The 60,948-nt window shown below is 39.7% G+C and overlaps 1 protein-coding gene and 1 pseudogene across 4 annotated transcripts; one reads left to right on the top strand and one right to left on the bottom strand.

The window, feature by feature from the left end:
- Positions 1–3,086: 3,086 nt before the first annotated feature.
- On the bottom strand, positions 3,087–34,739 carry LOC131254763 (protein MLN51 homolog). Of its 4 annotated transcripts, XM_058255496.1 has the most exons (13): positions 33,998–34,737; positions 32,667–32,769; positions 32,313–32,518; positions 31,344–32,200; positions 30,772–30,886; positions 29,284–29,409; positions 25,528–25,580; positions 25,340–25,385; positions 25,035–25,107; positions 24,870–24,947; positions 8,689–9,094; positions 3,390–3,473; positions 3,087–3,300 (listed from the first exon to the last, which is right to left on the bottom strand). In XM_058255496.1, the coding sequence occupies exons 1-9, from the start codon at positions 34,495–34,497 to the stop codon at positions 25,080–25,082; spliced, it is 2,034 nt and encodes a 677-aa protein (XP_058111479.1). In that variant the 5' UTR covers positions 34,498–34,737; the 3' UTR covers positions 3,087–3,300; positions 3,390–3,473; positions 8,689–9,094; positions 24,870–24,947; positions 25,035–25,079. The 4 variants fall into 4 exon arrangements, with proteins under 4 accessions (XP_058111479.1, XP_058111477.1, XP_058111486.1 ...); XM_058255494.1 differs by lacking the exon at positions 8,689–9,094; XM_058255500.1 differs by lacking the exons at positions 3,087–3,300; positions 3,390–3,473 and adding an exon at positions 3,675–4,346 and having other exon boundaries at positions 9,022–9,094.
- Positions 6,183–8,096, top strand: LOC131248469 (auxin response factor 7-like; annotated as a pseudogene).
- Positions 34,740–60,948: the final 26,209 nt, after the last annotated feature.

Genomic DNA, 60,948 nt, shown 5'->3' with positions numbered 1-60,948 from the left:
TTACCTTCCCAACTTAGACGTTTGATGCATGGACAAGCATTTGAGGACCAAAATACCCATGCCTTCCCTTTGGGAAGTGGATTGGCTGGTATGTGAAGACGAGTGCTGACGATCGTGGGCTCCAGCATGATGTATGTTTTCTATCCACACCTTTCATCCATTTGGAGAGATTAAATCCAAATCTCCCGTGGACCCCAGCACAGAAAACAATGGGACGGTGACGCCCACTATTTAAAACTTCTAAAGGCCACAAAGTTTTAGATGAAGCTGATATCTGTGTTTTCCCTTATTTCATGTCTTTCTTAACTTTTGAACAAGTTGGATTTCAAATAAACATTATGATGGGCCTTAGGATAGTCCCACCACTCTCTCTACTGTTTTCTTTGGTGGGGTCCACTACAGATTTTTATTTGCCTTAGTCTTTGGTTCATACCCTAAAATGATATCTAAAAATGGATGGACGGTGTGGATATAACACATACATCATAGAGGGGCCCACAGAACCTGTCAGTATTAATCCGCGTCCGAGCGTCAGCGCTGGACGAAGGGCTCTGTGGGGCCCACCGTGATGTAAGTGTTTTATCCACGCCGTTGATTGGTTTTCTCAGATCATTTTAAGGTACGATCCTAAAAATGAAGCAGGTCCACAGCTCCAGTGGACCACACCAAAGGAAGCTGCAGCGATAATGACACCTATCATTAAAACCTAAGGGCCACCGTGATGTTTTTTTACCATCCAACCTATTCATAAGGTCATGTAGACACGGCTGAAGTGAAAACACAAATATCGGCTTGATCTGAAGCTTCTCAAGCTCCCAAGAAGTTTTTAATGGTGGACGTTCAATCCCCACTTTGTGGTCCACTTAAGCCCTATACCTGCCTCACTTTTTGAATCATACCTTAAAATGATCTGAGAAAAGTGATGAACGGCGTGATAAATCACTTACATCATGGTGGGCTCCACAGAGCCCTGCCCGGATGGATTACCGTCCGGGCGGGGGTAGGACCCAAACCGCATCTATCAACGCTTGTCTTAATACACCAGCCAATCCGCTTCTGAAAAGAAGGGGTAATTTGGTCCTCAAATGCTCGTCCGTACCATCGACGTCTAAGTTGGGAAGGTAAGTTTTGGACTCTTCAGAAAAGAAACTGGGTAAAAAGTTGCATCTACAGTGGCCAATTTCTCTATTATATTCATTGGAAATGTAATTTGATGAACTTTTAAATAACTTTAAAATCACCTCAATTACATTCCATTTGATTGCTCAAAAGTCAGCCAAAAATTAATGTGGATTGTCGATAATCACTATAAATAACTGGTACTCACTATGGATCGTTAGTCAAATGAAAATGGTCATAACTCCCTCATTACATATCTAATTTTGGTGATCTTGTACTTCTTGGAAAGATAATTTGATAAAATTTCAAATAGCTTTGGAATTACCTCGTTTAGACACCGTTTGGTTGCCCAAAGTTCATCATGGTGCTTATCACCCAATGAGATATCCAAATAATTAACTTTGGGTCCGCTTTTAAGTAATCAAATAGTGTCCAAATGAGGTGATTCCAAAATCATTTGAAAATTCATATAATTACATTTCCAATAAGTATAAGCTCACCTAAATTAAACATGTAACAAGGGAATTATGACCATTTTCATGGGACCGACAACCCATAGTGTGTACCAGCGATCCGCGGTGAGGATTAAAGATCAACAGTAACTTTGGGCCCACTTTTAGGCAATCAATATTCAAATGAAATGATTCCAAAGTCATTTAAATTTTCATCAAATTATCTTTACAATGAATATAAAATCACCCCAATCAAACATATGACCAAGGAGTTATAATTGTTTTCATGGGATCAACGATCTACAATGTGTATCATCGATCCACAATTCTTGACAAACTTTAGACCCACTTTTAGGCAATTGAATGGTCTAAATGAGATAATTTCAAAACCATTTAAAAGTTTATCAAATCACTTTTCCAATGAATATAAAATCACTCAAATCAGACATGTAACAAATGAGTTATGATCGTTTTCGTTGAATTGGCGATCCATAGTGAATATCGGCGATCCACAATAAGGGTCGACGATATTCAGTGAGGATCACCGATATTAACAGTTGTTTGTTGATATTCAACATACAAAGGCTTGGGGCTAACATGACAACATCAATGCAACCTTTAAGAATTTTATTTTATTTTTTTTTTAAAAAAAACCCTTTGGTTTATTGAAAATAAGGTATTTTTAACTATCCCAATATGGAAATTTTTTTCACAGTATTTGGGGTCCAACCAAACGAAATTTCAGTCAAGTGATTGCACCCTGAGACGTGGCTCTCTTCGAAAGATTTCCGGACTCGATCCTATCAGTATCTTAGACGGTGGCTTTGCTACGCCCCACACACCCACCCATGCCACCAATCCACAAGCTATCACGTGCCAACCTGAAACACGTCTGCAAGATCTAAACAATCCATCAGGTGGTCCAACCACAGGAGACGACCTGTCCTGAGAATCACACAAGCCAACTCTCTTCAAAACAAATCAAAGCTTCAGAATACTTGGCCAAGTTTTCTCAACTACCCATTTGTTTCAACTGTGGCCAACCTAATGTGAGGTCCAGACTGGTTTTTAGGAGAAGACTTCTGCAAGGCAGGACCCCCTAATGGACCGCTTCAATCTTGGAGAAGGCATCTCCAACTGTCTAACAGGTAATGCCTCTCTCAAGCCCACAACCTTATACAAATTTGGCAAATTGTAGAAACTGACCATCCAAACTGCGGGCCTTATCGCGGATAAAGGAAGCTTTAAAAAAATCTTATGGTTAAAAGGAAACTCTGAGATCAGGGTTAAATCAAGCAGTTAAGATCTCACCCAATCAGTGTTAATTTCAGGCCATGCACCTTTCATCATGGTGCCCAAGGACTTTTGTCCAGGAAGGAGGTGTTGTATGTTTTGATACATGTGCCATAAACAAGCTGACACAACCATGTAAATGGTGGCAAAAACATGGTAAACCTTAGCCTACTAAACAAGAAACATCGCAGTTGAATCTCATTACACCCAAAAACACAAAAATACTATAAAGCCAAAGTATTATGCACTAAAAAAACCAGAGATATTGTTGAAATCGACATGATAAATAACCACTAGGGAGCTGGAATAAAAAGAGAAAAGATAAGAAAAGAAAAAAAATGAACAGATGAAACAGGAATCTGGACATGGAAGACCTAAGTACTTAACAGAAGCCCGCTTCCATTTCTCACAAGCTTCAGAAAACCACTAGGAAAACCTGAAATTTTAGTGAAACCAGGAAGAAATCACCAGCAGGTTCAATCATCAAATAGTGATAAAAGCTCTAAAGTATGAGTTCCATCCTACCACAGTTCAAGTAAGGGAACTGCCACCCGTCCCGCCGCAATGCTCTTCTCACATCGATCGCAGCATGAGCCAGGCGTTATATAGCTGCAATAGTTGATAGCCCACAGACAAGGTATTATTATAGTCCGAACTTAGAGATAATTATTAAAATATATATATATATGGCATGAAAAAGAAAAAATGATTGACAGCTCAATGCAATTTTTGTGAAATAGTACCTAGAAAAACATATACTAAAGTCAAGAGTTATATGATACTAGGCCTGAGAATGTCATTCCCTCCCTCTTGTGAGAGAACCAGATTTTTTTTCCCTCTTCCTAGGAGTCGGAAAAACATTCTATCAAGAAGTTCGCACCCATAGCACAATGATTCGATGGTAGACGGGATGCATTTCAACAGTGAAGTGCTGGGTCTGAGACCAGCTTATCAATCTCAGGGAAACAAACAAAAAAAAAAAAAAAAATCTATCAAAAGAGGAAAACACAAATTAACAAAAAGGGAAGAGATTCACAAAAAGTAAGAGTGCATAAGAACACCTTTGCGGGGCAGGGCTAGGGAATCCACTTCTAAATTCTATACCCTACCAAGTATCAACATGGGAAAGAAAAGATGAATGGTCCTCACAACTCCCTAATCTACTCAATCCAGACTGCAAACCACCATGGATATGAGACTGAAGATTTTGCCCACCTGCTTGCATTGCCAAATGACTCAAATCTCCCTCAACCATTAACAGTCTCAGATGGACTCACAGCAGCCTTTTCACACTTGACCACAGGCCTTTCGTCTCCCCCTCACAGTTGTAGCATTCTGAGGGCGCTCTTCCCTTCCATTCACGTACATTCAATCCTTTCACGAATACTCCTACAATTCCTTTCATGAATATCCTATATTCTTCTAAGTTCCTCTCCTCCGTCATCAGTTCTCATGACCCACATGAGATCAGCCGTTTAAATGCTTGTGCTATAAATTATGTTAAAAAACCTCAAACACTTCTTATTAGTACACTGTTCTCAAAAAAAAAAAAAAGAACTGAACTTCAATTTACATTTTACCTCTGCTTTAGAGAAGACCAGGTAAAGCAGGTTAGCGCAAGAAGTAGATTTCATGTTCATATCATACGTATTGAAGTCTTACAAATTTCTGTTGAAATTATAGGATGAAGAGACATATCCCCACCATGCAAGGCTATATACTAGTTTCTTAAGCCCTCATCTAAGATGACCTTTGATAGAACTATGGACGTAATATCTAATTGACTCAAGGCAACATAGGCAATGCCTTCAAAGCTCGAAACCTCCAAACCTTGAGTTACTGGAGAGGGAGTACAAAGGGGAATACCAGAACTAGATAGCCATGCTTATCAAGTATTGCAAGGTCTTCATTCGACCAACCAGGTCTTGTAACTACAATCAGTGATTCGATATCTTATGTAGGTGATACGAAACCGAGCTTAAGTTCACTTTTTTCCTTGTATTGTGCAGTATTTCGCAAAATATTACAATATGCTGATGATATTTTGATTCATTGCAATATTTTGAAACTATCTCAATTATAAACTCATTTGGATCACAACTACCATCAATACATATCATTTATACCATCATCAGCCCCCTTTGCAAAAACTTTGGAAAATTCACCAGAATCCCCACAAATCCATATTTTTGTTTTGGGGGGGGGGGGGTTACCTTCCTAAGGTAATTTCAACCACTCATTTTCAATTGCTTGGAGAGAAAAGGTGATTCGGGTGCAAAAATTGAGATCAGAGAACGCATGGTACTAGAAACAGAATTGATCAGTTTTTTTTCAAATTTAAACAATTTCTTTTTTATTAAATCACTTGGAATCAGTGGAATGAAATTCATTATCCATGATTTTGCATGCTCAATTATGGATTTTGGCCTCCGATTTTTTTAACTTGGGGTAATTGGATAAAATCTGATTTTTTATTGTGGCCTCCACTTTCCAACTTTCATACATTTCAATGATCTATAAATTATAAATTATATGTGGACTGATTTTCAACATAATTGCATCACTTCTGTCAGACAGCGCATAGTTTGGGTCCCTATACAAATGAAACTTATTATGTGTACCTGTTTTTTGTGCTCTTTTGAGTTCTGTGTGTATAATCGCTCCGCATTGAATCTCGCTTCTGTCCTTCCAGTCCGTACAGCAGACCTTGCATCACAGTTCCCCTCAGGCCCATGAATCGCTGATTTAAATCAGGCCCAGAATCGTTAAAGATTGTGCATCTCTCCACCTGTACAGCTGGCTTTCTTTTCACTAGATATCTGCCAGATTTTTGGCTAGAGGGATTTCCTTTGTGCTGATGCCATTAAAGGTCAGACAGCTTTTCCGTATCAAAGGCACACAGTACTGACCCCAATTTATTTCAGGATTAAAGCTTGTTTTAGAGAGGAGGCCTTGCGTCACAGATCACGGGCTGCGTATTATAGTATCTGCGGGAAGAAGCCTTTCTAGGGTTTCTCTAGGGCATATTATAGCATCTGTGTATTAATGCCTGTGATGTAATTACGTGGTCTTGATTGAGTATTAAACAGCTGCCTTTGTGTTTGAGAATCGATCACCTCTATCCCATTCCTTTTGATGCAAGAGCTGTCATAGATTGATCTCTTCGGGGTTTTGTCATCGGGTTTTCACAGCACATGCTGCTCCAAATCATTCCTCTGGAGGTCATTGCTCAGGGGCCTCTGGAGATGTGTTGTGTAAGGAACTGCGGCATGCCTGCACTGGGCCTTTGGTTACAATGCCTCGTGAAGGAGAGCAGGTTTACTACATTCCATAGGGTCATATGGAACAGCTGGAAGCATCAACTCATCGGGGGCTGGATCAGTGGATGCTTTCATTCAATTTACCATCGAAAATTTTCTGTAGGGTAGTGAATGTTCAGCTTCAGGCTGAATCTGAAACAGATGAAGTTTATGCATAGATAACTCTGTTAACTGAAGGTGACTGAGTCGAGGTTACCAGTCCAGATCCTCCACACCCAGAACCTCAACAGCGCACCGTTCATTCATTTTGTAAAACCCTTGCTGCTTCTGACACAAGCACCCATGGCAGATTTTCTGTTCTCAGGAAGCATGCGGATGAATGCCTTCCACTACTGGACATGTCCCAAAACCCCCCTTGGCAGGAATTGGTAGCTAAGGATATGAATGGAAATGAATAGCATTTCCATCACATTTTTCGAGGGCAACCCAGATGGCACCTGCTAACAACAGGCTGGAGTGCGTTTGTAAACTTCAAGAGACTGGTAGCTGGTGATGAATTCGTCTTCCTAAGAGGCAAAAACGGAGAGTTGTCTGTTAGGGTTAGGCAGCTAATGAGGCAACTAAGCAATAAATATGCCATCATCTGTTATATCCAGTCACAGCATGCATCTTGGGGTTCTTGCCACTGCATCTCATGCCATATCAACCGGGACTCTCTTTTCTGTTTTCTACAAGCCGAGGACAAGCCAATCTGAGTTCATTGTAAGTGTCAACAAGTATCTTGAAGCTCAAAACCACAAACTCTCTGTTAGTATGAGGTTCAAGATGAGATTTTAGGGTGAGAAAGCTCCTGAGAGAAGATTTAGTGGTACCATTGTTGGTGTTGGAGACACTATCTTGTTGGGCAGATTCTGAATGGAGATACCTAAAGGTTCAATGGGATGAACCTTCATCAATCCCGCATCCCGAAAGAGTTTCACCCTGGGAATTGGAGCCTCTGGTGGCTGCAACTCCTTCGACCACATAACCAGCACCAAGCCACAGACAGGCACGGCCACTGGCTTTACCCTTCAACACCACCAGACCTACCTGTATTTGGCCTCTGGAAATCCCCAGATAAAGCTACCTCAACTCTTTCATATTCTAGTCTACAACCAGGGAGATAGCTGTACTCATCACCAAATTCAACTTCCTTGTCCCCTATGTCAAAAGCCAGGTCTTTTGGATTCACTAGAAGCAGGGCAACAGCCACAATTTCTGGCCACCAGATGTATTGGTCTAACTGTGGTGAAGCTCCAGCCAATGCTTATGCTGCAGTTGCCAACAGAAAATCAGGTGAAAGGCAGCCAGAGACTGGTAATGGCTACCGGCTGCTCGGGATCCAGCTTGTTGGTAACTCCAATGTGGAGGAAACCTCTATGGTGGCAACTGTTTCTGGTGTAGTCGAAGAGGATCGGTTGGTTCCATCTTTGGATGCGGATTCTGATCGGCAATTCAACCAACAAATACCAACCGATCTGATATTCCCGCAGTCAGCAGTGAGCGAGCCCAAAAAGTCTTCTCTAAGGTCACCTCAAGAGGCAAAGCAGGCACACGGAGCTGCACCAAGGTTCGCATGCAAGGGATTGTGGTTGGTAGAGCTGTGGACCTAACAAGGTTTGACCAGTATGATGACTTGCTCAGGAAGCTGGAGGAAATGTTTGGCACTGGAGGCAAATTCTGCGGGCCTGCAAAGAAATGGCAGGTCATCTACACAGACAATGAGGATGACATGATGATGGTCAGCAACGACCCATGGCGTGAGTTCTGCAGCATGGTGAGGAAGATCTACATCTATACATGTGGGGAAGCCAAGAGGCTGACACCCAAGTTGAGGATGCCGGTCAAGGCGGATGTCAAACTCGAGAAGCCAGTTGCGGCCGATGATGGTGAGGGAGGATTGGAAGATCAGGTGTTGTTGGTTGGCAATTGATGCTGGTGTGGTCTGTGGTGATTGGCCAGAGCATGGGACCACATTTTGATTACGGTCAGCAGTAGCTGACGTGATTGAAACCATGTTTGTTATGAATGGGGCCACTTTTGGCGACATGAGACCTAGCTTTGGGAAGAAAGAGGAGCCCTGTACATTTCTTCCATGGCTCTTTCTTGTTTTCTTTTTCAGGTGTTGCGGCCTTTCTCTCTGTGTGTGTGTGTGTGTTGCTTTGGGGAATCTTTCTAGTGCTTGTGGGAAATGGACTATGTGGGACGTGTGACATGTGGCTGCAGCCAAGGCGGTTGGATGACCTCCATGTCACACTGGTGGGATGGGTCCAGTCTGTTACTCTCTGTCTAAGATGCAGAGAAATGGAATCTTCTTCTTTTATCCACAACATGACTAATATAAATGTATTATCTGCCCGCTATCCCTTTCAAAGTAAGGTGGCCTACTTTTTTCTTTTCTTTTCAAAAGAAATAACGTCTTTTTGACATCCCTTGAAATTTCATTGAAAAATTCAACCAATGTCTCAATATTCTCTTATGTTTCCCAAAAACAGTGATACATGCAATATTTTCTCATGCAATACCCGATATGTATCTATATCCCAAGGGTGCGATACAGGCGTCAATATCGATCCTGAAAACACTGATTACGACCAGGTAGAGATTGAATCATAACAGTGCTTGGGAGTTGGGGCTGGAACCAAAGGAGTGCTTCATCCTTAACCTGTTCAGGCTGTGCAACAAAAGGTGACTCCTCAAACGCATTGTGCAGGGTAACCATGAAAACTCCACTGACTTGGGCAATATATAAAGGGGTACTTCATCATCAGGGAATCAGGTTTTTTTATGCAGGTATTAATCACTAAAAATATTAATATTGTAGTAAACAAACTGGGTAATAGGGTACCCGATCTGACCTCGTAGTTAAAGCAGATCAGATCCACAGAGATTGCACTTGGAGCTTCTTTATCAGATAAATATCAAAATTCCCTACAAAATTGAGACGATCAAGATTTTTATTTTTACTTATTTTTTTATGTAGGGATTAATCAATAATAATATATGTAATAAATTAACCAGGTAATATGGTACCCAATTAAGCACCTAATCCGACCCCAATTTTAAGTGAGACTACAATGGTGTATCTGAACCTGGCCCAATTTTTAAGCAGTTCCAAAAATTGGACCCAGACCTGTTTAAATCAATTGGCCCATCAGGTACCCACTGACAGACCTAATATCAGCGGCTTATCTACAAAGATATAGCCAAACTATAATGAACTATAATAGGCTAACAATATCATGTATCTATTCAGAAAATTAGCCACCAAAATCATCAGAAAACAAATCAGGAACTATAATCTTCCAAAATTATGCTGTTGTTCCAGAAGTTTGGCCCCAAAAATTCAGCAGCAAACGGTCCAAAAGTTCAGCACATGATGGCCCCACAGTAGGCCCTGGGCTTATGCCATATTTGGAGGTGGACCCCTATCGCGTGAGGAAAAGGTCACATGTAGGAGGAAGACTCCAGAATCTAGAGGTTCAAAATTAAGAGAATCAAAACAATATCTGGAACATAACATTAGTAAGAACAGTCATAGATGCTTTAATTAAAATTGATGGCCAGGAGACCCCTGAAAGCAAATGCTTCACTACCTCGAGTAAATTCAGAAGGGTGGAGAGATCTATGAGGATTCTTCAGATAGATCTAGAGCTACGTGGAAGAAGTCAAGATGTACCTTTCGACTTTTATGTGATTGTTGCATGACAGTGAAACACAGAAAGTTTTAGAAGATAGCTCTTTGTCTGGCTATGATATATGGGATAAGTGTTGCACAATTAGGAAGCGACATGGAGGTTTGGAAAATGGCTATGGAGATTTGGAATCAAGGATAATCCCTTTTGGAAACAAGCAGTAAGAGATAAGTACAGAACTCAGGATGGTGTTGGTGTGACATAAGACAGCTAGGTGATGTTTTGGAATATATGAAGTAGCAGTGGATAAAGGGGAGAAAATGACTGTTCCAAGAAATAGAAAGAAAGAAAAAGAAAGAAAGAGAAAGGGGGAGACTATGATAATTGATAACTGCTTTCCAAGGAAAGAGTGATGGTCGTGGAACCCACTACTTCATAGGAATCTTTTGGACGGGCAGATCAAAGAGTTTGCTTCACTTCAGGAAAGAACACGGGGAATTTTCCAAATCCAGATCAGAAGATCTTTTTTTTTAAAGCTTGCTGAATTTATTAAAAGGCCAAAAGGCCAAGAACAAAAGCAGCAACAACAACAAAAGAAAACAAAGAAACAAAATGAAACAAGAACAGAAAGACCTATACAGCTATACAACTCGAACAACAGAACCAATGGGCAAGGGACTGGCCTGAGAAGAAGCCTAACGAGAAGAGGCCCAGGGCCCAGAGCAGAAAGACAAAGAACCAAGGCCTAGAGCCCAGAGCAGAAAGACAGGAGGCCCAATCCTCAATATCACTAAAGATCATGGCAAAAACACGGGCAGAAGATGAAGAGGAGCTTTGGAAGCGCCGGGAATTCCTTTCTTTCCAAATGGCCTGAAGGACAGTCAGGATGGCGAGGTGCCATTTGACTCTCCAATCTTTGTAGATGTTTGCACCACCTTGCCAAGCAAAAAGATCTCGAGCAGAGCAAGGCATTACCCAGCGGGTGAGGAGGCTGCTTAGGATGGCCGATCAGATCCCCTGAGTGAACGGACGAAGAACAAAAAAAATGATCGATGGATTCAACTGCCTTCATACACATCAGGCAAACGTTGGGGAGAATTAATCCCCACCTCAGGAGATTGTCAATGGTCAGAATTTTTTTTCCTTTGATCAGCAGCTAGATAAAGGCAACTATCTTCAGTGAAACACCATAGGACCAGATAAAGAAAGGGAAAGCATGGCCAGGAGCTGAGGGAGAGCTTAGGAGCTTGAAGAGGGAGCGGACCGAGAACTTGCCAAAGCTTTCCGGAAGCCAGGCTGGCACATCAACAGCTCCAGGAGAAGGGCAAACAACATGAAACAACTCCAAAAGCCAAATGAAGTCGTTGAGTTCTAAATCCGAAAAAGATCTCCTGCAATGCGGGCACCACACCCCAGACCCCTCATCAACAAAGTAAGAAGTAACAGAACCGATGATGTTGGAAGCAACAAGGGTGAGGGAGGGAAAGGCTAAGATGAGAGGCCTATCATAAAACCATCAATCCTTCTAAAACCTGATGCAGATGCCATTGCCGGGGGCGAAGGAAATGTTTTCCTGAATATGGGGCAAAAGGGCCCGGATAACTTTCCAGACTGAGGAAGCCATATAGAGAGAAGAACGTTTGGTAAACCACCCAACCTCAAGCCCTTATTTCCTAGCAAGGAGCCCTCCCCACCAGCTTCCATATTCTAGGCCGAAATGCCAACCCATTTGCCTAAAAGAGTAGAGTTGAAAACCACCATGTCCCGAATGCTGGCACCTCCTTTAGAAAGAGGTTTGCAAACTCCAAACCAACCGAGGAGGTGAAATTGTGAAAAGAATGGATCCTTCTTTGTCAAATCCTTCTAGAGGGAGAGCAAATGCGGTGTTCGAGAAGTGCCACCCAATCTGGCCACATCTGAATGGAGATTCCTGGGACCACCAAGAGTCATCACTTTTGGATGGCTGAAAGTGAATGATTCTCACTATCAATCAACTCTAAAAGAGAAGAACATGAATATACAAATGTTTACATACTATGCCACCTAATCATCAGCTCTTCATTTTGAAGTATCCACCAACATATGGAGAAAGATACCAAAACTCTATGGAGTAAGTTGGGCCATGCCGGAATTGATAGTCTCAATTCCAAGCTTGGAGGGTATGGCCTTCGACAAGAAGACAACAGTCCTATGGAATTCGTACATACTTGCAACTTTATTGTCCCTATGGAAGGAACACAGTTACAGGATTTTCAACAACAGTTTGGAAAAGGGAGGAAACATTGTTCCAAGGCATCAAGGGGAGAATCATTATTCGGGCACAGGTGGTTCCTCGTTCAAGGGATGTCTATATAAGATATAGAAGGCTGCCTAAGGACGAACATTGTATCCTCACAGCAAGTAAGCTAAATCACCTCTCTTTTCTATTTTGTATACATAATTTTATTTTTTATTTTTTATTTTTTTTATTTTTTTTTTTTTTTGTGTATCAGTTTCTTCAACAAAACTGTTCACAATTTGAAAAAAAGAAAAAAATTTAGGAAGCAACATGAGAAAAGGATTAGCAATGTAGAGAGTTGAGGTGTGGGAAGTCTAAAAAGGTGTCAAGAACGAGGGCAAACTAACAATAGCCCTCATGGGAGACAGATGATGAACAGCCAAATCAGCATAAATCAGGAGGGGAAAATCCAAAAGAATTTTTTGGGGGAATCCCTTTTTTAACAGATGATGAATGCCCTTTGTCACTGTGTTGTAACATCTCCACTTGAGCTGTTTTGCATCAAAACACAGATTTGGTGGAGAAATCGCAATCAGAGAGGGATTTCAGGCTGACATCACAAAGGTGAGAAAATTGTGGTTTTCTTTGTGGGAATCCCTTTTTTAACAGATTGGAAACGAAATATTTTGAAACCCATGTCTATGCATGACTTGATGCATTGAAATTGATTTCAAGCAAGAAATTTGGATTTCCAAGGTGATGTTTACCCTTTAAACTCGTCGTAAGAGGGTAAAAATATATATTAGATGTGTGGCCCAATCTATAAATTAGACGTTCTTTTTCTTCTTCTTTTTTGGAAAAAAAATAATAATAATAAAAAGAATACGTTTATTTACATATTCATAAATAAATAAATATATTATAATAGGGATAAGTAGAGGGTGACACCGTGAAAGTTGCTATTAATAATTGAACATTTTTATTTCCTAAAATGTATAGATATGTGCATCTGAGACCAAGGTATATTCTTGGATCTTTTTAGTTTTTGGATGTGTATTGTTTGCATTTTATTTACTGACTATTGTACAAGATTTGAATGATATGAACTCACTTTGAATCTAATTGCATCATCTATGTCCAACAACGCAGTTGTCCCTAAACAAAGTAAAACTGTTGTATACAGCTTTTTTGCAATGTTTTGAATTCTAGGTTTATAGTCTGTGTCTTTTAACATCTCCTTTAGTTTCACTGGAAAATTCCATCGTTTTCCTAGAGTTTCCATCAGCCTGAAAAAATTAACATAAACTACAATATTTTCCGATATCTATCGCAACATTTCCAATTCTCAAGGGCGTGATATCATGTGCAATAATTGATTATTTAAACCAATGGTCTGGCCATGTACCACAAAGTGAGAGAGGCCTCGACAAAGAATAGAAGACCAACAATGACATGGCTCAAGGTGGCGAGAAGGGATACCAGGTACCTTACCAAGGACAAGGCCCAGGATAGGAATGAATGGAGAAAAAGAATTCACAAAGCTGAGACTAAAATAGCCAAAAAAAAAAAATGGGTCTTTAAGTTGCCCTTGGTTTCCTAGGATAGGTTTCCCTTATTGTTACCCAACTTCCTCTTCTATTTTGGCTTAATACCACTCCCGACTACAACTAACCATAACTGTTTTGAATGCCAAATGAACAAAACATTGAACCAAAGAGTGAACAAAATCTCCTAGTTGAATATGATTCCCAATGATTTAGTCCAATATTAAATTGGAAGAAGTGACTAAAGACTCGAAATGAGCAACCACAAGCGTAAAAGTGTGAAAATTATCTCATGACTTGCTTGCTTGGCTAAGGCATGCAATACATGTTTGGCTGGGGCTTCAGTACTAGGACGGACAATGCCAACACGTGATTGTTCTCAATGTGAGTCTCTACCATGGGTGGTTTCCAAGAGTCCACGTAAAATAGGAAGATTGATGCATGGTGGGCAGCCGATTTAAACTTTTGCCAATCTACTGTCTAAGGTCGGACCTTGAATTACAGGGAGAACAATAAAAGAGGACGATGATGACCAGTGTTCGAGTTGTTGGTATCGCTACAAGTTTCGCTGGCCGGAGATAAAGATATAATATCATTATCGCCAATAATATTGCCAATAACTGGAAATGCAGGGAAAAAGGGGCAAACATGGAGAAAATGGTGGAATTTTTTAGTGAAACTTCAGGACATGCCGAAATACACATATTTACATATTCAGGAATGAAAAAATTGCAAAAAGAATGCATTAAATTAAAAGTTTCCATTTAATGGGGGCCAAAAGGCATGCGTCGTTGTAAGAAATCACTCAAATAGTAACCAAAATGAGTTTATATAATAAAAATGCAAGCTTACAACAATTAAGACATGCAAAAGTAAATGAATTTAAAAAATACACATTTGTGGTCATGTTTCATCCCCAGATAAAGTGACGAGGTGGCTCGTAATCATTATCCGAATCCCGTGGCAGTTGAGAGTAGTACTATTGCCCAACAAGTTGGCAGTACTATTCCCAGGTCACCAAGCTATGTGGACCCATCATGATGGTGTGTTGTATCCATACCATCCAACCATTTGCAGAGATCATTTTATGCGTGAGAAAATGAATGGGATAGATCTAAAGTTAAAGTGGATCCACCATAGAAAACCGTGGGAGCAATCACACCCACTGTTGAAATATTTATAGGGTCCACCATGATGTATTTTTGAGATCCAACCTATTCATAAGTTAACATTGAGATAAATGAAGTGAAAATAAAAATATCAGCTTGATCAGAAACTTCTGTGGCCCCTAAGAAGTTTTGAACGCTGGATGTCACTGTCCCCACTGTTTTCTATGGTGGGGTCCACTTGAACTTCAGATCTATCTCATTCTTTTTCTCATGTCATAAAAATCTCTCTCCAAATTAATGGATGGTATGGATACAACACATGCATCATGGTGGGGTCCACATAGCTCAGTGACGTCACATCAGTAGCAATTTGGGTTAGCCACCCCACTGGGGATGGATACCAAGGCCTCAAGTGTTGAAATGAGGTATCTCTACTCAGTCTGCCAATTGAGCTATGGATCTGGGTGTCTTCGGCTACGGCTTTTGTCAGTAGCCAATCCAGAAATCGGATTAGCTACTGAGTTACTCAGTACGCTCTAAGTTGGGCCCACTGTGAATTTATGTGGTTTATCCACACCTTCCATCCGTTTTTCCATATCATTTTAGGCGTTGAGCCCAAAATTGAAGCTTATACAAGTCTCAAGTGGACAATACCACAGGAAACAGTGGAAATAATGATTTCCACCCTTGAAACCTTTCCACATACAACAGTGATGTTTATTTTTCATCCGCGCCCACGCCCATGCAGCGCAGGACTAAGATTTCCTTTCTGCGTTGCAAGCTCAGGTGGGGCCCGCTGTGATGTTTGTGAAAAATCCTCCCCGTTCATCTGTTTTGTGAGTTCATTTTAAGACATGATGCCAAAAACGAACCGTATCTAAAGCTCAAGTGAGCGTAAAACGTGATAATTAAACATCCATAGTTGAAATATTCGTGGGGCCACAGAAGTTTTGATTCATGCCAATATTTTTGTTTTCAATTCATCTCAATAGTAATGACGTTTTTAACGGTATAGATGGCATCTAAACATCACTATTGAACCCAGGAAGGTTTCAACGGTTGGAATTTCCCTAACCACATTTTTCCTTTAGTATGGCTCACTTTGAGCAGTTGAACGTGAACCAAGAAGGTTTCAACTGTAGGGTCCACCGTGATTTATGTATTTTATCCACTCCGTCCATCCATTTTAACAGATAATTTTAGGTCTTGAGCCTAAAAACGAAGTATATCCAAACCTCAAGTGGACCACACCGTAGGAAACAGTATGAATTGAAATCTACCGTTGAAAATTTCTTGGGGGCCACAGAAGTTTTGGAACAAGCTGATATTTGTGTTTTCCCTTCATCCATGTCTGTGTGATCTTATGAACAGGTTGGACGAGAAATAAACATCATTGTGGGCCCTAGAAAGGTTTTAACGGTGGAAATCATTATTCCAACTGTTTCCAATGGTATGGTCCACTCGATCTTTGGGTATGCTTAAATTTTGGTACCCCTAAAGTAAGATGGAAAAATGGATGGACCGCATGGATCGACTAGATACATTCTCGGTGGGCCCAGCAAAATGTACTCGGTACGTTAACAGCGTACGGAACCACGTACGCGATCGCATTTCACTCGCCTGATCCCCAATTTACGCTCGCCTAATCCCCAAATTCCAAAAATCCCTCTCAAATTTCAAAATTTCATCTCCTTCCCACCAATTTCTCCAAAATTTCAACCGAAAATCCCTCTCCCTCATCCCAAATAAGAAAAAAAAACCCTCAAGATCTTGCCCCGCAAGCAGATTCGAGAAGTTGCAGGACTTTTCGACGGAAAAAAGGAAATTTTTGGAGTTGAATCTTACCGGAAATTGCCGATCTGCACTCAAGGCTGTGAATTCGCGTCTTCCTCCAGATCCGAGCAAAAAAACAAGTATTTTTTGGGTTTTTATTTACATTTTATCGCCGACAACTACCCCTTTTATCGACAAAGGGGGGTTGTTGGCTACAGTTCTCACCCGTGGTTGGTGGGAACAACGAAATATCGACGATATTTTGAAAATACCGATAATCCGGCAAGATTATCGACGATACTTGGGAGCGATTCGAAAAAATGGGGTTTCGGTGTCGCATAGCCGACGACACCGATATTATCGGCGATATTTTGATAATATCGCCAATATTTTATACAGTAATGATGACTATGATGATGAGTTTGCAATCATAAGCCAAATGAACAATACATCAAATCAAGAACCTAAGCTATTTATCTCAAACCCAAAAATGGGAACAAATACACAAGAAGGGACACCAATATTTTTTTTTCTCTCTCTTTTCTTTTCTTTTCTTTTCTTTTGTTTTTTTTTTTTTTTTGGTTTTGTCATGCTAGGTTCACGTGGCTAGTTGGATGGATAGTGTTAATGATTGATAATTTGAGAAAGAGGGGCCTTGTTATCATTAATGATTGCCTTTTATATTGGCACGATGAGGATTTGGTGAATCATCTTTTTATTCATTGCCCGTTCTCTAGGGAAGTGTGAGGAAGATTCTTCGGGCTCTTCGGTGTTTCTTGGGTTTGCCGAGATTGATTGATGGCCTCTTCAGGCAGTGGCACATACGTGGTCATGGGATAGGTGGTTCAACTGTGTGGAGACTCCCTCCTTCCGGGTTATGGGCTATTTGGTTGGAGTGGAAAAACAAATGCTTTAGGGACAGGTGTGGCAGTCCATAAGGAGTCCTTTTTTAGCTAAATCTAGTGCCGCTTTATGGACAGGTGTGGCAGTCCGTAAGGAGTCTTTTTTCGAGCTAAATCTAGTGCCTTTGAATGGGCAGTGGCTTCGCATATAGTTGAAGCCTCTAATTAATTGGGTTGTAGTGTGTGTTGTGGGTTCTTTTTTCCTTCTTTTTTTCCTTGACTTTTCTTTGTATTCTTTCAGCTTTGCCACTTCATTAATAAATTGTCATCCTTCAAAAAAATAATTTATGGTCCAAACTGGAATAAGATACAAAGAGCGCCAAAAACCACAAATAAGCCAGAAATAAGACCATCATTTCCACGCACTATCTATTCATATGGCATTTTAAATTGGGAATCATGATTGGCAAACCCCAAAGGATAACCAAGACATGAAAAGAACATATCATCGTTGTTATCATCATCTAAAGCCTTATCCCAACTAATTGGGGTTGGCTACATGAATACTTATCCGCCATTCCACTCTATCAAGGACCATAACTTCAATTAGACCACAAGTAGTCTAATCCTTTCCTACTACCTCCGCCCACACCCTTTTGGGCCTTCCCTTACCCTTTTACAGCCTTCGATTTGTACAAACTCACTCCTAACTGGAGCAGTTCTCCATTACACATGATAGAACCATCTAAGTCTTACTTTCCATCAACTTGTTACCTATTGGTGATAGTCCTAACTCCTAAATTTCCTCTAATGCATTCATTTCTAATTCTATCCTTCTTTGTCTTGCCACTCATCCATCTCAATATCCTCAATTCAGCTACACTCGTCCGATACACATGTTCCTCTACTAGCCAACATTTTGTCCCATAAAGCATGGCCAGTCTTATAGCCATCTAATAAAATTTCCCTTTCAGTTTGAGTGGTACACAACAATTACATAGAACTCCAAAGGAACTTCTCCATTTCTTCCACCCCACTTGAATTCTATCGCACATTCCTTCCCAAACTCTCCACTCACAGAAATTATCAACATAAGGTACGGAAAGTGGTCCTTTTGGGAAACTACTTTTTTTTTTTAAAAAAGATTTTTTAATACACTTCTTGGTCAAGAATTTTTACTAATTCCTCATTCCCACTCCTATCGCTACTAAATTTGCACTCTACATACTATGTTTTTGTCTGATTAATTTTAAATCCTTTAGATTCTAAAGCACCTCTCCTTTTAAATTTCACCAGCTAGTTTTTAGACAGCCCATTAATTTCATTCCCTTTCTCCAACCTTTTGATATAAACATCCATAACCATTAACCTATGTTATGCGGCCAAGATCTCACCGGGTATCACCTTGATCATTGTCTTCCTATAAAAATAAAAATAAAAATCTATTCGGCTTGTATATGATACACATTTGAAAGTTATTAAATGTTCATCTCTCTTTTTTAAAGTATGTGTTTGCTAGAGCTAGATTGCATGCCATAGTGAAATCAAGGATAACTACCACCATCTTATTTCTTCTTCCAAAACCATATCCTCCATGTACCCTCTTATATCCTCTACTTTCTTTTCCTACATGACCATTTAAGTCACCTCCTACAAATATCCTCTCCATTTGGAATTTCTTATATTAATCCATCTCCTAGAATTGTCGCTTGATTATATCATCTAACCCTACCTATGGTGAATGTGTTAATAAAATTAATGATCTCATTTCCGAACATAAGTTTTTTTTTTTTTTGAGAGAGAGAGAGAGAACAAAAATATTTATTAGAAAGCTTACCCAAAGGCAGGAAAAGAATACAACACTACATTAATTTGCCACCCAAAAGGAAGAAGCTGCCACGACTGACTTTACATGAGGAACGCAATCCCCAACAAGATCCATAGGACCATAACTATCCGTATCGCCTTGGTCTCCATTGATCTCACATTTCTGAAACATCGCTCATTGATGCAAGACAATTAACCACTTGCTCTAGAAGCTCGAACTAACAGATCATGGCAAATTAATCCCTTTATCTCATAACCCAGGCCCCAAATCCATGGGTTAGGTCATTGGCCGAACCCTCCTCGTGGGCCCCAAATCCATGGGTTCCAACTCACATGAGCGACCCATTTCACACGGGCCTCAAATCACATGGGTTATGCAGGGTCGTCCACCCCAAGTATGCCCCCACATCCCACAGGCCGCCCCACTCGAGCCCAGTATGAAAATGCACACGCATTAATCACTCCCGGTGAGGAGTCTCGAATACGAGACCTCTTGCTCGGATACCAATTTGATGTAGAATAATTAACCACTTGATCTAAAAGCTCGAGCTGATAGAGTATGGCGAATTAATCCCTTTATGTCATAGCCCAGGCCCCAAATCCATGGGTTTCACCTCACACGGGCCCCAAATCACATGAGTTCTACGGGCCACCCACCCCGAGTGTGCCCCCGCATCCCAAAGGCCACCCCACTCGAGCCAGTGTGAAAATGCCCCCGCATTACTCATTCCCAAGGTGTTCCGTATCCGTTATGATACACTCGTAAAGGCCGATACGTATAGGTAACGGCTATGACCGTTACGCGATACTAAGGTGAAACGGGGCAATTGGTTTTTTGGGACCGTATTGGCCGTTACGGTGGTCGTAAAGGCCATTACAGGGCATAACGACCGTTACCCCTGTAACGGTTGAAAAACAGCCACTTTTTTTTTCCAATTTAAATACCCCTTTTTTTTAATTACTTTTCTCATTCTAAAAGCTCTCCTAGATCATTTTACAATAGATTTCGACCACTCTTACTATAGTTTTTAATATTTAAATCGTAGATTGAAGTGATTTGAGCGAATAGAAGCTCCAATGACCTCTTTTTTTTTTCAAAAAATTGAAAAGGTAGTATTTATGTATTTTTTTCTTATTTCTAGTTTTAATGCTTGATTGTGATGTGTAAATATTAGATACATATAATCATATTCACAAATTCATTAGATAGCCCGATACAACATTCTCGCCAAAGAGTGGACCGTTACACTACCATAAACATATTCAAAACAAAAAATAAATACATATTTGGAATATTTATATTATTCTTGATTTTCTAAATATTTTTTCAAAATGTTTAGGGGATTATAAAATTTACAACCATTACAGTGGTCGGAACAGTCGTTACGCCCCCGTATCGACTGTTACAGCCGATACCCGTATCGGTAATGGTGGTGACCGTTGCGGCCATCGTTATCGATACGGAATACCTTGCTCAATCCTCTCTTTTTAGATTGCCCACAGAGTTGCCATAATGATTAACCTCCAAATAACTTAACTTAATTTCTCATTTCTTCCTCTGTGCCAAGCCCAAAGAACAATTGACACAATCCAACATGACCCAAGCCACATGAGACTCCAGGAGGAAGTGATGCCGCACTTTCCAAGCAAAGGCACAATGGTTGAATAAGTGGCTAATTGTTTTGCACCTTTCATATGCATCAAACAAATATTTAGGAGGATTAGGGATCTACGTTGTAGATTGTCGCTGGTTAGAATTCTCTTTCACCCAACTAGCCATACAAACACTGCCACACGAGGGGCCCAATAGCACCAATGGAGATACAGATGGGAAGGGCCTTGGGAATTGCTTGAATCAGAAATGAAACTGACGAAAGAAGCCACTAAATTTTCCAGAGCTATGCCCTTTTCCAAATCACCGAGTCCTCAAGGGGAGAAGGCGCAACATGCTTGAGGAAGCCCAGCAGACCTGTGAACTCTATTGTCTCATCATCAAATAAGCTTCTATGGCAAGGAAGACACCAGACTATAAAACCGTCACCAAAAAGTATTTTGGAAAGCCTAGTCACCGCACCAGATATCCACCTAGAAACGAGTCCAGTCCCCTTCACCAATAGCGAATGATATTCATGTCCTTACCAAGTGTTTTGTCGACACAATAGCTTTCCATATGCCAGAGGCACAGTAAAGACATGACTACTTAATGAACCACACTCCCTCTTGAACCCCATATTTGTTTACAATGATCTCCCTCCAAAGGCCTCCCAATTCAAAACCGATCTTCTAGTGCCATTTCCCACAAAGTACCATGCTCCTCCCATTTCAGAAGATGAAATATCCAACTATCATGAGAGCCTTTCCATAAAAAATCCCTCCTCAACTTTCCTAGCCACTTTGGCACTGAACCGGGGCACTTAAAAAAAAGAGAGAAAATATACCGGCATATTTGAAAACGTTGTTCTAAGGAGAGTTAGCCTCCCTCCCAAAGATAAATAATGGCATTTATAATTGGCTAGCTTCCTTTCGATTCTCTCAATCACCCTATGCCATGAGTTGCAGGCCTTCCTAAGCAAAGAGGAAGACCAAGATACATAGAGGGAAACAAGCTCATCTTACAACCAAAAACTTGATACATGGATCCCCAACATTTCACTTTTTGCCACATTTACCCTAAGCCTGGAGACCACTCCGAAACAAATAATGATTTTACAAAGGTTGCCCACCAAAGTCTCATCCGCATTGCAAAACAATATCGTGTCAACTGCATATTAAATATGGCTAACTAAAGGGCTATCAACAGATACTTTGAAGTTGCTATGTCGTTATCCTCCCCCTTGGACAACATCCTGCTAAGAGCGTCACCAACTATCACAAATAGATAGGGAGAGAGGGGACCACCTTGCCTTAGACCCTTGATGCCTTGAAGAACCCCTTTGGCAATTCATTAACCAGAATAGAGAAGGTAGCCCGATTGCACACATGATTGCATCCAATTCTTCCGCTTCTAGCCACACCCCACCCTATCCAACATATCATCTAAGAAGTCTCACTCGACGTGATCGTAGGCCTTTTGAAGATCGAGCTTGCACACCAATCCGCTTTTCTTCTCTCTATATCTGGAGTCGATACATTCATGAGCTATAAAAGCCATGTCCAGAATTTGTCTTCCCATAACGAAGGCCCCTGATTGTCGGCAACAACTTTAGACGACACATCCCGAAGTCATAGAGCAAGAGTTTCTGCAGGAATCTTGTACAGGCCCCCTATCAGGCTCATAGGGAAGAAATATTTCAATTGTTCTACTCTTTCAAGCTTAGGGATAAGGCCATAAGGGCTATGAAGGAAAGCTCCAATGTACATTGAGAGCCTGCTACACTCAGCAAACTCTATCAAAAATTCCATAACATCCTTTTTCTAGCATGCGCCAAAAGATCTGAAAGAAAGAGATGGGGAGCCCCTCGGGGCCTGGAGCTTTCAATCGCAGCCTTCACCTCTTCGATTGTAAATTGTGCCTCAAGGGAAGTAGCATCTTCCTCCGTTACCTTTTGAAATGAAATTAATCAAGATGTGGCTTGTTCCAGTGGTTGGTGGATAGCTAGTTTTTATAAAAGGAAACTGTGGCATCGCAAGTCTTTCCTTTATCTAAAGTTATTTCACTTTTAACAATCAAAGAGTTGTTACGATTGCTTCTTGCCCGTGCACTCACAATACTATGAAAGAAATGAGTGTTTCTGTCTCCTTCCTTTAGCCACACCACTCTTGAGCATTGCCACCACTGGATTTCCTCTTCCTTGGACCGATCAACATACTTGTGAAGCAATGTGGCCCCTTTTTTCTTTATCATCCTCTAATAAAGCACCAGATTCCTCCCAGAGGTCCAGCTCATGAATCTCTGAGGCCATTTCATCAAATTCAGCCTCACTGGACCCAAGGACTTCCTTTTTCCAAATCTTACTTCTCTCTTTCAGCATTTTGAGCTTTCTGCATAAACGAAACCCCGCATATCCTTCGACATTTAGCGATCAGATCTTTAAACCCTTCAACACCAGCCCAAGCCAACTTGAATCTGAAAGGTTTGGGGCCCCAGTTGTCTGCAGGCACTTCAAGTACAATCAGACAACGATCTAACACGGTTCTTTGCATCCCTCGTTGACACACTAAAGGGAATTTCTCAATCCAGTTGGGAGACACAAAAAATGTGTCTAATCTTGACATGATGGTGTTATGTTGTCCAGTAGTCCAGGTGAACTGAGCACCTAGTACTGGAAGATCCACCATATCGTGCTGTGCCCCCACTCAAAAAAATCTCTTCATGCTGTTGTTGACACGACTCTCATTAGATTTCTCGTGCACAAAGCGGACAACATTAAAGGCTACCCCAACACACCACGAAAAAAATCCATTGTTGCCTGATAAATCCAATTCAGTCCAGAACTGATTCCTTAAGGAACTCGAGCAAGAGCCATAGACAGCAGTAAAAATCCACTGTGCACCAGAGGTGATTTCCTGCAGCAAAATAGAAACAGAAATTGACCCCAAATCTTCATTCCAAGCTAGCCGCAGAAATAGCAGCGTCGATGGAATCCCACCCTTATTCTTGACCCATCATAAAGAATCAAGCATACCTCTATCTATAGCCTGCATCTTGCTTTCCTGGATGGTGATTATCTCTGCCTTGGACTTTTTGGAAATCTTCTTCATTTGGGCCCTTTTAAACTTGCAGCCCAAACGCTTGGTGTTGAGAGACAAAATAATCACTGAACACTTACTCTGCCTATTCTTCCCCTTTTCCCTCCATTAACTTTACTTGCTGAGTTGTAGTTGATAGAACAGTCGGGGCTAAGAAGTTCCCTCCGCCATCCCCTTGGGGACTTTTTAGGCCTCGTTAATTGCATTTCTTGCTGATTTTGAGTTGCTCTGCCCCTAAAAATTGCAAAAAGTTGAGAACACGAGCTCCATAGGACATCTCCCCCCCCCCTTTTTGAAGGACATCTACCATTATACCTACCCAATTTCTGTTATTGTCCTTTCCTATATACCAAAGCTTATATCTATCAATTTCTCTAGTTTTGCCTAACATCTACAACTTTATCCTTTAAATACCATTATCCCTACCCCATTTCTGTTATTGTCTTTTTCCTATATACCAAAGCTTATATCCATCAATTTCTCTAGTTTTGCCCACTTTCCACTATCTCATGAAGGCAAGCTATGTTAACTCTCCTTGGTTTCATCACATCTCCTAACTCCATACTCTTTCCTATCAATGTTCCTATATTCTATGGATCAAGACTAATCCTATTCTCCTGGACTAGCTTGTTTATTCGCATGAGTCAAGAATGGCACAGGAAGCCTTGCCTATTTCTCATAGCAACTGGGCATTGTTCAGCATGAGGCTTCTGGGGGAAGCCGTAACCGACCCTTGCCCATTTCTAACTACACTCAGGTTCTGATGCAGTGCATCGCTTACAAAGAACGCCCTAGCATGAGTTTAGAATGTCATATTGTTCGGATTCGTGTTGGAAGTTTTGGCATAAGTTCGACACTGGATGCGAACTTGATGCAACCCTCCTTTTCCCGGGTTGGGGACCAGCAATGGCAATGAGAGCATAAAATTCCGACAGGCACATTGTAATAGACTATTACATAGGTTGATTACAATCAAGGGTTATCTAATAGTCCATTACATAGGTTGATTAAGATCCATAAAAAGAACATATCAGGAGGAGAATTCCTAGTTGTAAATAAGAACATGTACCTAGCATATCTTTGGATATAAGCTGCCCAGAGTGCTCCAGAACAAAAGCTGTGATCACAAAGGGCTGGGGAAGTAGGCCTGCCTCATAAAACACAAACATAACTGAGAAAAAGTGATAGCTAAATCAAGCAGGATAGCAAAATGGCTGAAATTTTGGAAACTCACCTTTAGCTGCTTATTCAAATACCACTCAATCTTATGTATGTACTTTCACGGGCCAAAGTTCATCTCCGAGTATCTGCAAAAGCAGCAATTCTGGTAAACAAATAAAAGAAATAATATATAAACGCATAGCAAATAACAGCATTATCAACAAGCTGCAAATCTATTTATTAACAAGAAGAAGATGATGATGGTGATGAAATCAATTGAGTGGAGATCTGTTGTTAAAATTAGCTCTACTTAATTTTGAACTGATCAAGAATAACTATCTTTCAAAAAAAAAAAACTGATCAAGAATAACTACTTGCCTGCGAGGCTTGTTTTGCCTTTGACCAAATTCATCATTTACAAGCTCTGAAGAAAAGGAGATCAACAACCAATTCAGTTAAAATACAATATAATGCACAGGAACCAATAAATGACAGACAGGTGCAAGTCAAAATGTCAGATCAATGAATGTACAACCCAACAAAGAAGGCAACATCAAATGCTTTACCAGGTCTTTGTGGAGGCTTCGACACGTTATTAGGTTTGTTAGTGCTTGCTTCTCTGTGACACAGGAATCAAAGATGAGATTCTTTAAAAACATTGAAATTAGAAAATTCACAGGAACCAAATCACTGGAAGCATGCTAACATTACAATATCAAAAGCATCCAATCCTGCATGTTGTGCACGCTTCCCCAATGTTTTAAATAGTGCATATAGCGTAGCAGTAGCATACCTAGATGGCGTAGCAGAGCTACAACACTATGCAGCACACCAAAATAGTGACTCCCACATAGCGTACACTATTTTAGGCTTGGTATGCACTGTAGCATTTAGCATAGGAAGCGTACACTATTGTGCGAGTGCATTTTAAGCTTAAAACTCAAAAAGTTTTACGTTAGCTAAGCACAATTTGAAAACTGGTGGTGACTCATTCTCCTCACCCGTGGCATTGATGTACCAGCTATCTTAGACCATCCAAACTGGGGATGGAACATATCTCTAGAATCATACATGCTCCACCAAGTGTATGGTTGAAGAGTTACAACCAGTTTTGAATGGTGTAAAACTAAAACAGGATGCCAACACATAAAAACAAAGACTTTTCGATTTCCCTCTTTCAAAAGCAACATTCCCTCTCTCACTGAAGTGAAATCCCTATTCCATCATTCAAAGCCCTCTTTCGGTTCTCTCAAGCCACATAATGATTGAAGACAAAAATTTAGAGAATCAAATGGCCCCGGAAGAATATCTCTTGGCTAAATTTTGAGCATTGGAGCCCAAACGAAGGCGAAGATAGATTTTCCCACTTTCAATGTTCGTACGGTTGAAGCTCAAGTTCTTCTTCCCCTTAAATCTTTAGTTATGAATTTTATTTCATTTTTGGATGCAGATTTAGGGTATTTTTTGCCTTTTTTTCATTTTTTCCTCCTTTTGGGAGGTCAGATCTACGCAACATCATAGAATAAGCTTGCAGTACAATCATTTGTTGTGTGGGGCCTACTGTGGTGTGTAGGGCATGCCATCCAACCTGCCCAGTCCATGTGAGCCACCACACTTCAGTGGTGGTTTTTGAGTGGTTCTGCGTTGTTTTTCATGCCATGGCCTACGTGATGGTTGGATACACCTAACTTTTTTCCTCCATGGCTATTTTCTCTAGACCTTTATTTTATTTTTTCCCAATTTTATTCTCATTTTATTATTTACCATATTTTTCCCACTATTTGAATTAAAAATGAAAGTATCATGTAGCTTACACTACATGCAACCTAGCTTATGCTACATGGGACATGTTTAAAACACTGCTCTTCCCACAACAATAGAATTATTCAAAACAGCCATGAACTGGAAATGAAGGAATCTAGATGAAGCAATTGCAATGAAAGAAAAGCTTCTGATCAGCACTCATGGGTCAGGCATGGGAATATTAAAATTCCAGTTTCTACAGGGATGTACCACATTTCATAATGAGATGAATTTTCTACTACGCTATCTGGCCTATAGTTAGAAGCAGTATGAAGGGAAGCAGCAACATATTCGGGTGCAGGAGCAGGGAACCATTTGTTTCGAAATGTTAGCAAGCGAACGTAACTACTAAGCAGGAACACAATCCGAAGCATGATTCAAAGCAGGAGCAACGCCTCAATAGAAGGCTCGTGCAAGTTCTTGGTACAAAAGGCTTCGTGACAAGATCACTTCATAACAGTGTTTTAAACAGCGCGTAGCATATAGCATAGCGTTTGGCCCTATAACGTGTAGAGGGCTACATAGCGTATAGCATAAGCTACATGATACTTAATATTTTTTAATTAAAATAATAGAAAATTATGATAAATTTTACAAAATGCATAATTCCTATGAGTTTTTTTACCTTGAATCTCGATCGTCAACTACATATTTCCATGCAAAATCTTGTCTCTTTGCCTTCAAACCTCTCTAATGTGACCTCTTTTTTTATTGAAACATCACAAATTCACAATATGGACCACAATTTGGATGGTTTGGATTGATCTAAGTGCTCTATCCACGATATGGACCACAATTTAGATGGTCCAGAATAGATTGATCCAATGTAGTGCCAGGAGCGATGGGGATGAGTCCCCACCATTTTAAAATAGGTGTTGAACTAGCAAGGATATTTTCCGTAGCAGACACTGCGCTACATGCTCCGTAGCTTACGCTACGTAGCGTATGCTACAAGCGCTAGGGAAAACACTGCTTCAGAATACCAATGATTTGCATCAAAATCATGCATGTGCCAACTCTACCAACAGAATATCAATTCCATGTCAGGATGCACCGATGAAGGCCCACAACCGTGTGAGCTACAGGCTATAAGACACCATAGCAATGTAGGATACATCGTGTCTAAAGATGAAGTTACCAAAAGACATGTGATAAAGATAGAGAAATGAGATACAATTATTTTTTTCTCTTTTGCTTTATTACATAAATCAAAGAAGCACGCCAACTCTTTTGATCAGGTAGATAAAGAAGCACGCCAACTTTTTGTCCAACAAGGTATTTCCAGCCAACATACCGCATTTGTAGGAAGTTCGTACACGCAAAGAGCAAGTCCCACCATGAAGATCACCTGGCACAAAAATCATGCTGATCTGCATCAGGTGGGCCATTCCATTGGAGTCAATGGAAAACTGACAACTGGATTCAAAACCCAGTTATCATCCACCTAATGAACGGACTTCCTTAATTTTTGTGCCCAGTGATCTTCATGAAGGGGCCTACGATTTGCGTGGTACAGATGTCCTACAGAGAAGGCATGTTGGCAAGAGTTGGACAACAAGCAAGCGTATTTACAGCAGTACCTGACCAGTTCTCAAATTGGAATTGAAAATGATAACCATCCAGTTGAGACCATGCACCCCAGATTGGTCGATGCCTGGTGGGCTCACCAACAGACCTTCACATGTCAGGGTAGACATTCTTTGGTTAGGCAAATATGCCTAACCAACAATATCCATCAAGCAGCATAACCACCATAATGAAAATGTTTCCGGAAAGAGACATGTTGCCCACATTGTCCAAGATCGCCCCAGAATGGCCAATGCCAGGTGGGCTAACCAACAAACTTAAGGATGCGATGTTTTAAATAGCAGTAGTGTGTTGCGCAGCGTTTAGGCCTTTGTAGCATGTAGCGTAAGTAGCGTAGCATGTGGTGTAAGCTACACAATACTTCTACTTTTTTAATTTAAAAATAGAAAAAATATGATAAATAGTAAGAAGGAAAAAACAATATATATATATATATATGCCTAAAAGATGATTTATTTTTTCAAGTACAAGCATGTTCAAACAAGTTATTAATCATCATTTGTCAAAAGCCAATTCACATACACAAACCAAATCAAATTATTATCACATCAACTACCTTTTAGGCAAACTATAATTAATAACGTATAATTAAAACCACAAGTCACAAGTACGAAAAGAAATTAAAATTCTACAAGTTGAGAGTATTAAGTACAAAATATAAAATATAATTACCTCTTTTTAAAAAATGCAAAACATAATTACCGTTTATTTATAATAATAATAAAAAGGCATAGTGTACGCTGCATACGCTACGCATATACTACGAGTCTACGACCCTTACAGCGTATGCTACGGGGGACTTATGCCATTTGCTAACGCTACATAGCGTCATGCTATGCTACAGGGGCTATTCAAAACACTGTCGGATGCAACCCAAGCACACAAAAGTACATTGCAGAAATTAATCAAAATAGTGATAGAACTCGGCTTACTTAGAGCCACTCAAAGATGTCTGTCCTGATGGGCGACCGTAGTAACCACCATCAACAGCAATATAAGGTGAACAATAGGTTGCCCCCAGAGCTCCAGCTGCAGCAGCTCCCGCCAAGACTGGCACCCTGAAGATTGAGCAAAAAATGTTGACCATCGTTATCCCATTTACACGGCATACAGATGATGCAAGGAAAAGGGAAAAAAAAAAGGAGCATGCCACAGCAGCAAAGCAGCAATCGCTAGAAGAAATGAAATTTTTTAGAACAAACAATATATAGCTTGTGAGGCAATCAGTGGTTCCTTGAATATCACACATCCATAGAAAGATGATCGCTTCACAACTAAAATTCCAGTTTCAGGACTCAGGCCCTTCATTTCTGATCACGTAATTGGACGCTGTTCAAGAATTGCATCAACACTCAATAGTTCATCATGTCAGTACTAGCAACTTTTTTACTCGCCTCAAATAAATCAATGAAAGACTAAAAAACGAAAGTAGATCTTCAGTCCCACGCAGACTCCACTTGATCACACACCAGTCCCACATGGGCACACACAGGCTCCACGAGGACATACGCGTACGAGAGAATAGCTCATTTTTGCTTTAAAATAACAAGAACAGTAAAAATAGCCATGCTTAAGGGCTATCAGAGAGTAGTGTCTAAGGGCATTTTGGACATCTCCTTTATCATTAGGGTTTTTCTTTTTGTTTCAAGCCTATAGAAGGCCCTCTTTGGACGTGTGATTCTGTAGACTTTTATGCGATGAAAAATGTTTTGAGAACAAACTTATTTTCTTAGCAAGCGTTGCTCGTTGCCACATGGTGCCTTGATCTAAGCATGTGTTGCTAGGTCTCCTTTACATCATCTCATACTTGTGACTCATTTTAATTTTTTGATAGGTAAGTTGGGCCTGAATCAGAGACCTCAGTGTTGGAACACAAGTTGTCTACCACTGAGCTATGGGCTCATTCCAATAGATCCTCAAATCTGGACTCTTTCTAGATTTTAATTCGAAACGACCTTTGAATTCCATCACCTAGAATCGATGGTCAAAAGGTCCAATTTTTAGCAATCTGGTGTGCCAATTGCACCAGTAAACAAAGGAACAGAATCATCTACCATAGTACCATTCCAATCAGCTTGTTTACCTCGTAAATAAACCCTTGCATGAATAACCCAAGTCTTGTAACACTATCTTCATTAATGGGGGTGGTTGAAAGCTCAAACAGATACTTCGCAGTAGGTTTTTAAACTTTAACTAAAGAAGCCATATTACCACTCTAGTAATGGTCCTATATAGAACCTTGACTTAGAAAACATAATGCAACAAATATGGTCATCTTCCCCATGAATAAAAGAAACTCAATGAACTACAGGAAAATGATCGTCAGGAAGTAACAGTTGCTAATAAGCAAACTATGTATCATGTCATCTAATGGGAAAAATCATCACGAAATAGCAAAAACGGATAAGCAAACTATGTACCATGTCATCTCAGAATTTCCAAAGCCAAGCTGTGGTTGGGCAACGTATCCAGGAAGTGCCATGCCAACAGCAGGAACACCAAGACCACCATTATGCTGACCCCCAAATTGCATAACTGCATAAATGGAAATAGAACATAAGAATATCAACTATAAACTTAAATGAAATTGTAAACACAGCATAAGTTAATGTCTACTAAAAAAATTATTGAACATGTAACAGAGTAAAGCTCTCTCAACATTTTGTTGGTGCAGAATGATCATTTCTATATATAATTGCAGAACCACAATAATTAGCTTCTATGAAGTTGATGATTAAACAGGATGAACTGCAAGAATCCTGAACAAACTACATCAAGAAATTGTTATGGCCTATACCATGGAAAAATGGCATTCGAGGTCGACCCAAAAACAAAAGTATAAAAAGGGCACAACATTCAATAGCCGATCAACTTTTCAATGTGAGTGCCCAGTACTTGACAATAAAGCCAGAGTTGATAACAAGACCCTGAGCAAATTCATGAATGCTGGAACCTTATGGTGTTACTTGGGACAAGCTCACTGAAGCCTTACCTGGCAGGAGTGCCGGAGTGCCAGGAAAGTTTTGATCACCATGAGCAACACCCATGGCACCAGTAGCTCCAATAACTTGGGCTCCACTGTACAAAAAAGAGCCCCTTCCACTTCCCTGAATACTGGCTTTCCCCTTTCCAACCAAAGCAGTCTTAGATTTACTCGAACCTGGTGGAGATTCTATCTCTCCAACATCGGATGAATTGATTGACTGAGCTTGAGGTGGCGAGGAGGCCTGAGTCCCACCGACAGCATGCTGACCCAACTGCTGAGGAGAAGCACGTAAAGCAGGTTGAATGGCATTTTGAACTGCCCTTTGATGGACAACAGGGAGCTGTGTTTGTCCAAAACCTCTGTTGACTTGGTTAGGAGATGAGGAAGGCTGATGATTAAGTTGTGCTGAGATAGTTAGACCCCTCCCTTGAATCCTGGACTGAGGAGATTGTGTTGTGTTGACTGGGGAAGACGATCCGGAAGACTGCAATTGCAAATTGTTCAATGGTTTCCCACCAACTGGGCGAGTAGAATCAGCCATATAAGGCCTATCCTGGCCAGTAGGATGAACAACATTTTTCCCTCGCAGCAATGTACTGGAGTGGGACGTGGAGAAATTCTCCTCTATTGGCGCAGAAGAATGAAGGTTCCTATTGGTTCCTCCAGTTTGTGCATCCCTCTTCTGTGTTACAGAAATGTCTTGATTGGAAGACCCAGAGGGATAAAATGGAGGAGAGGCAGAGCTTAAGCTTGAGGCAAAAACATGCTTCCGAGGGATAAATGAGTCAGGTTGTGAATTTGAGGTATGAGCAGGTGCCCTCCCTGAACTAGCATTTGATGGGGTATCAAGTATTTTTCCAGACCTGCATGAGCAACACAGTGACGATAGCATGATTCAGATGTTATGGACGGGCGAAAATTTTCAATTTAAATAACGGAAAATGGAATTTTTTTTAAAAAAAAAAAATTGCTTACTGCTTATTTTGAGTAACAGACATCACACTATTGTTCTTCCCAGGAGGTTCATATCTCCTAGGCCCTCTCCCCCTTACGCTCTTGAAATTACGGTTTTGATTGTTACCATCATCATAAACTCTAGACCTGTTTCCTCTTACATATCCACGATCATGACCTCTGTATTTACCACGTCCTCTAAAATGACCTTTAGAATTCCTCCTCTCCTGAGAATTATAAAAGGTAGAATGTAGTTTCAGACAAATGTGCACGTGATTTCCAAACACAATCATTACTTCTATGCGATGCATTCTTGTTTCCCTGCCCTTAACAGAGAGGAATAAAATGCAAACATAAATGTTTTGATATAGTAACCTCGTCATAACCGGCATCTTGCAAATTCATCTCTTCAAATCTATCATGCACCCATTCCCGATTATCTTTGGACTCCCACAACTTCCGTCCACCAGGAGTGCGCCTTAACAAAAAAACAAAAAAAAACAAAAAAAAAATGATCAGAGTATTATATGAAGTCAAATTATAGCACCAGCAAGTGAACACGTGGTAGCATTAAAGAGGACCATTTATAAGAGCAATTAGAATAGTTGTATTACAGTATTTTCATGCAAATGAAAAACACTGTAAAGTGCAGTTTCTGACTGAACCAACTCAGCCAACTCAAATCTAAAGAAATGAGTTAGCTTCATGCCTTGATCAACCTGGGGTATTGGCCAGGTTTTGATTGGCTGAGTGCTGGTCTGATGTTCAGTTCATGTTTCATTCTTTCTCTTTAAATAAAATTCTTCATTATCCATGATGTAAAAATAAATATAAAAACTCAACTCAGAGCAGTCAGCTCAACTCAGCCCCCAATAGAGGTACATATCGAACCAACTTGGCATTAAGTCTGCTTGAGCTGGGACTGCTAAACCTAGCATGAGTTTGAACGAATTTGCAACATGTAAGGAAAGATCCATTCCAACACTCAAAATTTTACATTTGAAATTAATGACTTTACTTGTTGGCTAGTGAGTATGAAGCTAATGTTTCACAGAAGGTCACCTATTTTTCACTTGCAAAAAACAAGTTCAAAATTCCACTGACAGATGAAATATCAACAGTTAACCCTGAAGGAAGGAACACATCTCACTGTGTGTACAGATGACGACTTAAATTGGAACTAGAAAAAATAGGTTCAAATTTCCAATGAAGGCCAATACTAAAAGCTTTTAAATCTAACCCTTTCTATCCTGGTGACATTTAGGCCACTGCCCTTTCTCAAGGTGAGAATTGAAAACAGGTGAGACAAATACATCATTCCAAGATTTTCATAGTATAAATTCCAAAAATGCAGAAACAATCAGTAACTAACTAATGGCTAATGCTACTCCTCACTTCCAATGAACGTCTTTTCTCCAAATGAAGCCTAAGACTAATAACCCCAAAGAAAAGGGGACAAGTGAAATCAACACGAAAGCATATTTTGCAATTAGAAACACAAATCAAGCCTTGCCCAGATCCCCCATTATGAAATTTCCCTCTCCTGTATTCCTTCCTTTCAAGTCGCCTCGGACTCCACGGAAATTCAGCAAAAAAACACAAAAAATTGCAATTATTTGCAAACTAACATGAATTATACTGAAGAACCAAAAAAAAAAAAAGAGAGATGGAATCTTTAACAACAATTCAAACATTGAAAAATTCACCTGTGCCGCCCACCACCATTCTCCCTAAACCGATCATCATGCATGTAGAAAGCACCTGCAGTCGGCACAGCAAATGGCTCGCTCTCTTTCTTCTCCTCTTCTGCCCCTTGATTCTTCCCTCGAGAACCCGCCGCCACTGCTTCTCCGCTGGATTCCGCCACTGCCACTGCCTCCACCGCCGCCTCCGGAACCTCAAATTCCCCTCCTTCGTCTTCTAACTCCTCTTCTTCTTCCACTTCCTCACCTTCTTCTTCTTCTTCCTCCTCCTCCTCTTCTATCTCAGATTCCTCATCTTCATACCCTGGCGCTCCACCCTGACCATCTGATTCCCCGTCCGATGCGATCCCAGCCCTTGCTACCGGCTTCTTCTCTCTCCCCGCCTCCTCTGCATCTCCATCTTCGTCGTCACTCGCCTCTCTCCGCCGCATCGCCAGCGGCAGCACCGACTCCTCGGGATCGCTCTCGTACTCCGCCTCTTCCTCGCCTACTTCCACCGCCATCGCAGATTCCTCCCCAAAACCCTAACCCTAACCCTAGTTCTCTTCCAGATCTACAACCCAACCCCAGATTTCTTCGCTTTGACGAAGGGAAAAAAGGAGAGCAGAGACGGGAATTAGCTTCGAGGGGTATTTTGGGAATTCGATTCTTGAAAGAGGAGTTTCAACTCTCTGTTGATAATAAAAAGAGAGAAGAAAGAGAGGCCGAGTTCTACTTGGAGTCGAAGCTTTGCTTCTCCTGACGTACGAGAAATTTCTGAGCGAACTCCCTGCAATTTACACGTACACACGAGCCACACGTACCGAAAAGCAGAGACTCCCATCATGTAATCTCCACCGTCTACAGACCATGGTCCAGAAAGCATTTTCTGATCTTTGGTGCCGATACTTATGAAAAGAAATAAACGTTTTAAAGAAACCTACCGACGGTCCGGATACTGTGTACGTAAGTGGCCCACCTGATGATCCCATCGGACATAATTTTCAGTCATGGCATCTAGGCAGTGGGATATCCTGATGAGCGGCTCCGATCTCTCACACGCATGCATAATTTCGGCAGGGAGGAGTAGGAGGTTTGCTACACGTTCCAAGGTATGATCATGCCCGATCCGGGTCATGTTTCCATGATCCAAACCGTTTATATGACGATGGGTCATGACAATGGGGGAAAACCATTAAAAATCTAAGGTAATAATATATTCAACGTATAGATTATTTGACTCTTTTTCTTTGAATGTGGACGTACATACCATTAAACGGCTGTTTTGTGTCCAACTGATCAAATGTTTTTTATAGGAATAAGGGTCCACTGTAATGTGTATTATATCAACGGTTGTAATTGTTTTAAAATGGGGTAGACTCCAAGTGGACGGAGGAACGTAACTTTATAACATACATCTAGCATTTTGTAGCAAACATAGAAGATGCTACAATCCTGGGCGTTCATGTGGAGTTCGGATCGAATCATCTACTACATTTGTTTTACGCAACATGGAAAGCACCCAGACAATGCCAGGTCTACCATGTCCTATATTAAATTCAGCCATTTATAAAGTTAGCAACCTTATCTGAACAGCAGATAGAAATGAGTAGCTCGATCGACAACTCCAATGGCGACACGAGTGGGAAATTATTAAATATGATATCTCTAATTTCATGTAGTGTAGTCTACTGAGTTTTGGATTTTGCTGGATTTTGTATGTTTACTTCATCCGAGTTATTTAGACGTGATTAACGGGTTTGATGAAAACACACACTATGGTGTTCCCACATACAAAGTTAGGGTTGGCATCACATCCCCTCACTCCCTCATGTGAGGCCTATCTAAGTAGTGGATGTATCTTGTTCTTTTTTTTCAAAAGCTTAAAAATAAGGATAAAATCTGTAAAGGATTCCGATCATGAGTTGCATAGGTGGTTGTTTATATGCTTATATTTGGTTCCAAATCAAAATTATATAGAATTCATATTAATTGGAATCCATCTATTAATTGGAGTTATTGTGTAGATGGAATCAAGTGGAAAAAAAAATTATATTTTGATAAAAAGAGTGAAATCAAATATATTTTATGAATTCATACATGTGGCTCATTGTAATGTTTACGTAAAATCCACTACAATCACCAGGTGTGTCACCCTACTTTTAGCAGTGGAGCCCCAAAATTGAATAAGCCCATAATTCAAGTGGACCAAACGATTAGAAACAATATACATGGTAATGCTCACCTTTTAAATTGTTTCACTTCCTGCAAGCCATTGAATCACAGATGAGCTTGATTTTTTTCCTAGACTTGAATTTTATCTTGCCCTTTAACAGTTATGGTAGATTTTATATAATCATCCAGGTCAGCCTTGAAAGAATCAAGGGTAGGCATCACTCTCATAATTGTTTTTCTTTCATCTTGCCTGCGTAAACGATGGATTGGACTGATTTTTTTAACTTTATGGCTAAAATGGGGTAATGCACCTAATGATTAGGGTAAATTCCAGTTAAACATTAAGGTGGGGCCCACTGATTCATAAAGTGTATTTCTGGCCATTTTGATGTAGAAGATGATTCATGTTCCCATTTACGACTAAAAAATATTTTTACACATGGCCCATCACAATATTTATGTAAAATTCACCTCGATCACCAGGTTGGTCACCCCATTATAGCCACAGGGCCCAAAAATCAGCTTAGTCCATTATTTAGGTGGACAACACGATTAAAAATAATATATAGGACAACACTCACCTTTCAGATTATTTCCCTTCGTGTGGCCCTCCTGAATCATAAGTAGACTTGGTTTTTTTTTTTTTTTTGTCCTGGTGTTTAAATTTTGGCTTGGCATGTGATAGTTAGATTGTATTTCACATAATTATCATGGTAAACCCAAGGAGAATCAAGGATGTGAGCATCTCTCTCCTGACTATTTTCCTTTATGTGCCCCACCAAAATCACAATTCGGGATAATTTCTAAGACCTATGGCTAAAATTATGTGGTGCACTCGGTGATTGAGGTGGATTTTACTTAAACATCATGGTGGGCCACTATTCTTAAAGTGGATCTTTGGTGATTTCTAAGAATAATGTGTGCATGCCCCACCTAGTGACTTCGATGGTTGAAGATCGTACACGCTGTAAAACGCAAAAACTTTTTGTGATTCACATTGATTACCAACGAATCTATGCTACCAAACAACCCCTAACAAGAGTGCAAGGATGCACAAACCATGGACAGGGGAAAGGGAATTCCTACAACACCAAGCTCGGTAAAGCCCACGTTGATGTATGTGCTATATACATGCTTTCTATCTGTTTTGCCAACTCAAATTAGGGCATGAGCCTATAAATGAGGCATATCCAAACCCCAAGAAAAAGTGGGGATAATGATGTACCCCTAGTTGAAACTTTTTAGGATATGCCGCAATGTTTATTCACCATTTAGCCTGTTCATAAGGTTACTTATACATGGATGAATAAAGGAAAATTACAAATATCAACTTGATCTATAACCTTTATAGCAAAAAAAGGGGGGCTTTTAATGGTGGGCATTCAATTTTCAATAATGTAGTCCACTTAAGCTTTGGATATGCCTCCTTTTTTTTAGCTCATTCCCTAAAATGAGCTAGCAAAATGGATGGATGTAATGCTTCGGTTTTTGGAACCTGAGTACATGACTCGTTCTCCAATAAACCCGAGTGTTAACCTTTAAAATTCAGTCTAAATTTAAATCACTTCATTATTAATCAGAGTTAGTAGCAAATGTAGGTAGAGTAAACCATGCATTGTATGAAAACATTTCAGACACCATAAAAATCCAAATATGATGCCCATACAGGACTTAGAAAATCCCCAAATAGCAAAGTTTATTAAATAAAAACAAAAATCTATCATCTAATTGTGGAGCTCAATATGGGCCGCAGAGATCCCATCTAGCTCCTCAACTAATTGATCTGCCCTAGCAACCCGGTGAACAGCATCGGCCCACTCTACACCTGCATCAACTGATATGGTTTGATAGCGTCAATGGCTATTGCAGTGAGGGGTACTCTCTAATATTACATACTTATCATTCATAATCCAATATAAATCACAAAATATAAGAAGAGATATATTAAGCAACACAATTTAAAATCATGATCATATATTCAGAAATAAGCCAGTCAACATAATTTCAACATTAAAAAAATGTAATAGCAATTGTAATGCAAGTTTACGTGTGCAGATAGTCAAATAATCAATTATACATGTTTCTATTGCACTCGAAAATCACATTGTATGCAAACTCCGCAGAATGAATAAAAAATCAAGCTTTAAACCTCTACTTCATTGGAAAATCATATCGTATGTGAACACCGCAAGATGACTATAAAATCGATAAGTAAACTTCAGCTCCACCCGAAAATCACAATACAACTGAACACCGCAAGATGAAGAGATAATTAATATACAAACATCTACTTCACTCGAAAATTATATCATATGTGAACACCACAAGATAGCTAGAAAATCGATAAGCGAACTCTCACTCCACCTGAAAATAACAGTACTACTAAATACCGCAAGATGAAGATAGGATCAACATATAAACTCTGGACCACCCGAAAATCATATCATACGTGAACACTGCAAGGATGGTTAAAAAAATTAAAAAGCAAAATCACGCTCCACCCGAAAATTACAGTACGATTGAACACCGTAAGATGGCTAGAAAACCAACATACAAAACTTTACTTCACCCAGAAATCATATCATATGTGAACACCATAAGATGGCTATAAAATCAACAAATGAACTTCAGTTCCATTCAGAAATCACCATATGACTGAACACCACAAGATGAAGAGAGAATCAAAATAGGAATTCCGGCGTCATTCGAAAATCCTATGAACTCCATAAGATAACTAGAAAATCGACAAGTGAACTTTAGCTATACCTGAAAATCATAACGAACTCCACATAATGACCCAAAAATTAATAAAATATACGAATATAACCAACAAGCCATAAAAGAGCATCAATGTTCCATAAAAACATGAAGGGCAGATAAGCGATACAAGCCACATATGGCAAATATGTGGTCCAAGCCATATAAGGCAAATATGCGATTAAAGCTGCATAGGTCAAATATGGACCGCAATATGGTAAGTCCACAGCAAATCCTATTTAATCCATCAAATGATCAGAAATAACAATATCTAATCAATTAACATGTTATACAATTGAAAATAGCATGTGAACATCAAATTAATTGTGCTTGCCAAATTTAAAGAGACGTTCATTATCTAACACAGGAACCAATTGTGCAATATATTAGCATATTCATATAGTAAGATAAGTAGCTCAATGAGAGAAATCAAGGCATCATCTATGTCTAGATTGATGAATTTAAGTAGGAAGTTCAAAAGGTGAGTCCTCACCTTAAAGTGTATATTTATTTCTTACTTGGTTGGAGATCATTAAAGGATTCAAAACACTCGATTAACCTGGAACATCACATGTCAATGGTTATGACGGAATAGATTCGGATGCGCCCAAATAATCAAGGTTCCCAATGTGTATCTGAGTTAGATTCAAATTGGCACAAGTAGTTAAACTAAAGCATAATTTAAATCCAAGAAAACGTGTAATCTCAAATCCTAAATTAGTCACTAATTAGTTATAATGAACATTCTATATAAAGTAGGGCCTGCTTACCAAAAATCCAAGTCAACTTGGATCTAGCCCGGCTCGAAATGATCTATCATTACCAACAGAAATGATCTGCACCAATATCATTCACATACTTGCTACTAAGAAACTGACTAAATATTTGATTGCATTAAATTAGGGTTAGTCATTTCAGGAAGCTAAGTTAACTCACCTCAACCTAGATAAACTCATTTGGGCTAGGCGAGCTTCAACTGAGTAGACTCATTAGGCCCACTCTCTCTCTCTCCCCTTTTTTCTTCATTTTTCCTTCTTCTTTTCTTCCTTTCTCTTACTCTCCTTCTTTCCCCTTCCTTATTCTCTCTCTTTCTCCTCACCTCACCTTTTGCTAGAATGTCCAGCTAGACTAGGCCTAACTCGACCCCAACTTGGTAACCCTAACTTGGCAGCGAGTTAACTCAACCCCCAACTCGCTCCCTCCCTCTCATTTTCTATATTGTTTTTCTTCTTCCTTCTTCTCTCTCTCTCTCTCTCTCTCTCTCTCTCTCTCTCTCTCTCTCTCTCTCTCTCTCTCTTTTCTTCTATGCACTGTCCAACAACCCTGGACCAAACCTGAGCCTTGATCGTGCTTGACCCAGTTGAGTCGAGTCGGTGCAACAGCCACCGACCCACTCTTTCTTCCTCTCTATTTACCTCTTCCCTTCCCTCTCTTCTTCCTCTCACTCTCTCAACCAGAGAAACCCTCAGATAACGAGGGCCCGGAATATCTTACCCGAACTGAGTTTGACTAGGTTTGGCACTGTGAATAATGAAAGCAGACGAGCCCTGCGCTAATTTTGTTGGGTTTCTGGCTGCAACACCCGACCTATTGCCATGTTTGATTGTCATGGATTTAGAACCATCCTCGAGCTTTGTCTCCTAGATGCAATGGATCATGAACCCGGCCTCAACCCGTGGTTGCTCAGAATGTTTGCTTGACAAGGAAGATGACCGGCTCTAATGACAGTCTCCCAACAGAGGCTCCTTTCTTCGAAATGATGATGCTGGAGCAACTAGTTCTTCCACGCGACGCTTTTGTGAGAGAGAAAATGAAGCTCCAGTGGTGTTTTCATGGTGGGTTCGAGCCTTGAAAGGAGCAGTTGAGTTTTTATCGAAAGGTCATGAGCAATGGATAAAACCAACTGCTGCTCGATCCTTTCTTATTTTAAGTGTGCCCTAAACTCTCCCAGGTTAGTTAGATCGAGGTTAGACGACCCGGATTCATTCCGTGGCAAGGAGGCAAACGAAAACAATTGGCGCAACAAAACTGGCTGTGGTTTGGTCTTTGGCATCGATTTTCCACCAAAAACCCTAATCCGCGTGAACAACAGTGGGTAGCTGAGATGTGTCTAAATGGAGGACTAGGATTGGAGGATTCCCCCTCACACGAATCCCCAGCCTAGCAACAACAAGGCATTTTCTATTTTTTAAAATATGGTTGCATGCAGCTCTCTTGCACCTACGTTTGTGTGCCCACACGAACGCATTTACGCATGGGACCCACTGGGTTTTGGTCAAGGGTGGCACCCGGACGCTATGGACATTTGGATCATCTAAAGGGATGATCATGGTGGGCCATGACACATCTTAAACGGATGTTGTCCATCCAAGCTTTTCTAGGCAGGAGAGGCAGGAGAACATCTCCTTTTTAGGACGAGCGCAGGTCAGCGCTCGTTTGACCGCGCTGGAGATCTGGTGCACCGCGGGCGCATGCACATGTCGTGCACATGCAACGAATGTGGGGTCCACGGTGATGTCCCGACAAAATCCACTCCATTCATCAAGTTTTGTGGGTCCTGTTAGGACATTTGGTCGAAGGTGGGGTAGATCCAAGGCTTATATGGGCCATACTTGATCAATTCGAGTTATCTCATTGATTCTTATCAATTCGACGGTCGGATAGACTTTAAATTTGATCTTAAGTAGTCACTAGCATCCAATTAACGATTCAATTTGTCTAATGAGTTTATCGAAATAGGTTTTTGGGATAATGTGATGATCCATTTTGGAAATCAACGAATGGATGGCTTGTTCTTTGGATCAACGTAATCCCATCGATCGGATTTAAGTTGGATCATGTGGCTTAGGTGCGAATCATCATTTAAGCTATTAAGGATGCACTAAACGATAGATTGCGTGACTTAAGATCCCAGAATGATGGTATATAATTCAAAATTAATGGATGGATGGGTTGGTCTATGGACGAAGATCACTCTCAACCATCAAGTCAAGCTAGAATGGGGCTAGAAGTTCAGATACATCAGGTTGTGTTTATACTAAATTTGGTTCTCATGGTAACAACCAAGTATTGAGAAATACAGGGTGCTACAATGGATGGTGTGGATATACAACATATATCATGGTAGGCCCCATAGAGCTTATTATGCAAAAATCCCTCGTAAGAGGTGTTGTATGCAATCCTGCTCCATGAGATGTAATAGTTTAAAGGGAGGCGAATTGCATGTGGTGTCTAACTACCGGGGATTCCCGCATTAATAGGCTCCTTGGGCCACACCATGATGTATACTTCATATCCACGTGTACATCCCATCTTACTAGCTCATTATGAAGCATGAAGGTCAAGTGGATCACACACAAAAAATGACGAAGATTGAACGCCTTCCATTAAAAACTTTTTCGAGGCTATAAACGTTTTGGAGCAAGCTGATATTTGTGTTTTCCCTTCATTCATCCAGGTATAAGTAACCTTATGAACAAGTTGGATGGCAAAACAATATTAGGGTGGGGCATTTTGTTGGTTTTAATGGTGGGCATCATTATCATTGATGTTTCCTATAGGTGGTCCACCTGAGCTTTGGATCTACCTCATTTTTTGGTTCATGCCCTAAAATGTGCTAGAAAAAACAAATGGATGTTTTAAATATAATACACACATCATAATGGCTCCACAAAGCCTAATGTTGTAAGAATCTCATACAGTGGGTACTATAGGCGATCCGTCTAATTTAAAGTTAACTAAGACTATTAATCTTTAGATGTTACATGTTAATAGGGTTGGTCGAAAATCGAGAAGATTGACATTTATGTCCCAAAAAGTAAACAACGCATTTCCAATTGAATTAAGCAATACTCACAAAACATATCTATGACCATCGGTCCTTGTGAATATCTAATACGGTCTAATCCTCATATCATTTTACTTGTTGTATACCCTGGTTGACAATTACTATTTCTTATGTGAATAATAATTAAATCATTTTTTAACACATTGAAGTGAAAATTCATACGATATGTAATAGGATTACCATGGTTGCGTTGTGGAAGCTATGCAGGGCTATTGAATGAAGGTTATGTTCTAAAGGGGAATGATACGAGTCAATTTAAAATTTACATTTTTTAAACCCAATTGCCTACTTAAGCTAATATACAAATTAAGCTAAGCAAGACAATTAACTTTAAGGCTTCCAAACCCAATCACATATATTACAAATGATATGCCAATTAAGCAACCAGTCTATAAACATGATAGTGTATATGTATGTATGAATGTGCTAACTATTAACCCCTAACATTCATCTAATCATGCATATATATAATTAAGCATTCAATCACATAGGCATAATCAAACAAGTGCTTAAATAACAATCTCAAACACAGGCATGTATAATAATTCATTTTTCCTTCTCCACTCCCGGCGGACGCACTCAATCGATGAGTATACCGAATTTTACTATCGGATGTTTTAAATCATGTGCACCTCTAACCTTTACAATCTTACATAAGGATCGGCTCCCGTAAGAGACTTTACATGATTTTTCATAGGCTCACCACGGACATTAGTCTACACAAGAACCTATTAATGTAGACTCTCATCGGAGGCTCTCACAAGAGATTTTAGTTGGTTGTCTATCGGTTAACTAACAACCCCGGTCCTAATCCAATAACCTACATTTACTCCTGATGGAGGCTCCCATGAAATCTAATACATATACACCTATGTCTGGTAAATTCATCCCTGCATAAGAGCTTATGATTTAAGTCCTAAATAAGAACTAACGTCTTACACAAGAACTTAATCAAGTTTGACAATTCAAACTCTACACTCAATCCTATACAGGGAATGAGTGTACTCGGACCCTTAAAATCGACAACTTGTCGTATTGAGCCCCTTTTGTAGCATCGTCTTGGGTTACTTGATCGATGCTCTCACATGCTTTAATCAGCTTCCATTTATTCCCTCGATCGTGATATCGATGTTTTGCCAAGGCTTTAGCTCCAAGATCAAACACCTTGCATACAGTGCTTCATTGAGGTGATCAAGGTAATGGAAAGTTGGTAGAATCTCCTACAACTAATGAGAAAATATAATTCGTAGGGGATTCACCTAGATGGTTTAAACAATGATATGCCTGTAGAGGTTGAGTTTAATTTTTAAAAACTAATGAAATTCAAGCTCATCTCGAAAGTAGAGGTTGGAATTCTCATTATAGTGTTAATATCAAGGAAGATAATTTAAAACTCATTGATTTTGAAACTTGGGATGAGGGATATGATCATGAAGTCACCTAAGCTTCTATTACACTAAAAATCCATACAAATGTCCAAGAACCGAATGCCCTTGATAAGGAGTTCGAGCTCCAACAGGAAAAAAATGGGTAGATAACGGCTATTTTGATAGCATCAAGTAGGGCTTTGATGACATTAAAAAATTAGATTTTCAACCGAATTATTACTGGATAGTTACACATTGCTATCTAATGTCATCGAATGGTCTTCAATGACATCGATGATATCCTTCAATGTCACCAAAGGTTCATCGATTCCGTCGAGAAACTCATATAACTTGTTAGACATATCTGAGTTACCTACTCGATTTCATCGAGTGGTCTTCGATGTCATTGAATACCCCTCAAGGTCCGCTCAATGGGATTGAGTAGCACTCGAAAGTTATTGTTCTGAGAGTATGATTTCACAGCAACTTCGCACATCTTCTAGCCTTTATCATGTTCCAATTAAGTTTTTAAAGTTAAGAGATAATCAACAAGGTTTACCTATTAAGCAAATACCATCTAGATGTTCAAGTGTTGTTTAAAGTCAAGGGTTATGGTCATTAAGGCACATCTTTTATATGTTCTTTGTTATTTGATACTCTTGTCTTCTTGTGTCTTCGATCTTCCACTCGTGGAGGCTCAATCGACTATATGATACATGGACTCACATGATTGAAAAATAGGGTGCATAAATTAGCGCACTAACATGAAACGCATACACTTACTAGTGAAAATCCATTTAGGAGATCTTTTGGAAGCTTTGAAACAACATTCTTATGTTGTCTCCCCTCTCAGAAAGCTTTAAGTTGGTTTTCTTCACTCATAGGGGCAAGAGTAATATTCTTCCCATCTTTAGAGAATATATAAACATCGTCACTACTTTAATAGGTGAAGTTAACATCACACTACTATAGAAACCCTAATATCACATGGAAGGCTCACATGACGACCACATCACACACATCTTTGCTTTTATAATATTCTTTGATCGAAACTAAAACTCAATATCACTAATTGCCATGGTTTTCTTAACTTTTTAATCAAACCAATTATGTATGAAAAATGGTGTCTTTCCATCTTTAACCATAACTTATCTACTACTGTCAGGAAAACTATGTTCTTCTTATTCACTCTCTTTACAGCAACATCACATACACTTTGGTTGATCATGCGCATGGTCTTGAAGATATCATGATATATAGATTGTTATTCTACTTCAAAGTTTACATCAATAAGAGATCACTCATTGATCTTCATAATTCTTCTTCTTATTACTCTCTTTATCTTGAGATTTTTCATTACACTCTTCTTCAAAATTTGATCAATTTTCAATCACTTCTTATGAGTTAATGGTTAAGCCAGTCACACACCTTTGAATGCATTATTTTAATTGATTCTCAAGCTAACTACACCTATAATACTTGGTCGGTTATAGGAACGTACAGGGATTGCTGGGCATGTTTCTAGTATTTTTTGCTCCTCCTCGTTGCTTATCTTATCCATTTTTAAAATCCCGGTTCACAATAATGGAAGGTCGTAAAGATCACCTGATAAGACTTCTTCCTTGGGTCTGCTTCGGAACCCATAATGGTTCAATAATGGTACTTTCCATTGTCTTATGAATTTTTTCAAGAAGCCTCTTTGGTTGCATCTCCACTCTGATAGCCAATTCTCGGTCTTGTTAAGGGTTTGGATGGGTTGCATCATAACCCAATTTTGTATTGTCATACACATTCTACCTATGAACCTTACTACCCGTTGCAATTTAGTCTCTGTCAAATCATTATATAAGGATAAACGGTAGAATTATTCTGCATAAGCCTAGCGTATGACTCCATTGATGATTTTTTTTAAAATTATTATAGGAACAATATATGATTGTATTTTGCTGGCAAGAGTCAAGGTTGCATGAACTTATTCATTTGTAACCATGTTCATATTGGCTCATTCGATTGTTACGCCTATAAGAGGTTGAGTTTATCTCATTATGTCGAAGCACCACTCTTGAGCCTGTACACCGCCTACTTTCCTTTCTCCTCTTCGGGTCTTCATGTAATTGAAGAGCATCTATGCTTTTATAAGCTAGTTAAAGTCCTTGATGTGAAGCTTGCAATTGAAGGAATTGAGTAGTAGCCCATTCGACAATCATGGGCATTTATTGCATTGGTTCCAATGGTTCTCCATGGACCTATAAGTCAACCAACAATCATCACATGCTTCTCCTGTATACACTAATAACTTTTCTATTGGAAATCCTTAAGCTTCATCCCAAATAATGGCTAATTCCTTATAACAACATCCATTTGATTGTCGCTGCCCGATCCACTGCTGGACGCTTAGACCTAACAATAGACGTTACACTGATATCGAATAACGTAACGAGTGCATGGATAAAGAAAGGATATCGTCATTATTTGCTTCTCAAGCGTAAGTCTTAAATCCATAAGAAAAGAAAAAATCTCTAAGATTATTAAATAAAATTTGATATTATTGAATGAAGCATTGCTTACAATAATTTGATGACTTTATGTTATAAAAAAACATATACCCTAATTTATTTTGAAAATTGACAATTTTTTTAAAATAATAAAAAGTATAAAAAATAATAAAAGACGTTTAGTTATACTAAAACTTATGAATAATCCACAAATGACCAAAACAAAGACTTTTAATTGTAACTAGACTTTAACATATTAACTTTATGTTGTTGGCTAAGGTATTGTGTTCATTGATATCTCTCATATGGAATATTGTGTGCATAGAATTAACATATAACAAAGTCATGGCCATCAGAAGTTATAGTGCGCACGTGACCCTTCAATCATCATAGCTATTTATATGATTTACTTTGACCATGTCTTACATCACCTACCCACGGATAAGCAACATCAATAGTCCCGGAGCAATGCATGTTTTTGTTATGTATATGGGAATACAATTGTAACACCCCGATTTTCGGGACTCGAGTATATAAGTCGTTTCCTGAAAACCTGGATGTTAGTAGATAATCAAATGATAATCAAATAAGATCAAAGTGCAATTAACGGAAATCAAGCGTAGTATAAATGTAACCGAAATGATAACAATATCCTGGGCTACTCAACTAGGGCCCAAATACAAAACTTAAGTTCCAAAGTATACTGAAATAAACATAAGCAACTAGTTTGCTGATTTAGCTCAAAGTAAGCAGCCACTTCCTAGTACGGCTCGTCCTCGCATAGCTCTTCCTCCGCTGTGATAGAAGTCGTCCTGAGATCCGCTATGTAGTCACCCACCCCTGCACCTGTATCCTCTGTACGGTTGAACAATGAGGAATGAGTGGCCAACTTAGTGTGATTTCCTCTCAAGATTACACACCGCCGCCTTAGACAAGTATAGTATAAAACAACGAGGCATACAAAACATGATAAGGTGTAATCTTATTATATGCATAGATGTATGAGTGCACATCAACTGAGGATGCTCATCCAGTTGGCTTTTGGGCAAAACCCATACATGTGGCCGGTCACCAGCAATAGTACATAGTACATGCATAGTGTCAAACTCATCGAGAGTGGACCGATAGTCGATGGTCTGGGACCTAGTGAAACAATACCTTTATAAAGGGTATGTGCTACAACATCCAAAATTAGCCATCTGTCATCCTTCAAATGCTATGTATGCATGATTAACCCAACAATTATTATTCCATTTACATTTAACAGTTTTAATGAAACTCACGGTCACTATGGGGAGCTCATCGCCCAGCGTAGGCCGACAGCTCGAGCATAGTGCCCCATGAACACCATCCCCGACCCATGAGTCTACTACCCTAAGGTGTGTATAAGACCCATGGACACGTGGCCAATCAACTCTCTATATATGGAAAACTACCATTTTAAGCCGACTAGGAATGAGCATTGAAAACATTAAATAAAGCGACTAAAGTGAGATGGTATGTATGATTCAATTGCGAGTAAACAACAGTAATAACAAATGTGGAAAAGGTCATTCCATAGTCGGGTAGATGGAATCACTCCATAAGTGGTAAATCCCATGAATTAAACTGCCACTATCCATAATCACCATGTTGAGGGCCTAATCTTACTATAATCTGTTCCGTTACACCCTAAGTACGGACTCTCTTTAAATAAAGGTTTCCATAGAGAAATTTCAATTAATATGTGACTTACAACCAATGCAATAATATGAAGATTCAGTCATGCTTCAATATTCAAAGTAAGACTCAAATATACAAATAGTTCAAGAGTCATGTGTTCATAACTTGTCAATTTCTAAATCGTATATCTCAAGGAAGTCAATCAAGTGATTCATATACTTGAGTAATTAGTCAATCAATTCTTAGGACATGTGCTAAAGCAAACTAATCGAGTATTTTAATAAATCAAAGGCATGCCTTTAAGTTAAGCTATTCAAGTGTTCCAACTAATTATAGGACATTTTATAAAATAAACAAATCAAGTGTCCTACTAAATGCTAAGTAAACTAATCAAGCAGTTTATTCATTTCTAAGACATGTGATAAATTAACTAATCAAATATTCTAATCAATTCTAAGCAAGTCTAAGGCATGAGTTAGATTATCCAAGTACTCTAAATTATAAGTTTAAGTAAACTAACCAAGTATCAAACCACTTGTAAGGTATAAGTTCAAAAAACTACTCAAATGACTTACTATTTCTTGGTTACCATTCGAATTTACAATAAAACTATCCTTAGCCTAACTTGGAGATGGAAAACCCAATGGGAGAAGTCATCACCTGAGTTGTTGTAGCTCCTTTTTTAGTTCCGTTTTATGAGGTTGGAAACAGTTCGTATAATGGATTTCCTGGAATCATTTTTAGGACAAGAGTTGCATTAATAAGTTGGCGATCAAGCAAGTTGATAAGGGCCCTCCTACATGCAACTTCGGGCTAGACTTGGCCCAATAATCAAGGCCTGAACTAGGCCTTACCTTGGCCTGATCTGGCTGCCCAGTTGCAGCCCATACTGGGGCCCGATTTGGGCCCATAATTGTTGGCCATGGATGGTTCATATTGGGCCCTGTTCAGCCCAACTCGGTTGCCCAATTTTTTTTGCCCAAAACGGCCTGGGCTGGGCTGGCGATGTGGCCCAGTTTGACAGCCCATCTACCGCTCATAAAATGGGCTAGACTGGGCCCAGTTCGGCCCAATCGTGCTACTAAGGGCCGAGCTGTTGTCTGGCCCATCTGTTTTGCAGACATGACCCACTGCACTATGCGATGAGGCCCACTGGAGTATATCTTCAGGTACGGCCCACTGCAATACCCAGTGAGGCCCACTGGATGTGGTGTGGCCCACTGAGCTTGGATTTCAGGTGCGGCCCACTGATCTTGGATCTCAGGTGCGGCCCACCCATTGGATGTGGTGCGGCCCACTGAGCTTCAACTCAGGTCCATGGCCGGTTTAATCTAGCCCTTGGCCCAGGTCTGCAGTTGGGCTTGACTCAAACGGCAACCCAACTATGGCTAGATTTTGGCCCAACACCCAGGCTAATTCTGGCCCAGATTATGGCCTAAGTCAGGGCTGTATCGGCCCACTTGTGTTGCTGGAGGCCTGGGCTATCTTTTAGTCCAATCTGACAGCTGGATTTGGGTCATTCCACGGCCCAAACGAAGGCCCATTTCAGCTCTAGGTTGAAGGTGGTCCCTAGCCCAACCTTTTGGATTAGCTTCAGCCTAGAATGTAGGCTGGCTTCGGGCCCCCAACTTACACAATTGAAAGCTGCTTCCATGGCCCAGCCGTTCCCAACAAAGCCTCTGATTTCCAGCTCGAATCACGTGTCTGTTGAGGGATGAGTTTGGCCCACTACCTACAGCAATTGAAACCATTTTCATGGCCTGTCTGAGTTTTGAAATCCCAACTCGAATTAGGGCCTGTTTAAGGCCTGATTCCAGATCCAATCATGGCCCATTTTCAGGCCATCTTCGGTCCATCTCTTAGCCTGAAGGAAGCCCGACTTCGGACAGGTTTGTGGCCCACATTACAGGTCTCATATGATCTAGTGAAGGCCTGGGTTTCGATCCGAATGCATGGCCTGTTATAGGTTGGACTCAACTCGTTTGCACGGCCTGATGGATGCTGGACTCAGTACGTTTACATGGCTAGCTCTCGGCCTTCTTTCAGCTCAATGAAGGATCGTTTTTCAGGTTGTTGCAAGGCCTTATGAAGGTGGAAGGGTAAGGAGTTACCTGGGCTGCTCCGATGTCGACTGAGTCAGCTCAACTCAGTAGCAGCTACAACAAGGGATCCTGTAGACGTTCCTTCCCAAGTTAGCATGGTGTTAAGGATTTGAAGGAAATGACTAAGGTAGCATAAGGCCTATACCTGACGAATTTCTGATCTCAGAATGCAGTGAAACAGCGACCCCCTCTTGACCAAGTCGAGCTAGAGACGGACCGAGTCGAGCTGAGTAGCTACGACTGATCGCTCGTCTCTCTCCTCTTTCTCTCTCTCTCTCTCTTTCCTTACTCTCTCTCTCCTTCCGGTGCGGATCCCAAGGGCAATAGTGCCCTTTTTATGGGCGTTTGAGAGAGGCTATCAACGACTGGAAAAAGAACTTCCCTTGCAATAGTCATGGTTGAAAAACGGCCATGCATGGGGCCTATCCACATGTTAGGATGGATTGTTGATGCCCTGACCCACCGAAAAGCAAGTTTTTAGCCCTGGTGGGGCCCATCTTGTGATCATGCTTGGATGGGTTAATGGGGAAGATGACCTGACCGTTAATGGCATATCACTACCTAGGGTATTTCGATGTGATCTGGTTCATTTAAGCGGACCAGATGGAGCCTCTGATCAGCATGGGGCCCACTTTTTGAGCCTCAAACGTGAGTTTCAATCCCTCTCATGAGATTTTCTGATTTCTCACGAGATGGAGCATTTCTCTCCATAAACTCGTACCAACTTAAAGTGAGGGCTTGGATGGCTCCACATGGCCCAGGGGACAGTCAGAGGCGTGCCAACATCCGTTTCCCGAAATGGAAAGAATGTTTTTTGCTTTTCCTACCTGCAGATGTTTGCTCGACCACAGCAAGTGGATGGCTGGGATTGCCTAGCCCATCCGATCATGGGTCACTCGTGTGGCCCCCCGTTGGCCCACCATCCAATGATCTCAGCCGTTCTTGCAGTCTGGATTGATTCTGACCTCGAATCCTCGTTCCTTTGCATGGGCTTGAAACCTTATACGGCTTTAGTCAGACAAGCCCCACAAGTATGATGGATGGTTCAGATCATTCAGATAGCGGCCAGGGTGGGCCATTTTGAGGGCCATCGTCCGTCAGTTTTTAAACAGTCATTGGCGAGAGAAATACTTCTTCTTTTTTCGGTTTGGCTCGGTCAAAGTTGGTTTGACCGACTTGACTCACCCAGTGCACATCGTGCATAGGTGCACGGGGTGCACATGCACCTCGTGTGGGGTCCACTATGATGTTTATGACATATCCACTCCGTCCATTCACCTTAGGAGCCACACACAAGGGGCCTGGCTCAGTTTGGGGTGGGACAGAGGCCTGAGTGGGCTGTATCACACGTCTTAGGCCACTTTACGGCCAATACAGTTGATCTAATGGCCGGATTGATTCGATACTTGGTTTCAACGGCTAAATATGAATTTGAGAGGTAGTGAGTGCCTGGTTAGCCATTCACCAACCTTCGAAGGTCGATCACAAGAGCATCATTCTGTTTCTTTATCATTAGTTGACCTAAAAACTACTTCAACTCAAGATTTTTAATCAAGGTTACCTTTCTGACTGGGGTAAGGTGCAGCAACTCAGCTTCCAGGTCCTTTGATGGAGGGTTTTAACGGTGACTGGAAGTCCCATCCTGCATTCGTTGGATTTAAGTTACCTGTTAGTTGAGTTCAAAATCCCCTGCTACGGTTTAGGTGGTAACACTCGCGTACCAAAAGTGTGGGGTGTTATAGCAACTATGAAATTATTAAGCCCTAATTTATTTAACACTTTAGTGACATTGTCAATATTTTTTGATAAACTAATAATGGTGATTAATTAATTTAAGGAGTACTAACAAATATAGAGTTAAAGTTATGCATGAGTTGAGAGAATGAGTGAACGAGGAGGAGAGTTACATAACATCTCAGGCAATGCATGATGCTTTGCATGCATAAAAAAAATGTCCACATGGCAAACATTAATTCAATCTAAAACAAATTGTAAAACTCACTATTGCGTTGAGATGTGGAGCCACATTTGGACAGGGCTGCTCAAAAGGTCGAGTAGCCCACTCGACCAGTCCAGGACTAGCTCGACTCAAAATCTAGTGAGCTATGTTTTTTGGGGTTCGAGGTGCTCAACCGGTTGAGGCCCCTGCTCGATCAGTCGAGGTTATGCAAATTTGTTTTGCGGATTCTACACGGACTGTAAAAATTTGAGTCGGTTTCGCAATGGTGTGAAAGGGGAGTTGCTAAACTATAAATAGGAGTCCCTAGGATTTTTCTAGGTATAATGAGAGTTATTCCAAGGTATGGGCAAAGGGTTTTCTCTGTACTTCCAAGGAAAAGGTTAGTATATTGCCTTGTAATCTTCATTTTTTATTTATAGTGAAAGTTTGCATCCATGGTTTTTTACCCTTGTTGGGGGTTTTCCACGTATATCTTGTCTTATGATTTGTTTAGAATGCTTTGATTCTTCTTCTAGTTTATATTTCTTTCTGTTTATCGTTTATGGGTGAGATTGGAGATTGGATCTCGGTTCACTGCGTTGTTAGCGTGCTACACAACAACTGGTATCAAAGCTATTGGTTTAGTTCTATTGGGAGCGATGACGGGAGAATGGAAGACTATAATTGAGAAGTTTGATGGTTTAAACTTTACCTTTTGGAAGATGTAGATGGAGGATTATCTGTATCAGAAGGACCTTTATATTCCTTTAGGAGGAAAAGAGAAGAAACCAGAAAAGATGACAGATGATGAATAGTTTTTATTGGATCGGAAGGCTTTAGGAATGATCCGACTCTCTTTGTCTAGAGCGTTGCCTTCAATATATCCAATGTGAAAACCATAAAAGAATGAATGGAAGCCCTAACTACGATATATGAAAAACCCTCCGCGTCCAACAAGGTTCATCTCATGAAATAGCTATTCAACATGAAGATGTCAGATAGTGGGAGCATAGCTGAACATCTAAAATGAGTTTAATACAGTCACGAGCTAGTTGGAATCCGTTGACATTATTTTTAAAGATGAGGTCAGGGCGTTATTGATCTTGTCCAGTTTGCCAGACAGTTGGGATGGTTTGGTGATTGCTATGAGTAATTCTTCAGAATCGATAAAACTGAAAATTGATGATGTGGTCGGTCTAATTCTCAGCGAATAATCTAGAAGAAAAGCATCAGGAGTTTCAGGGGATTAAGGGAATGCTCTAAACATTGAAAGAAGAGGAAGATCGCTGAACAAAGGAAGCAATAAACACGGACGTTCTAAGTCGAGGAAGAAGTCCAAAGGACTGAAAGACAAAGACGGGTGTTGGCATTGCGAAAAGAAGGGGCACATAAAACATGATTGCAAGGCGCTCAAGAAACAAGAAGGAAGCTCTCAAGGCATGAAATATTCAGTGAATCTATTTGAGGAGAATGACACAGAGGCGTTGATCTTGTCTATTGATGCGAGGAATGAGTCTTGAGTTATAGACTCGGGTGCTTTGTTTCATGCCACTTCATGTAAGGAAGTTCTGCGTACCTATGTATCAAGTGATTTCGGAAGAGTCTACCTGGGTGGTGATGAGCCGTACAGTATCATTGAAAAGGGAGACGTTCATGTAAATCAGAAAGACGGAATTGCTTTGAAATTGAAGGATGTCAGACATGTACCAAGTTTGAAATGTAACTTGATCTCAGTGGGGCAGTTGGCAGATACCGGTTATGTAACAACATTCAACAGTGATTCCTGAAAGATCATAAAAGATGCCTTGGTGATATCTTGAGGCAAGAAGGAAGGTATTTTGTACGTGACTTCGGGATCGCATAGTTTACTCGCAGTCGCATCAACTAGAATGGACAGTTATGGCTTCAGAGGTTGGGACATATGAGTGAGAAAGGGATGAAAGTGTTATTGTCAAAGGGGAAGCTACCAGGGCTGAAGTCTATTGACTTCAAATTCTGCGAGGATTGCGTGTATGACAAGTAAAAGAGGGTAAGTTTCAAGAAGACAGGATGCACTCCAAAAATGTATCTGTTAGAGCTTGTGCACACTGATGTGTGGGGACCAGCACAAGTATCATCTCTTGGTGGCTCACGTTATTTTGTTTATTTAATTGATGATGCTAGTAGAAAACTATGGGTTTATTTCTTAAAGCACAAATCTGATGTATTTGAGAAGTGAAAAGTAATGGTAGAAAATGAGACAGGTAAAACAGTAAAATGTTTCAGATTAGATAATGGGGGAGAGTACTGTGATAAGAAATTTGAGGAGTATTGTGCAGCAAATGGAATCAAACATCAGAAAATGATTCCACGGACACCGGAGCAGAATGGTGTGACTGAGCGCATTAACAAGACTATCCTTGAGCGCGCCAGGAGCATGAGGCTACATGCAGGGTTGCCTAAGATGTTTTGGGCAGATGCTGTAAATATTGTTGTATATCTCATCAATAGAAGCCCCTTAGCACCATTGGATGGTGGGCTACTAGAAGAAACGTGGACTGAAAAAGAAGTGAACCTTGCACATCTCAGAGTGTTTGGTTGCACTTCATATGTTCACATTAATGCAGAGCACAAAAATAAGCTGGATGCGAAGTCTAGGAGGTGCACGTTTATAGGCTACGGGCAACATGATTTTGGCTACAGGTTTTGGGATGCAGAAAACAGAAAAATCATCAGAAGCAAGGATGTAGTCTTCAATGAAAAAGTAATGCATAAGGATAGTGTGTAGAAAAATAAGGCCGAGGAGAAAGAATTTGTAGAGTTGGAAGAGTTACCGGACACGGGTGTTACAGCGCCACAGGATGATCATGCATAAGAACTTTATGAGGCAGAGCCACAGACATTGGTTGTGGGGAGGTCGACTCAGGAGAGGAGACCCATGGTCCGATACTCACCTTCTTATATTATCTACCGCTGACAGATAATAGTGAACCAGAGTGTTTTGAAGAGGTATTATAGTCAGATACATGGGTTAAGTGGAAGCAGACCATGGATGGTGAGATGGACTCTCTTGAGTCTAATCGTATATGAGAGCTAGTCACTCTACCTAAGGGTAAGAAAGCTCTTCATAAGAAGTGGGTTTACAGACTGAAGGAGGAGCACGATGGTTCGAAACGGTATAAAACCAGATTAGTTGTGAAAAGATTTCAACAAAAGACAGGTATCAATTTCACTGAAATATTTTCACCGGTAGTGAAAATGTCTACGATTCGCATGATCTTGAGTATAGTGGCTACAAAGGACTTACATTTAGAGCAGTTAGATGTTAAGATAATCTTTCTTCATGAGGACCTTAAAGAAGAAATATATATGCATCAACCGACAAGATACGTGACACCAGGAAAGGAGAATAAGGTGTGCAGACTACAGAAGAGTTTATATGGCCTGAAGCAGGCCCCAAGGCAGTGGTACAAGAAGTTTGACAGTTTCATGTCGAAAAATGGTTTTAAGAGATGTCATGCAGACCACTGTTGTTATTTGAAGAAGTTTGATACGTCATACATCATCCATCTTCTGTATGTTGATGATATGCTTGTGGCCGGTTCAAGCATGAAGGACATCTCAGATCTCAAAAGACAACTGTCTAGAGAATTTGCCATGAAAGATTTAGGAGCTGCAAAATAAATTCTATGCATGATGATAAAGCGTGACAAGAAAAACAAGAAACTGGTTTTGTCACAGGCAGAGTATATAGCCAAGATACTTGATCGATTCAATATGGGAGGTGCTAAGCCAGTTACCACTCCATTAGCCAACCACTTCAAGATATCTAAGCAGCAAGGGGCAAAGATGCAAGAGGAATGGGACTATATGGCTAAAGTCTCATACGCGTCAACTATTGGGAGTCTCATGTATGTTATGGTGAGCATGATGCCAGACATTGCTCAAGCAGTGGGAGTTGTTAGCAGGTTCATAAACAACTCCGAGAAAGAACATTGACAAGCTGTGAAGTAGATTCTTAGATACCTGGTAGGTACTAAGGATGTATGGTTGTGCTATGGTGGATCAAAAATCAAGCTACAAGGCTACGTAGATTTAGATTTGGTATAAGATATCGATAACAAAAGAAGCACTACAGATTATGTCTTTACTCTGGGCAGTGCTGCAGTTAGTTGGGTCTCTTAGTTACAGAATATAGTATCTATCAGTATGACAGAAGCAGAATATGTTGCAGCTACAGAAGCGTGAAAGGAGATTGTATGAATGCAAGGTTTCATAGAAGAGTTGGGTAAGAAGCAAGCAGATTGCAAGCTGTACAGTGAAAGTCAGAGTGCAATACACTTGGCTAAGAATTCAGCCTTTCATTCAAGGACCAAGCATATTGACATCAGATATCACTTCATACATTCGTTACTGGAAAATGGATCAATTGCTTTAGAGAAGATTTATACAAGTAAGAATCCTGCAGATATGCTGACCAAGGTGGTCACACGGGAGAAGTTGAAGCTCTGTTCAACTTTAATTGGTCTTCAGGCTTGAAGACGGGGAGGTGTTGCACTTCGGATCTAGAAGACAAATATTTATGGTGATGTGTCTCTAAGTGGGAGATTATTGAGATGTGGAGAAATATCTGGACAGGGTTGCTCGACCAGTCGAGGATTGGCTCGACTTAAAGTCCAGCGAGCTATGTTTTTTGGGTCCGAGGTGCTCGACCGATCGAGGCCCCTGCTCGACCAGTCGAGGTTACGCAGATTCGTTTTGCGAATTCTGCACGGACTGCGGAAATTTGAGTAGGTTTCGCAAGGGTGTGAAAGGAAAGTTGCCTAAACTATAAATAGGGGTCCCTAGGGCTTTTCTAGGTGTAATGAGAGTTATTCTAAGGTATGGGCAAAGACTTTTCTCTGTACTTCTAAGGAAAATGTTAGTATATTGCCTTGTAATCTTCATAGTGGAAGTTTGCATCTGTGGTTTTTTTAAACCTTATTGGGGTTTTTCTACATATATCTTGTCTTATGGTTTGTTTGGAATGCTTTGATTCTTCTTCTAGTTTATATTTCTTTCTGTTTATCGTTTGTGGGTGAGACCGGAGATTGAATCTCGGTTTACTGTGTTGTTGACGTGCTGCGCAACATATTGCTAAGTAACATGCAAAAAAATATTCATTGAATAATCGTATCCTCAAATTCTCTAACACTTATTTATTGAAATAGGGTCATTAGACATATTTCTAACTGTCAAATAAATGTATACCAATATTATAGTAAAACAAATAAGTACATGTGATTTTTTATTTATCACGACGCACCTAAAGTGTGGGTCATAATTTGGACCGTTTCATTTGAATTATTTTTATATTATGTATACAATTTAATAAGCTTTTAAGAGTCTATGCGTCGCCTATCATAATTTTGATAGTTTTTCTTATAATAGACAAACATGGACTACACGAAGAGTGAGAAGGGAAATAAGGGTGCACACGAATAGAGAAAGGAGGAGGGTTATCCGCAATGGTCAAAAAAGTTTTGCGTAACTCATTTTAATGTTCGTGGGACATCTCCTTCATTCCTTACTTTGATAAGCTCATATTATAATATGATATGAAAAATAAGACAAATTCAAAACTCAAATGAGTAATAGAAAAAGAAACAATAATAGGGCTCCCACTTAAAAGCTTATTAGGCCCACTAACCATTTGGATCAAACTAATGTTTTTATTTTTCCTTCATACCAGTGGAATTTACCTTATGAATATGTTGGATGGGATATAATCACTGCGATGGATCCCAAGAAGTGGTGGGTATTAACAACCTTACTATTTTTAATTTTGTGGCGCACTTTGATTTTTATATTTGTCTAATTTATTATGGTCATCTTCTGACATGAACCAATGCAACTAATAAATGAAAGGAATGTTACATGGATATGTCAATAAGCCCACAAAATTTTTTTTACATGACTCACTAAAAATCTCTTTGTAATTATACATTATAAACAAAAATGAGAGAAACAGTGCTTTAGTGAGATACTTGCATAAAAAACATTAAATGAAAAATATATACTAGTTGTATTAGACTTCTCGTGGCACAACAAATTGTTATTGACACATGTACATGTTTATTCACTCGATTATGCTAAGATTTTTTTATGTTTGAGTTCACATGTATGGGCACGATTGTTCATAATGATGTATTCACATAGATATTAATATTAGTTTTTATTATAATGTGTGGACAATATTAATTAATTAACTGTTTGGTTATTTTCTTACATGACATAGATCATTCATTAAGGTATGCACAATAGGAATAATTCATATTAAAAAAAATACTTACACATGAGATGTACATTCATCTTGATTTTATAAGATAAACAAGATGAGATCTTACACGGATTGGTACAAGTGGCTTCATACTTAATCATGTAAATCTATTCATAACAACGTGAATGGATCGTTGGTGAATCAGATAAATTCCTTGTAGTGATCGCATAAACAACAAGTACTTGATCATTCACAATGTATTAATTGACTTATATGTATTACGAGACTAATTATCTTTAAGTGGTAGATAGATCTTAGTCCAATTGTTGTGCAAGTATGTTAGTTTCGTAAGGTGACTCTTGTGTCCCTATTACTTTACACCACGTAGCAAAGCCATGATGATGTGTCGCTATTTTAGTGTGCATCTCAAGGTTATGCACACGGATTTGACAAGGTCAAGAGTACGTTGGGAAGACAATTGAATCAAGATCATATCACGGAGATAGGTTGGAGGAGGATTGTAGATAATCATATGGTGATGATAATGCAAGTGACTTATCTAAGGTGCTATATCAAATGGACGGTAGAATTTTATTATAAATTATTTTGAAAAATATATTTATATATTGCTATATTAATATTTATAATGGGCTTTGATCCGCATAGTTTATAAGGAAATATTATTTGATTTAAAAATTAGATAAGTATGCGTTACAATTATAATATTAAGATCTATGGACGTGTGCTGTTTGAATTAAACGTGTCTAATTAAGTGTGATCAAATCAACGACATAGAACAAACAATTGAAGATTATGATGATTTTTTTTTGGTCTATCTGTAGATTTAGTGTCATGTTATTACCATGGGAAGGATTATAGTCATAGAGGTCCCATGCTAGATCGATATGATTGGAGGGCGTCGGTTGAGTTTTCTAATTATTACATCGCATTACCATCATAACTTAAGAGATACCAAAGTTTTTAATCAAAATTTCTCTACGTTGAAAATATTAAAATAGAATTATATAAGTTTGATTTGTGTCACCTGTCTCTCACCTCTCACCCTAGCCTCATAGAAATCCCTACTCTCTTAGAAACCCCAGTCCACTAAATTTAAAGATTCCATAGTTTGTATAATGTACTATTCCATTATGATTAAGAGTCAACATTTCTTGTGTGCTTTTCCCTCATCTCCATGCGTATTTTCATGAATGAAGAACGTGATCATGATTATGTATTCGAAGTTGAAATTTTATATTGACATATTTGTAGGCATTTCCACTTACAAGTTAAGGGTGCAAATGCTTAAAATGTCATTTCAAAATTTAGAGTTTTTTACTTTTTTTTTTTTTTCTAATACTAATTTTATGGGTAAAATTGTTAATGACTACTCATATTATATGTAATATATTTGAACGATATAAAATAAATTTAAAAATATTTACATTATTTCTCATATAAAAAACTATTTGACTTAGCCACGATGTTATTGGTAGCATTTGTTTTTTCAAAAAATGATACATTTTTCATCTAATAAATCTTCTAACTAGTGCCTCGATTTCTTGCTTAAATGCATACCGATGCATTGCAATAACACATGTTGGGACTCTAGTTATTAGATTTAGGCAAATTTCAATGCTAAAAATCATAGGCTTCTTTTAACCGAGGGATTCCCTTGGAGCCTATTTATTTTTTAATTTATAACGTTACTAAAGTGTAAATGAGTAATTATTATTTACCATGGTGTTACCTTCTGCAGTAGCCTTTTAATGTTGATAGAAAGCTTGTCTAGAAATTTTTTACACTTGAACCGATGAAAGAAGGTTTTTTCTATTAAAATTTGTGGAGCCCACTGATATATATGTTTTTAATATTATGTACCATTTATCCTTTTTTCATTAATTTTAGGGTATGAACCCAAAAATGAGGTAGATTCAAAGCTCAAGTGGCTCACATCATACAAAATAGGGAGAATTAGATGCTTACCATTTATTTCTTCTATGGGGCACATAAGTTTTAGATTAAGTGATATTTGTGTTTTCCCATCATCCATGTTTGCGTGACATTTTGAACAAGTTGAATGACAAGTATACATCCCCATGGGCCCTAGGCTCTCTTTAGCTTTCAATAGTAAGGTTTAAATCCACATGTTTCATGTAGTGTGGTCCACTTGAGCTTTGTATGTGCCTCAAATTTTTTGAGATCATGCCCTCAAATGAGCATATAAAAGAGCAGAACGGTGTGAATTAAACATATGCATAATAGTGATCCCTACAAATTCTACAACCATAATTTCATTTGATACACCCTATCTTTACACAAAGATTTTCGAGGCTAAATTGTAACATAATCTTCTTCTTTAAGCAAGTATAAAATATAATAATTACTCATTT

The sequence above is a fragment of the Magnolia sinica genome, chromosome 1, assembly GCF_029962835.1.
Source record: "Magnolia sinica isolate HGM2019 chromosome 1, MsV1, whole genome shotgun sequence".
In the NCBI taxonomy this organism is placed as follows: domain Eukaryota; kingdom Viridiplantae; phylum Streptophyta; class Magnoliopsida; order Magnoliales; family Magnoliaceae; genus Magnolia; species Magnolia sinica.
The sequence above is the reverse complement of the archived record's forward strand: the minus strand, read 5'-3'. Positions and strand labels throughout refer to the sequence as shown.

Excerpts from the sequence above, each read along its gene's own strand:
- LOC131254763 (XM_058255496.1), bottom strand. The coding sequence starts at position 34,497 with ATGGCGGTGGAAGTAGGCGAGGAAGAGGCGGAGTACGAGAGCGATCCC. Across the intron at positions 32,770-33,997 it reads AATGGTGGTGGGCGGCACAG|GCGCACTCCTGGTGGACGGA; the intron begins GTGAATTTTTCA and ends TTTTTTGTTAAG. Across the intron at positions 25,386-25,527 it reads GAAGCCTCCACAAAGACCTG|AGCTTGTAAATGATGAATTT; the intron begins GTAAAGCATTTG and ends CCTTTTCTTCAG.